The sequence below is a fragment of the Salvelinus alpinus genome, chromosome 23, assembly GCF_045679555.1.
Source record: "Salvelinus alpinus chromosome 23, SLU_Salpinus.1, whole genome shotgun sequence".
NCBI lineage: Eukaryota > Metazoa > Chordata > Actinopteri > Salmoniformes > Salmonidae > Salvelinus > Salvelinus alpinus.
Window position 1 is genome coordinate 25,995,800 of NC_092108.1, and position 72,089 is coordinate 26,067,888.

A 72,089-nucleotide genomic window follows, 5' to 3' on the forward strand; every position below is an offset into this window, starting at 1 on the left:
ATGTGTCAATATTGCCACATATCAAAACAGTGACCTTGGTAAGATTGATAAATGATCTTTATGCCAGACATTATCTCGTAGGATTGCTCCTTTCTTTTTCCACATGTCCAATTCTTTCTGTTATTTTAAATAAGGCCTCCTCACAGCCAGGATCCCGGCCAAAATTTTAGTTGTACCACAAGGTACAATGTCCACCGTCATCCTAGTCTATCCAGGCACTACTTCATCTACAATGTCCACCGTCATCCTAGTCTATCCAGGCACTACTTCGTCTACAATGTCCACCGTCATCCTAGTCTATCCAGGCACTACTTCGTCTACAATGTCCACCGTCATCCTAGTCTATCCAGGCACTTCTTCGTCTACAATGTCCACCGTCATCCTAGTCTATCCAGGCACTACTTCGTCTACAATGTCCACCGTCATCCTAGTCTATCCAGGCACTACTTTGTCTCCCAATTCCACCAATATTTTAAAAACATCTGTGTGGCCCCCTTAAAATAAATCCTGACTATACCAATGACCTGGTTCCCCTTTGCCACACAAAACCATCTTATCCCGAACCACATAAGCTTTCATTCTCCTTTCAGTTGGGGTAACAACTACGTTCAACAAAATTATCATATCTCTTCCTAGCAAATTTACTAAACATGAACTTAAAATAAAAACTAAAATACCTGCCTGTCCTCCTAACTTTTCATATTGTTTTAAAACAAATGGAGCAAACAGTCTTTCCACGAATTAATATCCTAAAACTAAGCAAAGCAAATTCTCTTCCTCATTTATTCTTATTCCTTCAGGCTTATCGGCCAAGCAAATGGCAGTCCGACAAGTCCCAATATCACACAAATTCTTTATTTTCTTCCCTAACACTATCAATGTCAGATGTAATTTCTGCTCCTGCTGCAGTGCTATATCTACAGTACCCAATTCAAACACTTCACAGTCTAGTTCCAATAAGTCCTTGCTCTCTCTCTATCTTGCTCTCCTCCTGGCCCCCCTCCTCTTCCTACTATTCCCAAACCATCAAGGTCACTTCGGGCTCAGCATAGTGCGGGGAGCCCTTCTCCGTCTGCCTTTCCTACTATCTGTCTGACGCTCTTTCTCTCTGTTCTTTCTTACGTGTCTTTTCTTTCCCACAACAGTCAGTGTCAAGTATGGTTTCTGTTTCCAAATATTGACTACCTGTCTCACTGTCTCCCTGTTTGCACTCATGGATTTTAGAAAAATCAACATGTCTATGGTAGTAATCTCTAAGATTATTACATCGTTGATGAAGTTTATCTCGATACTCTCAATGATCCTGGATCACCACAGATGCCATATATCCCTGTCAACTTTCTACTATAACATTGGTTAATCTTAAATCAGTCTCATCAATAATTTAATATATGTTGCATAGTGTGGGATCCATTATCTACAGTAATTTGCCATCCCTAAGAACTGTAACATATTTATTTTCATAATTAATTTTAACGCTTATAAAATTCCTGTTTTTCTATCTTCATCTATTTTTCTGCCCTGTTGGCTTAAAATATGTCCTAAATAATTAACATGAATCTACCATAATTAAAACTTATTCTAGCTAACTTTATACCTTATTCAACTAAAAAATATAATAATACTATAATGTCAATTTCACAGCCTTGTTGTGTTAAATTTCACACAAAAATATCATCTACATACAACAACAGCTAACTACCTAAGGGAGAATAAAACTTGGCTAGGTTACTAAACATTACTTAAGCAAATATAGTGGGAGTTTCAAAATAACCTTATAACAATCTTTTATAAACCCACCTTCTCCCCCCCAAAAAAATCCAAACCTCAAAGGACCCTATCCTCCCCCATTTTTAACACATAACTCTCCATGAGAGTAATGTATTAAAAAAACACTACTACTGGTCAAAAGATAAAACAAAATTTCATAACATAATCAAATTAAAATCACTACTCTGAAAAACTCCACAAAGAAAAATTCTGGTACCCTTATGGTCATAGGAAAATAGACTTAGTCAAAGGCAATGCCCTTTCATTCTTCACATTGGTCCAAATTACAAATATGTCTAAGAACTTCAAACTTCATCATAATTATCAATTTCACGAATTACCTTGAAATCAGTATTGCAAATTACCTTAAATTCTCCATCCAAATAGCTTTCCAATGAGGGTGATCAAACCACAATGGAAAGTCATGATAGAGGTCATAAGTCATACAAACCCTTCAAAGAAGTGTTTCTTACTATACTAGACAAATGAAAGAAAAATAGTCAAACATTTCCTACGTGTTTTATCCCAGGTTCCCAGAACATTCCTTTATCAGAAACCTGTTTCAGTCTTCCAGAGATTTGAAACTTGGATGGAGGTTCACCTTCCAACAGGACAATGACCCTAAGCATACTGCTAAAGCAACACTCGAGTGGTTTAAGGGGAAACATTTAAATGTCTTGGAATGGCCTAGTCAAAGCCCAGACCTCAATCCAATTGAGAATCTGTGGTATTACTTAAAGATTGCTGTACACCAGTGGAACCCATCCAACTTGAAGGAGTTGGAGCAGTTTTGCCTTGAAGAATGGGCAAAAATCCCAATGGCTAGATGTACCAAGCATATAGAGACATACCCCAAGATACTTGCAGCTGTAATTGCTGCAAAAGGTGGCTCTACAAAGTATTGACTTTGGGGGGGGTAAATAGTTATGCATGCTCAAGTTTCTGTTTTTTGGTCTTATTTCTTGTTTGTTTCACAATAAAAAATATTTTGCATCTCCAAAGTGGTAGGCATGTTGTGTAAATCAAATGATACAACCCCCCCAAAAAATCAATTTTAATTCCAGGTTGTAAGGCAACAAAATAGGAAAATGCCAAGGGGGTGAATACTTTCGCAAGCCACAGTAGCTGCGCACATGGAGATGTGTCCCCCATATTGTCCAGGCACTTGGACGGTTGCCTATTGGCCGATGAGGTTCCGCCCACAGCGCCAAGTTTTGGCCAGGTTGAAGACCGCTTCATCAATAAATATATGCTTATGATGGTTCACAGCAGCATCAAACACCATCACCCTCTAAAAAAAACTATTTTGGTGAGTTATTTATTTTGGTGAGTTATTTACGACCGGGTGAAACAACTGCAATATGGAATTGTGAAGTAGCATGTGCATCAAATAGTAACAGTTATACAGTATATAGTGCTGTACCTGAAAATACTCGGCCAGCAGTTGTTTCACCCGGTCGTTGTTTCAAAGGGCACCAAATAAAAGTGTTTCATAGATAGCTGGTGCCTCTTCAAAAAGTAGCGATTGTAGGCTGATGGATGCCACACTGGCAAATGTGTCATCGTTCTCCTCAATGTTCTGCTTTATTTCGTACAGCCATAAGTCATTCATGGCCCTCACCATTTTCACCACTACCCACTCCTGCTGGTCGGTCAGCACACTGCCACGGCCACCACCACCGGGTCTTCTGTCAATTCTGAGGGTAGAACAGAGTATACTGTCAACAGATCATACCTTAAGAATACTAACATGTTTTGTGAATTTGACACTGTAAATATAAGGGTAAAGCATTGTGCATATCCTGCAGACTTGTCCTCATGATCGAATTGACAGTTGATCTTTTCAGATTGGGGTGAACTACTCTGGCAGCCTCTGGCGCAGTAAGGCCTCTGTTTACCACATGGTCAATGATGACGGCCCGGACTTCATTAGTCAACAGTTCGCTGCCATCTGCCTCCCTCTCTCAGATGTCCACCTCTTTGACGGGGTCCATGCCCACCTCTTTGATGGGCCCGTTGTCCACGAACTCTTTGATTTCTTCCTCTCCTTTGCTGTCTATCCTGCTCCATGTTGAAAGAAAATGCAAGTTTTCATACACCCTTTTATATGGTGACCAATTGTGGTTACCACTATGGGAAATCAAATAGCAATAACGAGTTGTCATTATGTATGGTTATCATGTATCATACATGTTATTTAGATGTTTATAGTTTACAAACACACCTTTTATTTCTGTAGTTCTCCAAATCCATATAAACCAGTTTAAAATCTATAGGTTTACCAAACGGTTAATGTATTTAAACAAATGAGAAGAGAACCATATGAAAAGTATTGTGAGCATTGCATTGTGAAAGGAAATGACTTTATATGAAAGGTATTTCTAGATGAAACACTGATTAGGTTTGGTGAAACATTTACTCTGTGATTTTGTGTGTTGTACTTAGTCAATTGAAAATGTGCTTAAAGTTCAGAAAAAACAGCCTTTTTGATGATCTGTTTTGAGTTTCGTACTAAGAGTTGTGAAATATTACCACACACTTGTGAACATAGTACAAAAGCGATTTAAAAAAAATCAAACGGTAAAGATAGAAAGCTTAACTCTAACAATATTACAATAAGGACAATCGTATACCATTTTGTTTTAACTCCACTACCTCCCTCCCCAACTTAGTTTAAGATATTTATACATGCCAACAGCGCCACCCCCTGGGCACCATTGTTTTTTGAGGAAAGTAAGGTATAGTATGATTGGTTTCATGGGGCAGCAGACAGCCTACTGGTTAAGAATGTTGGGCCAGTAACCGAAAGGTTGCTGTTTTGAATCCCTGAGCCGATAAGGTGAAAAATCTGTTGATGAGCCCTTGAGCAAGGCACTTAATTCTAATTGCTCCTGTAAGTCACACCCCACATTTTGTCAACTTATTCTTTAAAGTTGGAATAGTAGAATGCACAAGGTGCAATTTCGAAAATGGGGAGTGCATCATCAGTTTTCCTCTTGTCATGTAAGTCATTGCATACCTTAGAGATATTTCCAACTTGTCATAAATGTCCAGATCAACTACCCTGTCAGCTAACATTTGTTAGCCCATAGATTTTGTTGTAATATTTGAGTCACTCAAATATCACATGAATACACATTAGACGCGGGACGTTCCCTAATGATGGAAGGGGAGCCTGAGTGAAAAAGTTTGAGAACCCCTGTGCTAAATGACTCAAATGTAAATGCATCTGCTATTAGACTGTTAACCAGAGGAGGGCAGTCACAAGCCTCACAATAGACTGTCAGGTCTAAGAAGGTGAGGGGGACTCAAAGGGAGATTATCATTTGAGCAAAGTGGTCGAGGGGTCAAGGAGAGTGTCAATTCGTTAGTAGGCGAACGGAAGAGTTTCCTCCCCTCCTCGATAGCCACCTTTCATCAAGGATAGTCATGTGTATCCTACCATCACGGAAGAGTTTTGAGATCCGCTATACTCCCCTTTGAATCAGCTGTTGTTATCCTTTTATCTATTAAATGTCTTGCACAGTAGTTACATTTGTTTTGATTGCTTAATTTATTTTGGGATCCAACCCTGTAAACTTAATTTTCCTGATGACGCCTGAGTGGAGGAGAGGCTCATTACATACAAGCGCATTTGTTTCCACATTTCCTCTCCTCGCCTCCTCTCCTCGATTACCTTTAACCTTTTATCAAAAAGAGGCAAGGAGAATACAGAGGACGTAGAAATTAGCAAAGCTAAGGCAACTTGATTCCAATGCCTGTTCATGAATTGATTATTGTTGTAATTTGTAATGTTCTAGCAAAAAAAGCTGAAAATAACATTGCATCCCATCTAACACTTGTACAACTACCATAAGTGACTTCATGTCACTACATAATTTAATTTACTCTGTAGCAGATTTGAAAAGGACCTTAAAGCTCTGCTCAAATAGATATTGGCCTGAGTCCCCAAGTAGGCTGGACAGGTCATAGTACTACAACCCCCCTTCCCCCTCCACTCCTCTCTCCCCAGCCTACGGGCGTCCCTCCAGGGCCTTAAGGCCACAGTCCAACACTCTCAGTTCGCCCTATATCATCTTTATGGCCCAAATAAATTAGCATCTGAGGGCGACCATCAACCATTTCCTCATGTAATAGGGTACAGGGAAAGCTCTGTCTGCCACAAGTACTGATTTACAGATCTAGCTCATCATAGGACCAGGCCGAAGGGAAGGGAGTGGACAGATAGAGCTGCCCCAATTCAGATCAGGCCCAAATATAATTAGTAACTACAGGTTTAATATAGATAAGAAAAAAATATATGATGTATCACACTTTATTGCACTAAGGAACAGTATTATATTGTCCATGTTTGTGAGTGTAATGCATGACGACCTATGTTCTGTTCAACCCTGGAATAATTAGATTCCACTGCAGGGTTTTGTATCCAATCACCTTTCCACACACATAGTTAGATTGAAACATATCCCTGTATTCCTCCTGCCTCTGCTGCTGTATTACATACACTGTTTGATGTTCCAGATTGTGACACCAAGCTTGCGCCAGACACCAACAGTATTTCAGGACCAAGTAAATACAAAATGACATTGAATAATGGGTTCATGATTCTTCTGTTCAGCTGCTCAGGTGATGAAATGCCTAATGAGCCACCAGCAAGATTTCAGGATGACGGTTCTTACACAAAAAATGTAGTGTTAGGTTTGGCAAAATAACTGTATTTATTTTTTACATTGATGCCTATTTGATGAGGCAAAGATGGCCTGAACAAGGCTTTTATTAACTTCATGTGACAATAAGGCTATAGGCATTGATAAAATGTAATAAACAACAAAGTAAAAAATAGTGTAACATTTGTGATAATTCGCAAAAACGTCTGTCCTATAGTAGACCCGACTGAAAGAGAAGTTTATTTGTGCTATACCGAACCAATTACCACATCATGCATATTATACAGAAGGAAATGCATTATCTAATTCCCTCATCTAACATTCAACACATTTACTGTATGTAGAATTTTCTAAACTTAAAGCTTCTGATGCAAAATGCCTCTCAGCAGCCGATACAGCTTAGGGGGGCACAAAGATAAAACACACACCTTAAAGATCATTAGCAATTAATATTTGGGGATTCATGAAGAAAAACAGCGTTAAACACTTGTTTAATAATTCATACTATAAACAAGAAAGTCTCTCACTTCCTTAATAATTTAGACGTAAGCTAATGTTGATTTATTCAGGAAGGTCTCTGCCACCAGCGCTGCCTGGAGTGCCCAAATTTGAATTAAAGTAGGACAGTAGCAGGCGAGTCTGTAATAACATTTGTATAATTTTATTATTGCTCTGGGCTCAGTTCATTTCCTCCTCCAGTAGCTGCGTGAAATTGTTTGATTCTGGAAACCGCCTTGAGTCTGCAGCTCTGGGGTTGGAGGTTGGTACAGGAACAGGAAGGAATGCGACACTCTCTCTCTCCTCTCTCTCCATCTCTCTTTCTCTACCTCCCTCTCTCTGTCTGATTCTCTGTCTGACACATATACACACACTCACACACATAAATAACCCTTTGTTATTCGGGGCTTCATAATACTGTTACACTGGCTCACTTAATAACTAAATCTGTCTGGAGAATATGATTGATATCCTCACTCACCTTGTCGCTAATGATAAATATTGTGCTATATTTGCATGAGAGAAATGGGAGACTGAGTACAATTGGCATTTATCAGATTTATCAAATAACGCCGAAATTAGGTTTTGTGTTTGTGCACTATTTGAACACACACTTTGCCATTTTCAGTTAACATTGATCAAGTTCAACCATTGTTGATCAAGTTCAACCATTGTCAGTCATTCTAGGATACAGGTTTCTAGAATACATTCCTAGGTTACAGAGTACACCTCACATGTCTAGGATACAGAGTACACCTCACATCTAGCATACAGAGTACACCTCACATGTCTAGGATAGAGAGTACACCTCACATGTCTAGGATAGAGAGTACACCTCACATGTCTAGGATAGAGAGTACACCTCATAGGTCTAGGATACAGAGTACACCTCACATCTAGCATACAGAGTACACCTCACATGTCTAGGATAGAGAGTACACCTCACATGTCTAGGATAGAGAGTACACCTCACATGTCTAGGATACAGAGCACACCTCACATGTCTAGGATAGAGAGTACACCTCACATGTCTAGGATACAGAGTACACCTCACATGCCTAGGATACAGAGTACACCGCCCATGCCTAGGATACAGAGCACACCTCACATGCCTAGGATACAGAGTACACCTCACATGCCTAGGATACAGAGTATACCTCACATGCCTAGGATACAGAGTACATCTCACATGCCTAGGATACAGAGTACACCTCACATGCCTAGGATACAGAGTACACCTCACATGTCTAGGATACAGAGTACACCTCACATGTCTAGGATACAGAGTACACCTCACATGTCTAGGATACAGAGTACACCTCACATGCCTAGGATACAGAGTACACCTCACATGTCTAGGATACAGAGTACACCTCACATGTCTAGGATAGAGAGTACCCCTCACATGCCTAGGATCCAGAGTATACCTCACATGCCTAGGATAGGACAAAAATTCAGCCCTGGCATTTTAGCCACCCCAGCCCACATCACATTTTAACCAGTTCATGTTTAAGACAAATACAACATGTAAAAACACCACTGGAGATACAACACGCCACTGTAACTGTGCCACTGTTGCCTCCCTGTTGTGCAGTCTGTCTCTGCATCTTCTCTGGTGTCACTCTGTCTGTGCTTTTCCTTGTTCTCCTCTGTTGTCTGTCTGTCTGTCACTCCTAAGTGTTAATTGCTATTACATATAGAGCCAACAAATTAAGCAACTGGCAGTACATCTGTGTCTCTGTTTTCTTCCTACCTCCACTGCACTGACCTCTGAGCTGTCTCTGCTAAGCCTAGCATCCTTTCCCACAGCACTGATACCAGAAGAACAGGGGACCACACTGCCTTTGCTGGGCCCAGTAACAGCCTAGTTGTGATTGAATAAACACATTTATTAGATAAAGATGAAAAACACTAAATAAATGCCTAATTGATTACCATTAGCTCATAATACCTTACTACTTATATTGCAAATATAAGTGCCTGGATTTCATATCACAAGGGTTAATGGCTAACCAGACAGTACCACCATCCAATCTGCAGCAACTGTGTGATGCCATCACGTCAGCATGGACCAACATCCCTGTGGAACATTTCCGACACCTTGTGTCACGACTTCCGCCGAAGTCAGCTCCTCTCCTTGTTCGGGCGGCGTTCGGAGGTCGCCGTCACCGGCTTTCTAGCCATCGCCGCTCCATTTTTCATTTATCCATTTGTTTTGTCTTGTTCCCTTCACGCCTGGTTATCATTCCCCAATCACACTACATGTAGTATTCCTCTGTTCCCCCTCATGTCTTTGTGTGAAATTGTTTGTGTGTTACGTGATTGTACGCACTAGGCTAGCGTTCATTATTTCCGTATTATTTCACAAAGCTTGTTTGTATTGTTATATATTTGATGGTCAGAGGTCAGAGGAGTCGAGGAGCGCGTCCAGGAACACGCGGCAATGCTGCATCATCTCTGTTCCATGATGGATCGCGTTGTCCAGACCATGGACCGCTGGGAGAGACAGGAAGTCTCTCCAGCGGCTCGACCAGCCCAACCGGGGTTACCTCTACCCATCCCGTCCGGATCCAGTTCCAGTGGGATGTGTCTCTCCCTTCCCAGGGAGTCTCTCGCCCTCGTCTCATGCCTTTCAGGGAGAGCTCTGGAGTGGGCTAACGCCGTGTGGGGAGAGGGAGACGCAGCGTTGGACCACTTCGAGGAGTTCACCCGTCTTCAATCATCTGCCCGAAGGGAGAGCGGCGGGGGAACGGCTGTTCCATTTGAGGCAGGGGACGAGGAGCGCACAGGAGTTTGTGCTGGAATTCCGGACCTTGGCCGCCAGAGCGGGATGGAACGACAGGGCCCTCATCGACCACTACCGATTTAGCTTGCGCGAGGACGTCCGACGGGAGTTGGCCTGCAGGGATGCCACCATCACCTTTGACCAACTGGTAGATCTGTCCATCCGGTTGGATAACCTGCTGGTCACCCGTGGACGTCCAGAGGGGGCTCTGTCGGTTCCATCTTCCAGCACTCCGGTGCCCATGGAGCTGGGAAGGGCTGCGCGTAGGGAGGCTGGAGGGGCCTTCACATGCACCATCAGTGGCTGCAGAGAGCACACTGCCGGTCAGTGCCGGGTTGGTCCCTCTGGGAGTCGAGGCAGCAGGCAGGGCACTATGGCGTCACCCCAGGTGAGTCTGCACCACACTCATCCAGAGTCCTCTGTTGTCCACCTGTTTGTACCTGTTTGTTTCCCTGAGTTTTCCCCGCATAAGGCGCTCGTTGATTCAGGCGCAGCTGGGAATTTTATCGACAGAGCGTTCGCCCTTAGTTTAGGGATCCTCATTATTCCTGTGGTTAGACCTTTCCCGGTACATGCTCTGGATAGTTGACCATTAGGGTCCAGGCTAATCAGGGAAGCCACCATCTCCCTGGCCATGGAGACGCAGGGGGGTCACAAGGAGAAAATCAGTCTCTTTCTCATTGACTCTGCTGCGTATCCCGTGGTACTAGGCCTTCCCTGGTTGGCTCGTCATAACCCCACCATTTCCTGGCAACAGAGGGCTCTCACCGGGTGGTTGCGAGAGTGCTCGGGGAGGTGTGTAGGGGTTTCCGTTGGTGCTACCACGGTGGAAAGTCCAGACCAGGTCTCCACCGTGCGCATCCCCCCAGAATATGCCGATTTGGCTCTCGCCCTCTGTAAAAAGGCGACTCAATTACCACCCCATCGACGGGGGGATTGTGCGATACATTTCCTGGTAGACGCTGCACTTCCCAGGAGTCACGTGTATCCCCTGTCGCAAGTGGAGACGGAGGCTATGGAGACACGTGTCTCCGAATCCCTGCGTCAGGGGTACATTCGGTCCTCCACTTCACCAGCCTCCTCGAGTTTCTTTTTTGTGAAAAAGGAGGGAGGTCTGTGCCCATACATTGACTATCGAGGTCTCAATCAAATCACGGTGAGGTACAGTTACCCGCTACCTCTTATCGCCACTGCGATTGAGTCAATGCACGGGGCGCGCTTCTTCACTAAACTGGATCTCAGGAGTGCGTACAACCTGGTGCGTATCCGGGAGGGAGACGAGTGGAAGACGGTGTTTAGTAGCACCTCAGGGAATTATGAGTACCTCGTTATGCCGTATGGGTTGATGAATGTTCCATCAGTCTTCCAATCCTTTGTAGACGAGATTTTCAGGGACCTGCATAGGCAGGGTGTAGTGGTGTATATCGATGACATTCTGATATACACCGCTACACGCGCCGAGCATGTGTCCTTGGTGCGCAAGGTACTTGGACAACTGATGGAGCATGACCTGTACGTCAAGGCAGAGAAATGCCTGTTCTTTCAGCAGACTGTCTCCTTCCTAGCGTATCGCATTTCCGCATCAGGGGTGGAGATGGAGAGTGACCGCATTGCAGCTGTGCGTAATTGGCCGACTCCCACCACGATAAAGGAAGTGCAGCGGTTTCTAGGGTTTGCCAATTACTACCGGAGATTTATCCTGGGTTTTGGCCAGGTGGCTACTCCCATTTCCTCACTGCTGAAGGGGGGTCCTGTATGTCTGCAGTGGTCTGTTGAGGCGGACAGGGCTTTTGGGCACCTAAGAGCTCTGTTTACCTCAGCTCCCGTGCTGGCTCATCCGGATCCCTCTTTGGCGTTCATAATGGAGGTGGACGCGTCCAAGGCTGGGATAGGAGCCGTGCTCTCTCAGCGCTTGGGCACGCCACCAAAGCTCCGCCCCTGTGCTTACTTCTCGAAGAAACTCAGCCTGGCGGAGCGGAACTATGATGTGGGGGACCGGGAGCTGTTGGCTGAGGTTAAGGCTTTGAAGGCGTGGAGACATTGGCTTGAGGGGGTTAAACACCCTTTTCTCATCTGGACTGACCACCGCAACCTGGAGTACATCCTGGCAGCAAGGAGACTGAATCCTCGTCAGGCAAGGTGGGCCATGTTTTTTACCCGTTTTGTGTTTACCCAGTCCTACAGACCAGGTTCCCAGAATGTGAAGGCAGACGCACTGTCCCGGCTGTATGACACAGAGGAGCGGCCCATGGATCAGACTCCCATTCTCCCGGCCTCCTGCCTGGTAGCGCCGGTCATGTGGGAGCTGGACGCGGACATTGAGCAGGTGTTGCATACAGAGCCCGCTCCACTCCAGTGTCTCATTGGGCGTCAGTACATTCCGTCTGCTGTCTGTGACCAGTTGATCTATTGGGCCCACACATCTCCCTCCTCTGGTTATCCAGGGATCGGTCGGACGGTGCGCTGTCTGACTGGGAAGTACTTGGCTAAGGACGTGAGGGTTTATGATTCCTCCTGCTCGGTGTGCGCCCAGTGTAAGGCTCCTAGACACCTGATCAGAGGTAAGCCTACATCCCTTACCCGTTCCACAACGGCCTTGGTCACACCTGTCAGTGGATTTCCTAACGGATCTTCCTCCTTCACAGGGAAACACCACGATCCTGCCCTACAAACTGTGGAGGCCGTGTTTACACACGTCTTCCGGCACTACGGGGTGCCTGAGGATATAGTGTCTGATCGAGGTCCCCAGTTCACTTCGAGAGTCTGGAGGGTGTTCATGGAACGTCTGGGAGTCTCGATCAGCCTCACCTCGGGTTTTTACCCCGAGAGTAATGGGCAGGTGGAAAGAGTGAACCAGGATATGGGCAAGTTTCTGTGGTCCTATTGCCAGGACCGGCCGGGGGAGTGGGCGGCGTTCATGCCCTGGGCAGAGATAACACAGAACTCGCTCCGCCACTCCCCCACGAACCTCTCCCCCTTTCAGTGTGTATTGGGGTACCAGCCGGTTCTGGCACAGTGGCATCAGTCAGACCGAGGCTCCTGCGGTGGACGATTGGTTCAGGTGCACGGAGGAGACATGGGAAGCCGCCCATGGTCACCTTCAGCAGGCCGCGCTGCGCCAAAAGCAGCGCGGACCGTCACCGCAGTGAGGCCCTGGGACCGGGTCTGGCTCTCGACCCGAAACCTGCCCCTCCGCCTGCCCTGCCGGAAGCTGGGCAGGCGGGGGGGCCCCGGCATATTCCGTCCGTTCCATCTTGGATTCGAGGCGTCGGGCGGGGGTACGGGGTACGGCCACTCCCCCGGCCGGTCCTGGCAATAGGACCACAGAAACCTGCCCATATCCTGGTTCACTCTTTCCACCTGCCCATTACTCTCGGGGTAAAAACCCGAGGTGAGGCTGATCGAGACCCCCAGACGTTCCATGAACACCCTCCAGACTCTCGAAGTGAACTGAGGACCTCGATCAGACACTATATCCTCAGGTACCTCGTGGAGTGGGAGGGGTACGGTCCGGAGGAGAGGTGCTGGGTTCCAGTGGCAGATGTGTTGGACCCTGAACTTCTACGGGAGTTCCACCGTCGCCGGCCGGATCACCCTGCGCCTCGATCTCCAGGTCGTCACCGAGGCCGGTGTCGGCGCGCCGCTGGAGCCGCGCGTCAAGGGGGGGTACTGTCACGACTTCCGCCGAAGTCGGCTCCTCTTCTTGTTCGGGCGGCGTTCGACGTCACCGCCTTTCTAGCCATCGCCGCTCCATTTTTCATTTATCCATTTGTTTTGTCTTGTTCCCTTCACACCTGGTTTTCATTCCCCAATCACACTACATGTATTTATTCCTCTGTTCCACCTCATGTCTTTGTGTGAAATTGTTTGTGTGTTACGTGTTTGTACGCACTAGGCTAGTGTTCATTATTTCCGTGTTATTTCACAAAGCTTGTTTGTATTGTTATACATTTGATGTTTTGTGACTGTTTTGAGTGCTTTACACTTTGCCTTGTTGGCTGGAGGTTTTTGACACAGCGTCCGTCTGTATCTCTCTCCTGCCGAAATAAAGTGTGTGCCTGTTCACAATTCTCTGCTCTCCTGCACCTGACTTCACCACAAGTACGCACACGCCTGACACCTTGTAGAATACCAAGAATAATTCAGGATGTTCTGGAGACAAAGGGGGATCCGACCCGGTACTAGACTGGCCGGTGAATGTATTTCAAATTAGTGCATGTTATGTGTTCCCCCCTGCCCACTTAGCTAAGTGTTTAAATATTAGGCTACATATAATGAAAATATAATAAAAACAGAGAGAGAAGAGAGAGATGGCCAGTTCCTTAATGTTTTGGTTGTATAATACAGCCAATGGCTACATTAAGGAACTGGCCGTCTCTCTCTCTCCCTCTTTCTCTGTTCTATTGAATTCAATATAAAACCTTCTGTGTTTGTCATAGAACGATGCTGGCACTAGTTGATGTGGATAGATTTCCAGCGTTGTGCTACGTTTGACAGTATGCATATCTTGCTGCAGAGAAGTGACAGGCCTTTCAGCAAATGAAATAAGTGGGAAATTGGTGGGACTTTCCAGCCTCCAGTGGCAGTGGCTATGTAATGTAATCCGACACCAGAGTCATTCCTTACTACAGCTCATAAACTAAGACCCACTAGCAGGCTGAAGAGACTGAGATTCAGAATCGAATAAACGTTGATAAAACAATTAAAATACACAGACTCCCCGAACAAAAACATGGTCCTGCCCATCTGGCATTTGCCAGAACTGCCAGATGGCCAATCTGCCCATGGAGAGTACACTTCACATGGTCTAGGATAGAAAGTACACCTCACATGCCTAGAATACAGAGTACACCTCACATGTCTAGGATACAGAGTACACCTCACATCTAGGATAGAGAGTACACCTCACATCTAGGATACAGAGTACACCTCACATCTAGGATAGAAAGTACACCTCACATGTCTAGGATACAGAGTACACCTCACATCTAGGATAGAGAGTACAACTCACATGTCTAGGATAGAGAGTACACCTCACATCTAGGATAGAGAGTACACCTCACATCTAGGATAGAGAGTACACCTCACATCTAGGATAGAGAGTACACCTCACATGTCTAGGATAGAGAGTACACCTCACATCTAGGATAGAGAGTACACCTCACACGTCTAGGATACAGAGTACACCTCACATCTAGGATACAGAGTACACCTCACATCTATGATAGAGAGTACTTCTCACATGTCTAGGATACAGAGTACACCTCACATCTAGGATAGAGAGAACACCTCACATGTCTAGAATAGAGTACACCTCACATCTAGGATAGAGAGTACACCTCACATGTCTAGTACAGAGAGTACATCTCATGTTTATCTTGTAGCTCATACAGCAACTTACAGAATGATCATAACGAGATTTGTGATCCTTACAGTTTTGCTACAGTTATCCTTGTTGTTGTTGTTGTTGTGTTGTTATACCTATCTTGCATTGCAATTTTGTTGATTTGTCAGTGATTGGACTTTCATTCTCCAAAATGGTAATTTACAAAACCCAGACTACACTAACACACAAACAATCAAGTTTAAGCACTATTAGCCTGTGTAGTGCACACCTGAGACCCCGGTGGCTTAGCGACAGGAAGAGGGTGGAGAATCTTTGATTGGTTTCCTCAGGGCTTGGTTTCTCTCAGTTCCCACCCCCACATTCCCTCACTCCTTCTCTCCCTCAGCCCTTCCTCCTTTATCCCCCATTCCCTCTATGCAGAACAGCCCAAACGCTAGTTTGATGAAACACATTTGTTTGGCTTAACTCTTCCATTGCCATTACTACGGCCAAATCTCGGATGCCTCATTGGTGAAACGTGGCCCATCAGCCATTTAGCTAATGAGACGATATATGTAGGACTATGGGACTTCACCGGAGGAGCTGTTTTCCATTTGGGTCTGGCTTGCACTGCCGTGTTATTAGGGAAACCTTTATTATTGTTGCCCTCTAGTGGGAAACATAATAGGATTACATTTTATTGAAGCCTCCCAGCATTACCCAACCAGCCTCCCTTCTCCTTGTCTCTCCTCTCTTCCTCTTATTGCAGTGTCATTACGTCGTCTGTCCACTGTGGGTGGGGTGGGTGTATGGCTGGTTTTGGGATGGGAAGGAACGGATGTATGGATGTAGTTGTGATAAGATAAGAGTATTCGTGAAGATAGGAGGGGTTCTATCTTCACGAAGTTGGTCAGTCTGTCTGAGCAGTGAGCACCTGCCTAGCATCTATCTGAGGGCTACCTCATTGAATGGTAGTATGCTGCTATGCGTATTCTTTTACTATGATATATTTTGTTTATTCCACTATCAAAATCATAATGAGGGCTAAACAAAAGAGAACATTTTCATACAGATGCAAGTCATAAAGATATTTCATTTGTTCTTCATTATAGGTATTACCATCGATGGTACCAATCCCAACATAAGCCAACTGCACAGTTCGCTTTACCAAAACAAGCTAGCTGCTACAGAGCCTTCCTTCAAAAGTTATATATCCCAGTGCCAAAAATACTATGTGATGATAAACTGCAGGCAGCCCTAAACTATACATGGCCGTAGGGCAGATTGAGTCAGATTCTGGAACAATCTCAACCCTCTCCCTTTCCAGCCCACTCCCTTACATAACCACGGGCCATTACAGGGGTGTGGTGTGCACAGCAAGAGTCATTAACGTGGTCCGAGGCAACATAACAGCAAGATCTCTCAGTATGTTCTGAATGAGGATAACTATAGCCACTGTGTGATTGAGTTCATTATAACTATGGGGAGAGCTGGCATCTAACAGAGAGACTAGCCCTAATCATAAGTCATAGAATGATAGAGCCATGGACATTGACTGAGGGAAATGGATATCAAGCCACCACTACTCAGTACACACTAGTCTGAACTGAAGATGCAAGAAGAAGCACAAATTAACTTCTCACTGATGACACATCCAGAAGCTATGAGTAATTCACTTATAGTAAAAAAAGGATAAATAAATCTTGAAAGAATCAGAATAATAAAAAGAGAACCATCTGTCTCAAACAGGGAACAACTGATAAATATATATTAATTGTGAGATACAATTAATATATAGACATAAAGAAACCATGGCTTTGTATAACTGTGGCTCAGTTTAATCCTGTTTTCCAGAGAGTTGGAAAGTAACTCAAGCCTCCATACAGTGTATGCATGTATAATAACCACGGTCATGATGTCATCAGGCACTGTCGCCTGGCTGGGTCTGTTTGGGGCGAATCACATCTGCAAGCCATTTCACTAATTTGCCCACCAAAATATAGCTCTGACAGAGCTCTCCTGCTGTTGCTGCTGCAGCAGCTAGGTTCCTTTCCAGGTTAAACACACCCCACAACCACAGTATTAGAACAATGGACTTGTCTTTGGCCCCCAAACACCAAGCAAGCATATTCAAAAATCCCCACTGGCTAGCTGGTTTTCATTTCTAAAACATCTAATGCATATCTTGAATACTGAATCGTGAGGGCCCCATTATGACTTGGCTCCATTTGTGTGGAAAATGGGGAACATATACGATTTTGAGGCCTGGGGTGCTCTCAGTTTGCTACAGTTTGTCAGCCTGATGGCAAAGATTTTTTTTAAATGCAGGAGGACGGGGAAAATAGCAAATGCAAGGCTTGGTGTTTGTGTGCCAGCCGGCAACCTCCGGGGCAAATAACTCCATCGTAACACTTTAATCCTGTGTTTGTTTTTTCCCGTGGGATACATTGGTCAAACAGTGGAAAGTTAAAAAGGCCACTGTGCTCTGTATGGTCTAAGGATAGCAGGCCCTGGCCCTTCCTCAAAAGCAATCTCTGGTGATGATCTCTGTAGAATGCAATGGGAAGAAGTGACTTGTTTGATCTACATTATTATTTTTTTTGCAGTTATGGGGTGTGGGGTCGTTGTCTGAGAATCCGACCCTCAGAGTTGGTCAGTGGCCAACTTGCTACAGTCAGTAATTTACCCTTGGTACAGCCTGAGGGAATGGCTATGAGTGGTCACACTATGAGTGATCCTGGATAATGTGGTTCTCTTGTTTCCTAAATTCTTTGTTTTCCATGTCATTTCAGAAAGCCATGACACACACCATCTCATATTGTTCTGAAATCGTTTCAGTAGTTAGAAACAGGTAAGATTGGAATTCCAGAAACATTTTGTTGAAATATAATTAGATCTTTAAGAAATTAAGTTAATTGATTGCACCCAAATTGGCAATTTTAATTTGTATGATTCAGATAATATTAACTTAATAGTACCCAACATCTGATTTGGACCAACCTTCTTCCTACCAATGAGTCAGACCTGAGGAATCCCCCAAAAATTGTCAAAAGCCACTCACAGACACCCCACGTCAATCCAACCCCAACAACCAGTATACAGTATCAGTTCTCTAAGTTTGACAAGTAGGATGCTGCGGCTTGGAGAATTGCTTCTCCATACTATATAATGTATTCCCTGATTTCTTTTTTACCCTGTTCAGAGAAAGTCATTGAAGTCTCTTTATTTACCATAAAGTGCTGTGAAAGTACCAGGTTTTGACCACTAGATACAGCTGTTCCTGCTATACCACCACAATTTATTTTCATAATGAGCCAAATCTATTGGTTTTCTACCCAAAGTTGTGATATATTTAATAAACACAATAGACCAGCAAAATGGATAAAAAAAGAGTGTGGCTGTATAAATCAAATCAAATTTTATTGTCACATGCGCCGAATACAACAGGTGTAGACCTTAATGTGAAATGCTTACTTACAAGCCCTTAACCAACAATGAATTTCAAGAAATAGAGTTAAGAAAATATTTACTAAATAAACTCAAGTTAAAAAAATTATAAAAAGTAACACAATAAAATACATAACAATACCGAGGCTATATACAGGGGGTACAGGTTAGTCGAGGTAATGTGTACATTTCGGTAGCGGTAAAGTGACTATGCATAGATAATAAACAGCGAGTAGCAGCAGTGTAAAATTTGATTAATAGTCTGGGTGGCCATTTGATTAATAAGTAGAGTAGCAGGAACAGCGGCATCTATTGGTCAAAACCTGCTACTTTCACACTTATTATGGTAATGCATTACATTGTATGCAGAAGCAATACTACAAGCCAGCTTCATACTACTTGTCAAACTTAGAGAACTGATACGGTATACTGGTTGTTTGGGTGGGATTGGCATGGGTGGGGGGGGGGGTCCGTGGGTGCCTTGTGTCTTACTCATTGGTAGGAGGAAATTTGGTCCAAATCGGATGCTGGATACTATATTTATTGAATATTATCTGAATCCTATAAATTGAAATGGCCAATTTGGGTGCAATCAATTAGTTTAATTTCTCAGAGATCAAATTCTATTTAAAAAAAGCAATGTTTCAGTAATGCTAGTCGTATTTGTTAATAACTACAGAAACGATATCAGAACAATCTGAGATGGTGGGTGTCAAATCCTATTTTTTGTGCTTTTGAGGTGGAACAACCCAATGATATGATGTTCACATCTAGCTATGTTTGAGTACATGGAAAATGTTTACTTAAAAGGCACATGCTTTAACAGAAATATATCTATCTTCAAGCAATACTATTCCTATGACTTTCAGTCATGATGTGTCAAGCACTAGCTACACAACTGTATTCATCCTTTCTTCTCATTAGAGTTTTGAATAGCTTAGTCCAGGAAGGACAGACACAGCAGATGAACATCAACATCATTAGAAACTTCTGCTGCAGTTATGGAGAAATTAACTGCATATTATTCTGAAACCTACGATGGTGAATATATTTGCATAAACGTGAGATCCTTGTATTCCCCATTCAGAGCAACTAGTGCTTTTAACAGCAGGGGGCGAGAGAGAGGATGGAATCATTTTTATTTTATTATTGTGCTTATTTGTAAAAGGGGGGGGGTCAACACTGGTGTTAATGTCTATGCAGTAGATGGGGTTCACTGTTGAACATAGTTCTCTCATACTAAAATGTAGGGTGAATAAGTTATATCTGGCATGTGCCTCTGTTATAGGGAAAAGCCATGTCAAAGATAAGGATATAATTAAAATGATTGTACATCCAGGTAATGTAAAAATGTCATGTTCTGCATTATATATATATAAATCAATGAAAGCAAGAACTTCACTCAGATGGCACAATGCCCTTTGCTGTCAATATCCCGCAGTTTGATACTAAAAGCTTAAGAGCCTCAATCTTCCTGAAATTATGCATGGTTGAACGTTTGAAATGAGCTCGTGCATCAGCCCCAGGCGCTGATTCATACTTGATTGGGGCAAAGCAGGCTGCAAGTGCTTATTTATATAACTACGTCATTTGGGAGGTTGGCCAAAGAAATAATAATAATAAAAGGAAGTGTCGATTTTCCATTAGAATCCATCGATTTAAAAAAGTTGATTGTAATCAACTAGTTGTGTGATGCACATGCTGTGTCCATTTATAGTTGAGCTCCATATCTTAGACGACACGTTTGGAAGAAAAAAAAGAAAAAAGACTCAACCAACAATCTATATAATTATCATCTGCTGCTGCTTTTCCTCCCTGGCAAAGAAACACTTCATCCATTTACAGAAATCGCCCGCGGGAATGTTACATCAAAACTAATCATAACGATTAAAATCTGCTTTTCTGTGCGAGAGGAAGGCAATGGGCGAGGATGTTGTATGCCGAAAAAATAGCAAGATATCTTTATACGATTTTATGAAGAAATATAAAATACAATTTCCAGAAAGGCCGACGCAGTGTTGTAAGTGATCTGCTCTTTAGCTCGGAGTTTTATTGTGGAGATTGGTTTAGACTGGGATAGAGACATGAGCTAATTGTATCCTGATCTTTGCCTTGAGGGGTTTCGGAGCCCTGGAGCAAGTACTCTCTGTATTTTGTTCTGTCTACCTTAGCCAAGCTATTGCATTTCTCACCGGTGTAGGAAGGGAAGCAGCTCGCAGGCGAAATCGGAGGGAAAGGGTTCTCAAAAAGATACTTTATGCCCATCCATGTTTCAGGTAAGCAGAGAATTATTTGGTTTGCTAATATTTCCGAGGCTGGTTTGACTGGGACATTCAAGGCGCAGCCGCTTTTACGCATGTGCCAGGCGATGAGCACCATAGTTCTAACAAAAAATATTTAACCACTTCCTGGATATTGTTCGGTGTTTAACAACTGTATGTTTGTTAAAGTGCCGACGACTGGCTTCAAATGCTTATTTGTATTTTCACCGAATTGTACGACCTTCGTTGAGCAAACACCGTAGCTATCCGCCCGTGTGAATTCGCTCCTGGCGCATTCGCCTACTTCAGCCCCAAACACATTATCGTCTCCGTTTTCCCCGTCGGACTTCTTGTCACACTCTTATTACGAACCGAGTTTAGGCATTTCATACAGGCTTTTCCTATATTCGTTTGTCCTAAACCAGTTTCATTTCCTGAGTGCCCCAGATCTGGCTAATGAAAGACGCCATTGTGGAGTAATTTTGCCGGAGGGGATTTCTTATTTTGTAAGACAGGACGTACCTATTCAACACACGTCAATGCAGATTCTGTGAATAATCTCATTGTATTCGCCATCATTTTGTAACGAGAACCCTATCTATGTAAGCCAAGACAAAATGTAGGCTACAGTATTTTCCTTTTGCTTCCCATATAGATCTCTTGCGGGGCTGACCTATACCCGTGCGCAGGGAATTCCACGGTACAGACGCGCCACTGCAAATAATTAAACTCCCGGGCGGAAGTCTGGATCTATGTTTGCATCTTTGTAGCTGTGATGTTATGGAGACAAAACATGATATATATGGTTAGTATTATCAGTGTACAAATTCACATTTTAAATTGTTTTTGTAATAAATTAGCCTGCTAGTATGATATATGGACACAATGAACACACTAATGCAACTTTGAACCTCTACTTGCCATTTGCCAATCTAAATCCAACTGTATACAGGCTGCTGGTAACAGATTTGTACGGTTATCCTACAAGTTTACACAGATGTTTATGTGCTCCTTTATGACACCCGCTATGTAATTATCTCATTCTAACCAAGACACACTGGTGCAATGCATGTGATTACGTAACAAAATAATATTCTCAACCTTTTAATGCCAGAAAGTAAAACGCGCGCAGATGTTGGAACAGTGAAGTATTCCTATTCCTTACTTTTGAGTAAAATGCGTGGCTGTAGGAGCGTTCACTGGAGGGCGCTGTAATGACGAGCACATTGGCATCTGCTTAAAAGGGCACAATGTCTCACATTGCATTTTATAGTGTCCACTTATTTACAGAATTTAGAAGTAAACAGACATGGTTATGATTTGGATCCCCAATTAGAACTATATCAATAAGTCATGTTAGCATTCAGCATTTTTCCTCTTCTAGTAAATGAAATGCATTTCCATGTAGTTACTACTTGAGTAATGTGCTTCACTTCTTGTCACACCTGAGAGGAGCTCCAAATGTACAATGGGCACCTTTTTTAAAAATGGCCATAGGCAAAAAAGTGGACAACTGTCATCCTGTAAACACTTGACTAGTGACTACCTGTGACTTGGCATTTCCAATCAGGCCATTTACACCAAGTGCATAAAGTGTTCTAAATTACAAGGTACAGTTGCACTATGGGAAATAAGGGCTTCTTAAAGGGCTGATGCTACACCCATTATTGGATTATTACATGTTTAACATTTTTAGGACTTGATGGGAGGTAAAAGATCCTACGATATTCCTTATTGTGCATTCAGCCTTATTGCTTTGTTAACAATGTTTGTTCCACACACACCATGTAAAGTATTTGTTGAAAACTGAACACCGGAACAGAGTGCAGTCCGACAACAAAAGCGTTGATCCATTGTGCCAACTACAGATTTGTTTGAACAGGTTGGGGTGTGGATGCGGTCAACACAATTACACCAGACTATGATAAACTAGCAAGTCACTTGCGACAGCAATTCTACATTTGTTTAGCGTGTTCTTGCAGTATAAATGCTGGTTACTTGTGTAGCAAGGGAACATTGAACCACTAACAAAGGTTAGAGCATGTGTTTTGTATACACATAGTTATGTGGTTGGCCTAGATTATTCAAAATGGCAACAGGTGGGAAGACTGACTGCAGCAGTTCTGAAAGGAAAAGGGATGAAATGGGTGTAGGGAATGGGTGTAGTGTGTCAGGCCACACATAGCATTGCGCCATCGTGGAATCCGTGTTATTGCGGTGCTTTGCATTGTGTTGCTTGTCAGGTTCTACTGATGATCTTACCACCTCAGTATTCTGGGTTATAGCTACGCATAATCCTACTGGTGGTCCATGCCACGGTAGACATGTTTTAGATTTGTACTATATGGGTTGAAGGGTGCTCCGACTGTTTGAAGGTAGGAATAGTCAACCTGAGAAAGAATGCACAGGACATGGTTTTAATTTGAGTTGGGATGAAGTGGTTGTGCTACAAGTACTCAGAAAGGGAGCATAGGTCTATCTCCCTTGCTCCATGGCGCGTGCACACACACACATTCATGATTCTTAGCAGATTCTCCACTCCACTTTCATGATGATGAGGCTTTGAGGAAAGCCAATTCCAGTGAGCTGGTTTACAGGACTTACTTTCTCCACACACACCATCTCCCACAAATTAGTCGGGAAACAAATTACCTGCATTCTGAGTGTGATCCCACGCACTTTGCTGGCTGTCTTACACAGGTCCCCCTTTTGAAGAGCGGCCGTGTGATTTCCTCTTTGTTCACCCCGCGGGCCCCTCTGCCTTCTGCGAGAGGGATTCTGGAGTTGAATTTTAAAACTATGCATGGCGGCTGGCTGCCTGCGCTTATCAGCTCGTGCACAAACGAACTGCATGCAAATCAGGGCAGGATCACACACCACAGTGGAGGCCTGCACTCAAAGGCAGGCTTAATTGCTAATTGGGTATCTAGGTGTGACACCCACACTGCCAAAACTGAGAAGTAAAAACATGGATGTTTTAATGCCAGTTGCGGTTGTTTTTAATTAATTTATTCAATTTTAACTTATTTTAAATGAGTGGATTGGATTTCCTGAATGTTTTGGGGAAACTAACCCAGGAGAGTGTAGTCGTAAACACCAATACTTCCAACATGAATCTAACATGCAATGTTTTTTGAGATTCTGTTTGGTATACACTACAATAAGAGGTCTGATGTTGTGGATTCAAAGGTATCATATGATCTGTTCATCTTTGGACATGTTTTATACCTCTTTTTGAAAGTGAAATTGTCATTGCCTGTGTCTCTCTGATTGGCCATTTAGATTAGGTCTAGAAGTGACTTTGAAGTCTGCATTTTTCTGGTATATACCAAAACCATAATGCTTTATACAGGGAGCTGTTTTTTGGGCTGTGTGAGAATGGTAGGTACCTGACTACATGCAAGAAGGGCACCTGCACATAAGTATTAATAAGATGAGACTAAAGAAAACCCCATCACAGACACGCCAGTGTGAAAGAAAGTAGAAATGTATCCACAACAGTGACACATCAGGATCCTGCTAGTTTATGTAAAATGGGTGGGAGGGTCACTGTTTTCATTTGCTCTTAATCTCCACCACAATCTTAACAGCCCTCCTGAATATGGCCCATTGTTCTGGGAGAATACTATGTGAGTAAACAGGTCTTTTAGATGGTGTGCTACAGACTAAAAGGGTCTGTGGAAAGGTCAAGCGTTCATCCAGGGTTGCCAAAGCACCCTGGAGGCTAGTGTGTGTGCCTGTTTATATATAGATATATATATCTGTCTCGAACAAAAAACAAACTGGTATCTGCTGTGTTTTGATGTCATTTGGTTAGTCACTGAATACTTTGCACTGTTAGTGTTACTGTGAGCTTTGTATTTTCACCAAGGACTTGTTGCCAGACTTCCGGAGAAGGTTTAGTTTCTGATTTCAGGCTAGATGGAAAAGTAATGTACAGCCTTTGTTAGTGCTTGAGAGGCAGCTGGAACAAATGATGACTGGAGGAAATGGAGGGTGAGGAATAGAAAGGGCAAAGGCAACGGCGCAAATCAAGGTATGCGTCGTGGTTTTGGGGAGGTCCAATGTTGAATCTGGTGTCCGATTTATAGGATATGCTACACCTTTTAGCAGACATGCAGTAAATGCGACAATACCTGCTTTTAAAACAGCGACAACCTTAAGAAACCCCGAGGCACTAGAATGCTAATGTTGTCCGGGGCTTTGACTTATCCATACACCATTGCAAAAGCTGCAGTGACTGCCACAGCATCGCTCTTGTGTGTACTGCTGTCACCCATTAACGCATCTCCGGAGTCTGCAGGTGGAAACACACAGCATCTCCAACTTGAAGCCTGTTTTTCGTGCGCCAGGTTTGATAATGGACGCAACGGATATCATGGATTTAACGCATCAGAAAACGAGAAAGCGCCCGCGTCCAATCAGTTCTTTGGATGAGTCCGTAGTACACGCGTCCCTGAAACGAATCTCAATGCGAACGGCGGAATGCGGGGACCCTCCGTTCATGTACTCAAGAGGCGACCCCTTACCTGCAGCATCACTGAAGCAGAATGATCATTCTGTGTCTTCCTCGCCATCCACAGTTTTGTCAGCGCAGGTAGGCTAACGGAGATTTAGGCCAATTCGTTTCAGCAAACTATGGTCAAGTTACCTGCGACGTGACATGGTTGCACTTCATTGTAGGGGCTTTGTTTGATGTCTACTTCCTAGTGCCTACCCACCAATAGTGGAAGTTGTTGGATATTTATTTGATGTGAATATCATCAATGCCAAATTGTCTTATGTATTTTCCCACATTGATAAAATCGATTCAGCAGAGCAAATATAATTTTAGATTTAATCTCGATTTTTTTTTTTTCTATTTTGCACATCCCTGTGTAATTACTACTTAATAATTTTTTTTTATAACATTACATTTCTCCATCCAATGACATTGTTTTCATATTGTGTAGAGATGGACCTCTTTTCTTATTGGTTCAGAGGAGGGTCTTGGAACTTGTGGTTGAGAAACTCAATTTGTTATGTGTGCCATTAGAGATATTGCCAGCTAATTGTGTTTTTAGGTTAGCAGGGAACGTTTCTTCTAAATCTTATTACATTATTCAAATCTAGACCGACTATTGCTCTTTTACAGTGTGTGTGTGTGAAATTGCTGTTCGAAATGAATTTGGCTTTGGGAGATGATTATACCCAACAGATATGGGGGGGTGTGGTTGGTAACATTCAAGTCAAGGTCAGGAAATGCCATGCTAGTGTAACTCAGAGACCTCTATTCTCTCAGTCCTGACAGAACTGAAGAGTTGGACCTTAGCCAACTATTTAACCATTTTTTCAGAAAGATGAGGAGAATATTGTCTGGCCAATCAGTCCTGCAATGTTTTTAACTGGTGCACATTTACCAATGGAAAAATACATATTTACATCCATATTATAAACATCATTTTCATGGCTTGACTTTTCAGTCTGTGCTGTCCACCATATTGATAGTTATTTGTTGATAATCATTCATTTGTGCTAGGATAACCGTTCCAGCATGTCCAGGCCCATGATCACCAGATCACCAGCATCCCCCTTGAGTAACCAGGGCATCCCGACGGCTGCCCAGCTCACCAAGTCCAATGCCCCTGTGCACATTGACGTGGGCGGACACATGTACACCAGCAGTCTGGCCACGTTAACCAAGTACCCAGAGTCCAGGTAAGCGCATGTGACCACTCCTATTAATGCAGTTCCTCAATTGCAAATTACTAAACGTATGTCTTTGTTTTGGTACCTGTAGGTACAAAACGCCAGTGTTTTCATCTATGACCTTCGTATGTGGCTTTAGAGGGGGTTTGGGATGATTCAGAGGTTGAAAGTGAGATGATGAGCCTAGCCCATCATGTCAGCCGTGTTTATCTGGATTAGCTCTCTGACTGCATAATGTCATAATTTGACAACTCAGAAGTCAAAGTTTACCCAATCACAATGATTCAGCACTCAAATGGATGAATGAGGTGGGAAAGATTGGATTTGAACACAGGGCTTGATATTACACTTTTTCACATTCAAACTCATATGATTATTAAGGCTATTCTACAATACCCTGATTACTATGCATCATCACAATATTTCCACGCAATACCAAATACAAAATGGCCATCTTTTTTCAAGACTGCCCCAGAGTTATTTTGAGCAGTAAACATTTGCAGGGCTCAAAAGTCCAAACTGCAGACAAAAGCATCTCAGTTATTCTGACAGATGTCCCAGCAGCAGTAAAGGGCCAAAGGGCACGGGGCCATCTGGAGGCAGGAGGGCCACTGCAGCCTGAGGCCGGGCCCCCGGGGCGCCATCCTGCCTCGGGCACCTCTCTACCAGCTGGCCCTGACCCCTCCATCAGACCACAGCATAGCTCTCATCTCATCCATGCCGCTTCATTTCTATATTTATTTCTCCCATTCTATTTCCCTCATTCTCTGTCTGTTTGTCCCTCTTCCTCTCTTTCTGTCTGTTTCTTCCGCGTGCGCTCTGTTTTTCTCCCTCCCTCCCTCCCTATATCTCTCCCACTCTCTTTCTCTGCATGGAGCAGAGTAATGTGTGCATCACTCAACAAAGGTGTGAAAGAAATCAAACACTCCTGAGCTCACCCACATCCAGTGAGTCATAGAATCTGCACATGAGTCACTGTCCTGTAGCCATATTAGGTGATATTTCCCTGTGCTCAAAACCACACCTGGTGTACTGTCAATTCAAAATGTATAGCTCAACTCAACAGTAGCCGTAGTTTGTTTGGCCCTATAACAAATGCTATATTGATGGAAAACAAATAACTGTCTCTGGCTTTTCTTTCTCTTCCTCTAGAATCGGACGTCTCTTCGATGGCACAGAGCCCATAGTGTTGGACAGTCTGAAGCAGCACTACTTCATAGACAGGGATGGACACATGTTCCGCTACATACTCAACTTCCTCAGGATCTCTAAGCTCCTCATCCCAGACGACTTCAAAGTGAGTGTCCCTTCCACTGCAATCAATCAGCTAGCCATCACTAGTCCCCAAACGTTCAGGGGAAAAAAGTGGACACCTTAGTCATGGGCAACCCTCAGTACTTGGTCTCCCTAGGATTGGTGCTGACAGATTACATACTGTGTGGAGTTACAAGTTCTGAAAGTCTTTTATTTTTATACCTGTGTTTCTAGATAAAGTAATCTTAAAACATCAGGTGTTAGAGACCTTAGTTTTGCAGTAGTATGTTCTGTACTGAGTGTCCAGAAGAATCACTCATCCTCACTGTGACACATTTGTATTCTGTTTGCTAGCTTTTTGCGTCATTTAGCCCTTAATTACAAACTTGCCCCCAGAGAAAACAAATAATCACATTATCTGATGGACTGTCCACACAGTGACTCAATCAGGGGGAAAGGATATCAGCTAAAATAAGCAAAGACTAGCCCAAGTTCAGACCGAGGCCAAATTCACCCTGACAAATGTGCAGATGTGACACTGAGGAGTCAAATTGAAAAGCCCCTCGGTCCTATGGGTAAGATATCCCACAAGGCCTCAGTGTTTTTTTTGGTAGCCTAGATACCTGCCTGGTCTTCACACAGTTTGTTCGTATGAATGTCTATTATTCATGTTTGTTCTCATTCCTGTTATGGTTGATGGAACTCTTCCAGCATCCTCTGTGTTGGCTATTTATTTTACTAGGGTATAGAAGGGGAGGCATTGTGTTGGGAACCAATAGTTATTTCACCCATATGAAAGAAATGAGACCCGAGGAAAGGAGATAAGAAAGCCATAATACAGTATTGAGACATCCTTTGCTTCAGCTTGACTTGTCCTATCCTCACTGACCCGTCTCCTCTGTGCTGCCCCCTGCAGGACTACAGCCTGCTGTACGAGGAGGCCCGGTACTTCCAGCTGCAGCCCATGCTGGCCGAGCTGGAGCGATGGCGCCAGGACCGCGACCTGGCCCGGGTGTCACGCCCCTGCGAATGCCTGGTGGTACGCGTGGCACCCGACCTGGGAGAGAGGATCACGCTGAGCGGAGACAAAGCCCTCATTGAGGACGTGTTCCCAGAGATTGGCGACGTCATGTGCAACTCCGTCAACGCAGGCTGGAACCACGACTCCACACATGTAATCCGCTTCCCGCTCAATGGATACTGCCACCTTAACTCCGTCCAGGTGAGGGCTGAAGACACCAGACACGCGTGGCATGGCCACTATAAGGTCTACTACACCTGTTGTATTCGGCACACGTGACAAATAAACTTTGATTTGATAAGGAGACTCATGTTCACCCAATATGGATGTTGTATAGTAGGCTGGATACAAATGTTCATCAGTTATGATGAAACCATCGTCTCAGTCAGAGATGCATCAATAAATGAAAGCACAGAGACATTATTAAATATGTAGGACAACGTTTCCTCATCCTTACTGTATATTGCAGGAGCTTTTCTCTCATACACAAACCACTCAAGTGGATGCAGTGGAGAGAGGGACCAAGACAGAGAGGGACAGAGAGAGAGGTGGCGAGAGAGCTCCATTCAGCTCCCTGGCAGGTTGTCCTGAGGCAGGGCCCATAATTCTGTTTGGTTATTAAAGCACGCTGGCGGTGGGTGCTGTATCTGGGCCTAATGGAGGCAGGGTGTGTGTGGGGAGGGGGACTGCCAGCAGTGGGGGGACCTTTGTAGTTCTGGCGGGGCTCTGGCCTGGGGCAGAGGGAGAGAAGGGCGTGCTGAGCAGCCCACACTGAACCAAGTGGCACCGAGAGAAAGAAAAGCCCTACTGCTCCCTGGGGCCTCTTTGATGGAATGTGATCCTGGTGCCCTCCGGACACGTCTGTAGATGTCTGCAAGCCTGCAGGATCAGGGACAAATCCACGCACGCGCAGAGACGCAAGCACGCGCAGAGACGCACAGATCTTCAGCTTCTTGGCAATTTCTCACATGGAATAGCCTTCATTTCTCAGAACAAGAATAGACTGATGAGTTTCAGAAGAAAGGTCTTTGTTTCTGGCCATTTTGAGCCTGTAATCAAACCCACAAATGCTGATGCTCCAGATACTCAACTAGTCTAAAGAAGGCAGGTTTTACTGCTGCTTTAATCAGAACAACAGTTTTCAGCTGCGCTAACATAATTGCAGATTGGTTTTCTAATGATCAATTAGCCTTTTAAAATGATAAACTTGGATTAGCTAACACAACGTGCCATTGGAACACAGGAGTGATGGTTGCTGATAATGAGCCTCTGTACGCCTATGTAAACTCAGCAAAAAAAGAAACGTCCTCTCACTGTCAACTGCGTTTATTTTCAGCAAACTTAACATGTGTAAATATTTGTATGACCATAATATTCAACAACTGAGACATAAACTGAACAAGTTCCACAGACATGTGACTAACATAAATGTAATAATGTGTCCCTGAACAAAGGGGGGTCAAAATCAAAAGTAACATTCAATATCTGTTTTGGCCACCAGCTGCATTAAGTACTGCAGTGCAGCTCCTCATGGACAGAACCAGATTTGCCAGTTCTTGCTGTGAGATGTTACCCCACTCTTCCACCAAGGCACCTGCAAGTTCTCGGACATTTCTGGGGGGAATGGCCCTAGCCCTCACCCTCCTATTCAACAGGTCCCAGACGTGCTCAATGGGATTGAGATCCGGGCTCTTCGCTGGCCATGGCAGAACACTGACATTCCTGTCTTGCAGGAAATCACGCACAGAACGAGCTGTATGGCTGGTGGCATTGTCATGCTGGAGGGTCATGTCAGGATGAGTACCACATGAGGGGGGAGGACGACGTCTTCCCTGTAACGCACAGCGTTGAGATTGCCTGCATTGACGACAAGCTCAGTCCGATGATGCTGTGACACACCACCCCAGACCATGGCGGACCCTCCACCTCCAAACCGATCCTGCTCCAGAGTACAGACCTCGGTGTAACGGTCATTCCTTCAATGATAAACGCAAATCTGACCATCACCCCTGGTGAGACCAAACCGTGACTCATCAGTGTAGAGCACTTTTTGACAGTCCTGTCTGGTCCAGCTGTCTGGTCCACCTATGGTTTGTGCCATAGGTGACAACATTGCTGGTGATGTCTGTCTGGTGAGGACCTGCCTTACAACAGGCCTACAGGCCCTCAGTCCAGCCTCTCTCAGCCTATTGCGAACAGTCTGGATGTACCGATCCTGTGCATGTGTTGTTACACGTGGCCTGCCACTGCGAGGACGATCAGCTGTCCGTCCTGTCTCCCTTTAGCGCGGTCTTAGGTGTCTCACAGTATGGACATTACAATTTATAGCCCTGGCCACGTCTGCAATCCTCATGCCTCCTTGCAGCATGCCTAAGGCACGTTCACACAGATGAGCAGGGACCCTGGGCATCTTTCTTTTGGTGTTTTTCAGAGTCCGTAGAAAGGCCTCTTCAGTGTCCTAAGTTTTCATAACTGTGACCTTAACTGCCTACTGTCTGTAAGCTGTAAGTGTCTTAACGACTGTTCCACAGGTGCATGTTTATGCTTTATTGAACAAGCATGGTAAACAGTGTTTAAACCATTTTACAATGAAGATCTGTGAAGTTATTTGGATTTTTAAGAATTATTTTTTAAAGACAGGGTCCTGAAAAAGGGATGTTTATTTTTTTGCTGAGTTTAGAAATGGAAATCTGCCATTTCCAGCTACGATAGTCATTTACAACATTAACAATGTCTCCACTGTATTTCTGATCAATTTTATGTTATTTTAATGGACAAAAAAAATATGCTTTCCTTTCAAAAACAAGGACATTTCTAAGTGATCACAAACTTTTGAGCGGTAATGTATATCCATTAATTTATCTTGTCATTATTCTTTTTCTATATTCTCGGTTCTATCATCTCTAATGCCACTCCCTTTCTCTTGTGCTAGACTTGGGCACACGTTGTCACTGAGTTTGTTTATAACTACTTAATACTACCTGCTCTAACATGATGTTCAGAGCATTGGTTCTCTGTGTGACGGGAAAAAACGTGTGTTTCTCATCATCTCTCTCCCTTCTCTTCAGGACAGCTAAATGTATCTGTGTGTAATATCTAAACAGTGTTAGCTATCATGTTACCTCAACACCCCTTCTCTCCTTGTGTCCACCAGGTATTGGAGCGTCTGCAGCAGCGTGGCTTTGAGATCGCCGGATCCTGCGGAGGGGGCGTGGACTCATCCCAGTTCAGCGAGTACGTCCTGAGGAGGGAACTGAGGAGGGCAGGCCAGCGAGGAGGGCCTAACTCAAACCGTATAAAACAGGAGCAGCTGGACTAGACCTCCCAGACACCTGGGGCGCTAGACTTTTTTCCGGTGGCAGCCAAGCACTAGATGGGACGCAGCAGAGCTCTGTGGATTCTGGGTATAATACTGCACTCGTATGCTAATTAGTACTAGGAAACTCTGAAATCTACTACTTGCTAACTGGTTGAACGTGGCACGTGTATAATTACAACCACTTTGCATGTCGGAAATGTCTGAGTTTCCTAGCTCCGACTAGCACGCGAATGCAGCTTTATCGTTTTGTTTGTCATTAAACATTTTTTTTACTTGAAGAACCACAGAGAAAGAGTGACCAAGGTGCGACGGGAGTTTTTTTTTTTTTGCCATAAGAAGATACAGAACATTTTGATAAGTTGATATCTCAAGGATATTTGTGATTGTTCATGCCCCGCCCCATCAAAATATATAAAAAAGGATTAATACTTTCCCAGGGTCCCCAAATAAAGTTTGTTTTAAAACTTTGAACCTACATTAGGTTAGATATGATTTCCATGATTAAGACCGTACAAAATGTAAATGGTTTGATCGCACATGTAGTGCAAGGCCATTCACTAGTGATTTGCAGTTTTTATTTACCCATTGGCATATTTACCAAGTCGAATTGTTCTCCCATACTATAAAAACGTTCACTGTGTTGCTAGAGGCAGACAAACAGTGCTATACATCATGGTGTTGTGAGAAGATCTTGGTTAGCATAAACACCATTATTTTTAACAGAACTGAATGAAACATTATCCACACTCTTATTCACACAGGATGATAAGTATCGTGATACATAGAAATGAAGTGTTTTTACTTTAATCAAAGTTACCTTATTGGATTTTATAATATGAAATATAGTTCACATTAGTATTATCAATATTTTATGTCATAGACCATTCTATACTCACTAAATGAAAATGATTAAGTAAATTATTATAAGAAATGTCCCTGCATTGCCTCTGTTTTGGGTACTAAACCTAGAGAACAGAGGTGATTAATTCAGAGGAGCCTCAAAATCCTATTGAGTGACCTACTGTAAATGATATTTGCCATTGTATATGTTTTGTTTTTTTACATTGAAATGGACACCTTTTTAACTGGCATAATGTTGCCTCATAAATGACTGAACAGATCAGGCTTATAGTATAAGACCCAAATTTAAGATTTATTCTTAGGCCATTGATGTGAAGTTTGATTATCATACTATTTCTAACGTGATCTACCTACGCTCCCTAGATTTGAGTAAAGAGGAATGTAGCACTAAAATGTGAAATAAATCTTCAACTGAAGTTGTACTGATGGCTGATCCATTGTGTGTTATGGTGCTAACAGAGAGAGTAGAGTGTTTATCATAGTACATGATATAATGGAATAGGTGTTGGTTCTTGTTGTATGTTCAACACAACCAGGCCAACAAAAATCGATTGTTGCTTTGCATTTCATCAATTTCACACACCCTTAAAGGATATTCCTTTAATATAGTGTTGAATAACACTGAGAACATGTATTTTTTTGTGGTCATATGTTTAATTTTGGTGTTATAAGTTTGGTAGCTACATGGAAAATAATTTTAGAAAACTGTTGCAGCTCAAGTCAACTAAATAATCCACAATGCAATGCTCTGTCAAAGGGCGTGCTGGCTAGCGAGGTAGCTAGCAAACGTAGCTAAACACAATAATACCAAAGACCATATCAGCATGTAAAGTAGCTAGTTAGCTGTAAAATTGCCTAAACAAACTATCAATTTAGGTGTCTACAATCTCACCATGTTCAACCTGCAGATCGACGTGATTAACAGACTGGAGTCTGACATTTGCAATGGCAGATATACTTTTGAGGAGATTGGGAAACGCTGCCCATGCTACGTCAATGGTGCATTCTGGACGATTCTAGGACAAGGAGGGCTCTCCTTCAAGGAGTGAACGGGAGTCTATTGGGCGCTAGCTAAAATACCCAACATGAGCACATATTTCGTCAATAAGAAGTTCAACATCACAAAGCTTTTCCGACATGTGAGACTAACTTGCTATCTGTAATATTGTATAGCTTTAAAATCGTGACATTGTGTACTTTCGATGAAAATAGTCACTTTTCTCGACACACTGATTTAGAGAAGGGATTGCGTGACGATTAGTTTAGCAACCGCATGACGCGGCATGACCACGTGAACACGATTGGTTGACAGTGCTGGTTGGGGCGTTTATATGTTCCTTCATTCATTGGATTCCTATATCCTTTCTATAATATCTCTGGCAACGACGCCATGCAATGCACCCTGGACTAAAGAGGTGGAAAAATGTGCTAGACCCTCCGTTAAATTATACATTTCTCGAGGTAGGAACATTGCAAAAATATGATCAATGGCTCATTTTTTATTTTTTTATTTCACCTTTATTTAACCAGGTAGGCAAGTTGAGAACAAGTTCTCATTTACAATTGCGACCTGGCCAAGATAAAGCAAAGCAGTTCGACACATACAACAACACAGAGTTACACATGGAGTAAAACAAACATACAGTCAATAATACAGTAGAAAATGAGTCTATATACAATGTGAGCAAATGAGGTGAGATAAGGGAGGTAAAGGCAAAAAAAGGCCATGGTGGCGAGGTAAATACAATATAGCAAGTAAAACACTGGAATGGTAGATTTGCAGTGGAAGAATGTGCAATGTAGAAATAGAAATAATGGGGTGCAAAGGAGCAAAATAAATACAGTAGGGGAGGAGGTAGTTGTTTGGGCTACATTATAGATGGGCTATGTACAGGTGCAGTAATCTGAACTGCACTGACAGCTGGTGCTTAAAGCTAGTGAGGGAGATAAGTGTTTCCAGTTTCAGATATTTTTGTAGTTTGTTCCAGTCATTGGCAGCAGAGAACTGGAAAAAGAGGGGGCCAAATGAGGAATTGGCTTTGGGGGTGACCAGAGAGATATACCTGCTGGAGCGCGTGCTACAGGTGGGTGCTGCTATGGTGACCAGCGAGCTGAGATAAGGGAGGACTTTACCTGGCAAGGTCTTGTAGATGACCTGGAGCCAGTGGGTTTGGCGACGAGTATGAAGCGAGGGCCAGCCAACGAGAGTGTACAGGTCGCAGTGGTGGGTAGTATATGGGGCTTTGGTGACAAAACGGATGGCACTGTGATAGACTGCATCCAATTTATTGAGTAGGGTATTGGAGGCTATTTTGTAAATGACATCGCCGAAGTCGAGGATCGGTAGGATGGTCAGTTTTACGAGGGTATGTTTGGCAGCATGAGTGAAGAATGCTTTGTTGCGAAATAGGAAGCCGATTCTAGATTTAACTTTGGATTGGAGATGTTTGATGTGAGTCTGGAAGGAGAGTTTACAGTCTAACCAGACACCTAGGTATTTGTAGTTGTCCACATATTCTAAGTCAGAACCGTCCAGAGTAGTGATGCTGGACGAGCGGGCAGGTGCAGGCAGCAATCGGTTGAAGAGCATGCATTTAGTTTTACTTGTATTTAAGAGCAGTTGGAGGCCACGGAAGGAGAGTATGGCATTGAAGCTCGTCTGGAGGGTTGTTAACACAGTGTCCAAAGAAGGGCCAGAAGTATACAGAATGGTGTCGTCTGCGTAGAGGTGGATCAGAGACTGACAGGTGATTGACAGAGTCGAAAGCCTTGGCCAGGTCAATGAATACGGCTGCAGAGTATTGTTTCTTATCGATGGAGATTAAGATATCGTTTAGGACCTTGAGCGTGGCTGAGGTGCACCCATGACCAGCTCTGAAACCAGATTGCATAGCGGAGAAGGTGCGGTGGCATTCGAAATGGTCGGTAATCTGTTTGTTGACTTGGCTTTTGAAGACCTTAGAAAGGCAGGGTAGGATAGATATAGGTCTGTAGCAGTTTGTGTCAAGAGTGTCCCCCCCTTTGAAGAGGGCTTCAAGATTGCTTTCCAATCTTTGGGAATCTCAGACGACACGAAAGAGAGGTTGAACAGGCTAGTAATAGGGGTTGCAACAATTTCGGCATATAATTTTAGAAAGAAAGGGTCCAGATTGTCTAGCCCGGCTAGTTTGTAGGGGTCCAGATTTTGCAGCTCTTTCAGAACATCAGCTGACTGGATTTGGGAGAAGGAGAAATGGGGAAGGCTTGGGCAAGTTGCTGTGGGGGGTGCAGTGCTGTTGACCGGGGTAGGGGTAGCCAGGTGGAAAGCATGGCTAGCCGTAGAAAAATGCTTATTGAAATTCTCAATTATAGTGGATTTATCGGTGGTGACAGAGTTTCCTATCCTCAGTGCAGTGGGCAGCTGGGAGGAGGTGCTCTTATTCTCCGTGGACTTTACAGTGTACCAGAACATTTTTGAGTTTGTGTTGCAGGAAGCAAATTTCTGCTTGAAAAAGCTAGCCTTGGCCTTTCTAACTGCCTGTGTATAATGGTTTCTAACTTCCCTGAAAAGTTGCATATCACGGGGTCTGTCCGATGCTAATGCAGAACGCCACAGGCTGTTTTTGTGTTGGTTAAGGGCAGTCAGGTCTGGAGAGAACCAAGGGCTATATCTGTTCCTGGTTCTAAATTTCTTGAATGGGGCATGCTTATTTAAGATGGTGAGGAAGGTATTTTTTTAAATAACCAGGCATCCTCTACTGATGGGATGAGGTCAATATCCTTCCAGGATACCCGGGCCAGGTCGATTAGAAAGGCCTGCTCGCTGAAGAGTTTCAGGGAGCTTTTGACAGTGATGAGTGGAGGTCGTTTGACCGCTGACCCATTACGGATGCAGGCAATGAGGCAGTGATTGCTGAGATCTTGGTTGAAAACAGCAGAGGTGTATTTGGAGGGCAAGTTGGTTAGGATGATATCTATGAGGGTGCACGTGTTTACGGGTTTGGGGTGGTACCTGGTAGGTTCATTGATAATTTGTGTGAGATTGAGGGCATCAAGCTTAGATTGTAGGATGGCTGGGGTGTTAAGCATGTCCCAGTTTAGGTCACCTAGCAGCACGAGCTCTGAAGATAGATGGGGGACAATCAGTTCACGTATGGTGTCCAGAGCACAGCTGGGGGCAGAGGGTCGTCTATAGCAGGCGGAAACGGTGAGAGACTTGTTTTTAGAGAGGTGGATTTTTAAAAGTAGAAGTTCAAATTGTTTGGGTACAGACCTGGAGGGTAAGACAGAACTCTGCAGGCTATCTCTGCAGTAGATTGCAACACCGCCCCCTTTGGCCGTTCTATCTCGTCTGAAAATGTTGTAGTTAGGGATGGAGATTTCAGAGTTTTTGGTGGTCTTCCTAAGCCAGGATTCAGACATGGTTAGGACACCCGGGTTGGCAGAGTGTACTAAAGCAGTGAATAAAACAAACTTAGGGAGGAGGCTTCTAATGTTAACATGCATGAAATCAAGGCTATTACGGTTACAGAAGTCATCAAAAGAGACCGCCTGGGGAATAGGAGTGGAGCTAGGCACTGCAGGGCCTGGATTCACCTCTACATCACCAGAGGAATAGAGGAGGAGTAGGATAAGGGTACGACTAAAAGCTATGAGAATTGGTCGTCTAGGACGTCCGGAACAGAGAGTAAAAGGAGCAGGTTTCTGGGGGCGATAAAATAGCTTCAAGGTATAATGTACAGACAAAGGTATGGTAGGATGTGAATACAGTGGAGGTAAACCTAGGCATTGAGTGATGATGAGAGAGATATTGTCTCTAGAAACATAATTGAAACCAGGTGATGTCATCGCATGTGTGGGTGTTGGAACTGAAAGGTTGGATAAGGTATAATGAGCAGGGCTAGAGGCTCTACAGTGAAATATCCCAATAAACACTAACCAAAACAGCAATTTGAGAGAACATCCTGCCGAGTTATGACATCGGCCAGTATTGAAATCTGACATGTATGTTAGATGTTTTCACGATCTAAAAGTCGTATTCCTATTAACTTCCAGTGTAGTGAAGGCGACTTTATCACAATGCTACGTCATACCGGACGGATTGCTGCCGCTTGAACGCCAATAACTCAGATACAAGTGAAACATGAAATGATCCAGGGAATCGATAGAACATCACTCAGATGCACAAAAACAATATAACATTCAAAATGGGTGAACCTTTCCTTTAAGTGAGTGGTTATGAGAATGTTAGTAGATAACAAGTAAATTTCACCCCCATTCTCCAATGCTTTCAAATCAAATTAAAGTTTATTCATTGCATACACAGATTAGCAGATGTTAAAGCAGGTGCCACAAAATGTTAGTTTCTAGCTCCAGCAGAGCAGTAAGCATCTAACAGTACAGTACTAACACAGATAATTCTCCACCCCCAAGAAATGAAGAAATATCAGAACAAGTAATGTCAGAGTCCGGAATATAAATACGTGGTGTGTATAGACAGTATGGACAATATTTAAGCAGGAAAAGGTATGTACAGCAGTAGTTATATAGAATGAGATATGTTAAGAATACAGCATACACATATAAAGTGAGTAATCAATTAGCTTAATTTCTAAGATCAAATAAAATTTCAACAAAATAATGTTGCAGGAGTGCTAATCTTATCTGTTTCTAACTATGGAAATAATTCATTATGGAAACATTATTAAAGTGACCAGTGTTCAATGACTATGTACAAAACATAGGGCAGCAGTCTAAGGACTCAGACACCAATAGCATTTGCTGGCCGAGAGTACTTGCCACATCTGAATGTAATTTGCACAATGTGTGCGCACCAATTTTACATGTAGAATATTTTGAAAAATGTAAATATAAGCTGTTTTTCAGACACTCTGTCCCACCAGTACAGTCTCCACCTGCTAGATGGTAGCAGGATGAACTGGCCGTGACTCAGGTGGCTGAGGTTTTTGATGATCTTCTTGGCCTTCCTGTGATACCGGGTGCTGTAGATTTCATGTAGGGCAGGCAGTGTGCCCCCGGTGATGCATTCGGCTGACCGCACCACCCTCTGGAAAGCCCTGCTGTTGCGGGTGGTACAGTTGCCATACCAGACGACGATACAGACAGACAGAATGCTCTCAATGGTGCATCTGTAGACGTTTGTGAGGGTCTTATGGGCCAAGCTGATTTTCTTTGGCCTCCACTGTTGTGCCTTCTTCACCACGATGTCTGTGTGGAGGGACCATTTCCGGTCCTCAGTGATGTGCATGCCGAGGAACTTTAAGCTTTTGACCCTGTCTACTGCGACCACGTCGATGTGGATGGGGGCATACTCTCTCTGCTGTCTCCTGTTGTCCATGATCAGCTCCTTCATTTTGTTGACATTGAGCGAGAAGTTATTTTCCTGGCACCACTCCGCCAGGGCTCTCACCTCCTCCCTGTAGGCTGTCTCATCATTGTTGGTAATGAGGCCTGCCACTGTTGTGTCATCAGCAAACTTGATGATTGAGTTGGAGACGTGTGTGGCCATGCAGTCATGGGTGAACATGGAGTACAGGAGGACCCAGTTGCACAGGGAGGAGTTCAGACCCAGGGCCCTAAGCTCAGTGATGAGCTTGGAGGGCACTATGGTGTTGAAGACTGAGCTGTAGTCAAGAAACAGCGTTCTTACATGGCTATTTCTCTTGTCCAGGTGGGATAGGGCAGTGTGCAGTGCAATGGCGATTGTATTGTCCGTGGCTCTGTTGGGGCGGTATGCAAATTATAGTGGCACATTAACTGACTTTGATTTACATCATGGTGTTGTGAGAAGTGTGAGCTACAAAGGTAATGCTTTGCTTCAGACTCAGAGGCAATACCTGCTCAAGGATTTGTTTTGGGTAGATTGGTGGCTAAATTGGTCTTTACTTTAGATATATTGAATAAAAACGACAGCTCCAGACACGTCCTGACAGTTGTGTTTCCACATATCTCTCCAGGATCACAATATAAAGTGAAATCCCACACAGAGTGCTGTCGTACTGTCTTCATTCCTCTTGGCACAATCTCCACTTTCTTTTGCATTTTTCTACGCTTTTCTTTGTAAAACTGCGTTCCAAATGGCATCTTATTCCCTACTTTTTATCCAGGCCCGTAGGGTTCTGGTCAAACGTAGTGCACTATAATTGGGTGCCATTTGGGACAGTAGCTAGAGTACAGTGCATTCGGAAAGTATTCAGACCCCTTGATTTTTTCCACATTTTGTTTACATTACAGCCTTATTCTAAAATGGATTGTATAAAAAAAAATGTCCTCAGCAATCTACACACAATACCCCATAATGACAAAGCAAAAACAGGTTTTTAGAAAAAACTGAAATACCTTACTTACATAAGTATTCAGACCTTTTGCTATGAGACTGGCAATTGAGCTTGGGTGCATCCTGTTTCCATTGATCGTCCTTGATGAGTCCAAATGTGGTAAATTCCATTGATTGGACACAGTGGCCGCCATCATTCTTAAATGGAAGAAGTTTGGAACCACCAAGACTCTTCCTAGAGCTGGTTGCCAGGCCAAACAGAGCAATTGGGGGAGAAGGGCCTTGGTCAGGGAGGTGACCAAGAACCCGATGGTCACTGACAGAGCTCTTGAGTTCTTCTGTGGAGATGGGAGAACCTGCCAGAAGGACAACCATCTCTGCAGCACTCCTTATTGGTATAGTGGCCAGACTGAAGCTACTCCTCATGAAAAGGCACTTCACAGCCCGCTTGGAGTTTGCCAAAAGGCACCTAAAGACTCTCAGACCAAACAAGATTCTCTGGTCTGATTAAACCAAGATTGAACTATTTTCCCTGAATGCCAATGTCACATCTGGAGGAAACCTGGCACCATCCCTACGGTGCAGCATGGTGGTGGCAGCATCATGCTGTGGGGATTTTTTCAGCGGCAGGGACTGGGAGACTAGTCAGGATCGAGGTAAAGATGAACGGAGCAAAGTACAGAGAGATCCTTGATGAAAACCTGCTCCAGAGTGCTCAGGACCTCAGACTGGGGCAAAGGTTCACCTTCCAACAGGACAATGATCCTAAGCACACAGCCAAGATAACGCAGGAGTGGCTTTGGGACAAGTCTCTGAATGGTGGTCTTTGAGTGGCCCAGCCGGCGCCCGGACTTGAACCCGATCGAACATCTCTGGAGAGACCTGAAAATAGCTGTGCAGCAACGCTCCCCATCCAACCTGACAGAGCTTGAGAGGATCTACAGAGAAGAATGGGATAAACTCCCCAAATACAGGTGTGCTAAGCTTGTAGTGTCATACCCAAGACTCGAGGCTGTAATCGCTGACAAAGGTGCTTCAACAAAGTACTGACTAAAGGTTCTGAATACTTTTGTAAATGTAATATTTAAATTTTTTAAATGTTTGCAAACATTTCTAAAAAACAGTTTTTGCTTTGTCATTATGGGGTATTGCGTGTAGATTGACGAAGGGGGGAAAAAATGTAATACATTTTATAAGGCTGTAAGTCTGTATCGCAACAAAATGTGGGAAAAGTATTCTAAATACTTCCCGAATGAACTGATTTTCTTCTGAGTGATTGTTGTAATACTGTGAATTGCTCCTATTGTGCACAACAGGCACCCCTCATGCTTTCAACTCTAGTAATTTTCAGGTTCGTTAATAAATTGTAATTACGTTCTATGTGTTTAAGGAAATTGCCAGTGTCACGGAAATACCACCACACATCCCCAAGTTTATATGACAAATTCAGTTTTTCTCCATAGGTAACAATTTAGTCATTTAGCAGACGCTCTTATCCAGAGCAATTTACAGTAGTGAGTGCATACATTTAAATACTGGTCCCCCATGGGAATCGAACTCAAACCCCTGGCATTGCAAGCGCCATGCTCTACAAACTGATCCACACGGGACCATGTTTAGTCTACCTGAAGTGTGGCCATGGGGGTAGTTACTGAATTAATGGTGGCTTTCTGAGACAAACTTTAAGGTTGTGAATTTCCACTTCAGAAGTCTACTCCAAACTAGCATTGGGCAGACAGAGGTACTTTATGTGCACCCCTATGTGATTTTTAGTTTGTACCTGTGGGGCATTAGACTTGGTAATCAGACTCTGTCCAGCTCTATCTCATAATTTCCTGAATTAACACTACGTTGAAAAGGAATTGCAGATAGCCTCCTCTCAGAACACTGCCTGTTGGAGGACAAAGATGAATGGTATTAAGAAACTAGACTCCTAATCTTCTAAAGGACAGGTTTTGAAAAGGAAGATGGAGCTATTTTGAGAGATGCTTGTCCTCTCTCGGTGGTGTCTCCTCTATCTGTGATCATGTCTCTAACTCTAGTGATTACTCCCAGTCATCAAAGGAAGGGCAATGTGGCCGGTAGACACTCCGCTAAGGGCACAGGCCCTCCCCAGGCCTTGCTTACTCACAACTAGTGAAGGTCAGTGTATGGACTCTCTCACCTCGCCTCCAAATCATCGCTGGCTCGGCTGCTTACAGTGGCCAGTAATACAAGCTACTGTGACGGGCAGCTAATGAGTGCCCTGGCATACTGTATCTCACTAATGAGAGGATGTACTTTGTCCTAATAATTGTCTCTATTGTCTCTCCTCTCATTTCTCCCCCCCTCTCTCTCTGGAAACGGTATGACCCTTACTTTACATAGTACAGGTGCCTTAAACCTGTTTAGAAAAAACCTTGAAGGCTTTTTAATTAAGCCAGTGCGATGATAATTACAAACAGAGCCTTTGGCAAAAACAAGCATGTCTCTCGGCCTCTCTCTCTCACACATTCTCTCTCTCAGCCTGAGGAAATAAATTCATACGGAGAGGGGAGATTGAAGCCTCATAAATAGCTTTATTAGAATATAATGGCCACATTTCGATCCATTTTTTCTAGCAGGAAAAGTGGTGGTTCGTTTACTTGATGAATGCTTGTATAGTCTTTTCGGGCCTTAAATGTCCTCGACTGAACATTCAGAAGAAGTATAATAATGTGACCCAGACTTAGCCCTCACTTGAACTACAGAAAGACAAATCTTACGTCTCCTATTGAAAGGAGACGTGTCACTACATCTGAAATATTGAATAAGAGGCCCATAATTCTTAAAAATTGGTACATATAACACACATCTTGTCCCTTGATTTTCAAGATAAAGTTAAGTGTTTTTCATGATATTTGAAAACCCCTTTGATGTGACTAGCCTGAGCTCGGTATTGTTTATATATCAGTCTAGCCTTGAGTTATGGTGCATTTGCGGTGAGGAATTTTAGGCTGGACTATGGTCGCTGCGGGCCGCTTGGCATCCACTAAACACCGAGAGGGAATCATTTTTATTCTACTCCAGAGGTAATAGAGGAACATGAGATTGGGAAATAGCTCCAAACTCCACTCTGCCTGTGTGTGGCTCAGGGCATAAAAAAGCCATGCAGATTTAAGGTTGCAGGAGCATATTCAAGCAGTTTTCTGTTCTCATTTTGTATGGTTTCTCAAATCTACCCATATGTATGGTACAATCACTCACCTCTCATTCTGACACACATACTAAATGAAAGGTATATGGTTGGATTATTATGTATTGGAATGTTCACTTTGGATGTCTTTTCTCAGTGGTGAAGTCCGATCAACAGAGAACCTGACTAGAGATACCTCTCTCCTCTCTCAACCCTGTATTGAAATAGCCTCAAGGCCTTTTTAAGCCACTGAGATCCAAACCTGTATTGAAAAAGCCTCCAGGCCTTTTTAAGCCACTAAGTAATTACAAATGTATCCATTGGCAACAAAATAAAACGACCAACTATCAAGGCACAAGGCGAGATCCAAATGCAGACACAGGAGGCAGATGGTCGGAGTCTTACAATGTTTATTAATCCAAAGGGGTAGGCAAGAGAATGGTCATGGACATGCAAAACGGTCAAAACCAGATTAGAATCCAGGAGGTACAGAGTGGCAGACAGGCTCATGGTCAGGCAGGCAGGTACAAAGTCCAGAAAAAAGGCAAGGGTCAAAACCGGGAGGACTAGAAAAAGGAGAATGCAAAAAGAAGGCGAACGGAAAAACTGCTGATTAACATACAAGACAAACTGACACAAAGAGACAGGAAACACAGGGATAAATACACTGGGGGAAATAAGTGACACCTGGAGGGGGTGGAGACAATCACAAGGACAGGTGAAACAGATCAGGGCGTGACACCAACAAGTCTCTCTCTCGAAACATATGTTTACATTACCAAAGCAAGTGAAGTAGATCATAAAAAAAGTAAACTATGAAAAATGAACAGTAAACATTATACTTGCAAGTTTCAAAAGAATAGAGACATTTCAAATGTTATATTATGGCTATGTGCAGTGTTGTAACAATGTATAAATAGTTGAAGTACAAAAGTGAAAATAAATAAAGAGAAAAATATGGGTTGTATTTACAATCGTCTCTCTCTCGCTGACTGCAGGGTGTGCAAAGCTGGGCCACCTGATGCAGAGCACATGCAGATCAGTGAAGGAGGAGTGAGAGAGCGGGGATCTGGTCATCCCGAGTGGCGCAGCGGTCTAAGGCACTACATCTCAGTGCTAAAGGAGTCACTACAGACCTTGGTTTGATTCCAGGCTGGGAGTCCCATAGGGCAGCACACAATTGGCCCAGCGTTGTCCGGGTTAGGGTTTGGCCGGGGTAGGCCTTCATTGTTAAATAAAAAATCACACCTGTTGAAGTAGATGAAACGGTCTGTGAGTCCCTGCCAGCAACCTATCCAGCTTTTTTTGTCCCACAACACACTCTAACCAGTGGACTAACCAGCAGACTAGTGCATTTCCATACAGGATTTATCTCAGTGTTTTACCCAAAAGGCTCAGACTTTTCTGTTTCCATCTACTCAGGCCGGCACCCTTGTCTCACTGGTCCATGCTCTTACTTGGGGCCAAAGCGTCACTGGTACTTTTCAGGTGTCATTTACATAACACTGGCTAACTGTGATCTTTAACATCTTCTCACAAAGCATTGTTTATTCTGCTCTTCACAAGTCCTCACTGTCAGTCCTAGCTATGGAAACACAATTTCCCTAGTATAACATAAGGTTGTATACACTAGTGGAAAACTGGTGTTAAAGTTGAAAAGCAGCAGTACATGTTAAGGGTCAATAATATGTCCTCCCCACTCTCAATGTCACCGATGCTGCTGTGTCATTCAAGACCCCAGAACTGGCAGGCAGTTGGAAAGAAGGCAATGTACACAACATTTGTGAAGGTGTCGCATGTACGTTCTCTGGAAGAGGTGAAGTCAACGAGGTGGGCTGAGTTGTTTGGTCCAGGCACTTCTCCAAAAGCCTGCTGGCGGTCGCCGTACAAGCCGCCAATTGACAAACTGACAGCTAACCTCCAATGGAGGATCATACATGTGGTGCACATAGATCCAAGCATTGGGGTGGGTTGTCCATTTTTCTCTGAATCCAAGGCTAGTTAGGATGTTTACTCTGCTTGCCAGCTGGTTTTCGGCTGTGGTTTTATTCTTCCATGCTGTTAATTCTAGGACCAAAGTACAGTTTCAGGCACAGCCAACTGGGCAAAAACGGGTTGAATCAACATTGTTTCCACGTCAGTTTTTTATCCCTCAATGTGATAATGTTGAATCAATGAGGAAAACTGATTTGATTTGAAAAAAGTCATCAACTTAAGGGAATTCTGTCATTTTTTCTCCCAAATCCAATGACATGGTGATGTGTCTATTTCACATTGTTGATTTCACATTGAATTTAGGATTAGTTGACAACCAAATCAAAACTAGATGTTGAACTGACGTCTGTGCCCAGTGGGAGGGGTGTGGTAGTCCTGCTAAACTTTCTGTCAGGAGTAGCCAAGCTAGCCATCTGGAGGACCAGGAAGAACTGGCGGCAGGTAGCCTAGCAGTTAATTGCATTGTGAAGTATGAACAACAGAGAATAGTTACTACAGGTGTATCTCTCAAACCTGTATTGAAATAGTCTGAAGGCCTTTTTCCCCCAAGCCGACTAGGTGAAAAATCTGTCTGTGTCTTTGAGCAAGGCACTTAACCCTAATTGTTTCTGTAAGTTGCTCTGGATAAGAGTATGTGATAAATGACCAAACTGTATACAGGGACAGGCATCTGTGGATGTGGTGGGCATGCGCAAGGGTTTAGTGGCAGCAAGACTGAAGGTGGAGTTTGCCTACTACAGATTGGTGGCAGACCTTAGGCTTTTCATCCATACATGGGGCGTTCAGGAGTCGTTGTGCTCTGTTGGTGACAAGGGGGATCTGGAGGTGTCCTCTTAAACCCTTAAACGGTGATGCATGATTCCTGAGGGTTGAATGTTCATGTACTGTAGGGTCTTGACCAAATAAAATGGATTTTAAAATTGTAAAAATGATCTCTCACACACTTACTCTCTCACACTCTCATTCACTTACTCCATTTCCTCTCTCTCAGTTGAGAGTTAATAAGAGCTATACCCTGCCTTTGATTAAATGGTTTAAACCGGACTGCATTGCTCACCAGCCCTCTAATCCTACCCTTACCTTCCTGCCTTCCACATGGGCAGACCTGCATGTTAGCAGTTGTGCTCTAATGATTCGGGAGAGCTTGCCATTCGAGGGCCACCCATCCATCATTGTGGTAAGGCCAGGGGCTTTATTATAATACAGAGGACAGACGTGCTCTGGGGCTATGTGGGACACAATAAGAGGTCTTTCAACAGACCTATAAATACATGATCTGTCAGAGCCGCTGTCCTGGGGGCGCTCTCAGCCAGGCTCCAGCCCTCCGGTCAGCCATCACTTATGCTAAGATATGCGCTAGCCCCGGGGATGAGGCTTAGTTCATTTCAGCCCCCTCATCAACCATCAAGTGCATTCTACCTCCAGCAATGAGAATAAATAAGAACAAGATTAAAGAAATAATTAATTATCTTGGAGGAGAGTAGCGGAACCTTAACAAAACAAACAAATGGAGTAGAAACATAAAAAATAAATACAATTGACACTTTTGAGGTAGCATCCAAAGAGTATTATAGTATGTTGAGTTACCAAACCAATAAATGTCATAGGAGTGACAGGTTGTTTACTGAAGACTGAGAATGTGAAGACTAAGGAAACATCTTCTGAAGTGGAAGACATGGTTTGCAGACCCCCTAGCTTATCATTGATGTGGAAGATGTTAAGATGTGTCCAAGACTCTGAATACATATTTCTGCACCTGTGAGTGTGCATCAACTGTAATAACATAATTTCAGTTGTTGTAAAGGGGTATTTAAACACAGGAAACAGTTGAATAACACTTACTCCTGTCTATTTCCCCTGTTGAAGAGATGTTTTTGGTGATACTGTGATACATATTCATCTCATCATGCTTTACTGCTATTGCCTGCTGCTCTTCTCCTCATCTTTGATGAGAATCATCTCAGGTGAGAATCTCTACCCACTGACACCAACACTGTTACCACCCAGTGAAGATCAGCGATCGGGGAGGGGGCTGTGCTGTTAGCTAGCAGAGAGATTAGTGGTGGGCTGTCGCATGTTAGAATAATAAACAGTTGTACATTTTAACCCTGCATAATTTGCTATCTATCTGTTAGCCATCCTAATGTATTAAAATGTTATTCCCCCTCAGGGATGGAAACCAGTGGCAGATTATGATTATCTCCAGCATGTGGTGAGTGGAAACTCAATGACAGAAACTCCCACTACTCAACACAACAACAGTAATAGCCTGACTGACCAGGTATTGGATGTTTTCACAGACTCAGCCCTAACATTGTTGATTTGACCAGGAGCTGTGTTGGGTTTGAACTGTCAACATTGCTGAAGTGATCCAGGCATGTGGCACTAACCTCCCCCCATAATTGCAGCTCATGCTTTACCCACTCTACTCTGTAGTCTGTACCCCCACATTTACACCCCAAATCCTACCCATTCCCCTCCAAACCCAACTCCCACTCCTCTCCATACACTTGACAGCAGAGCCAGGTAGGGGATAGAGGGATGACATTGGCTGGCATTGGACAGATGTAAGTTTACACCCATCTCTCCTCCACCCCTTACCCCCACCACCCTCCTCCTTCTCCCCCACTCCTCCCCCATCTCCCTCTTCGCCTTACTCCAGATCTCTCCCCGCCACAGCTGTCTCCCCCTGGCCTAGCCCCCAGGCTTCAGGAGGCTTCCCTGCCTCCCTCTCTCTCCCCCTGCAGCCAAGAAGGAAAAGCAGGGAGAGGAGAAAAATAGAACTTCAGGCACAACATGCAAGGCCATCTGGGTAATCTTGTTCAGAAGGCTTGAGGTGATCGCTGCAATTTACACAGTCAGAAAAAATAAAACTCAGACCTAATTTCCATACCTACCAGCCTCAAGGAGCCAAAATTGAATAAACCAAGAATTAGAAAAGAATTACACTAAAACCAATACAGAATATTCAACACTAGTTGCATTTTGTTCCTTGTAATCCTCCCCACATGCTCCCCAAACCCTGTGTATACTTTCTGATTTATTAAAGAGAAGAACAGTCAGAGAAACATGGAAGGTATGTGGAGAAACTAACTGCATCCACACAAACGCACACACACACACACAAATTCAGCCATGAGAGTAAAACAATATTGCGATGAAAGCAAATCAAACAGAAATCCAACACGTGAACGTCAAATTGATTAGTAGGAAAATGCTAAAATGTCTTCAACCGGCATATCTCACAGTCATAACGATATGTTAATTTGCTACTTTATAGCTGAAAGTCGAATTCTGCTTATATAAACCTTGAAACACTGCATTTCTAAAATGTGCCTTAATTTAATGAAGTAAACACCGCCACAAAACAATAAATGCCCCAATTAAAGAACAGACATGAAGAGAAGTGTCTATTTCCTGTTAGAGCCCTGCGGATATATGTACCCAAGCGTGTCTGTGCAGGAGCATATGCATCGTGTGCAGCTCGTAAACATCATGCCTTCACGTTTCACATTAGCATATGTGCCTTGCTTGTGATGTAGGTTATCTGGTGCTAGATCCAGGCTATATGTTTGTGTGTGTGTGTGTGTGTGTGTTATTGTGGTGTGATGGATGGGTTTGTTCAAGGCATTGTGGGTTTGCTGTTTGTGTATGTATCTATGTGTATAATTAAAATAGAGAAATATATGTGTATGCTAATATATGTGTTTGCATCTGCATATTATGTAAACTGTACATGTAGTATGTTTGAGTGTATATGGGCACAATCTGCCTCCCTCTCTGCTCTCCCTCCTTTCTCTCCCTCTTTTCTCCCTGCTCCTTCGACTGTATGTCATCTTGTGGCCTGCCTGCTTCCGTTTCTCGCACCCCTGGGGGGCATCTCCCATCAGGCTTGCTGTGCTTCAATGTGTCCCGACAGACCTGATGTGATCTGAGTGGCTGACGGGTCTGTCCCTGCTGCCCGCTGTCTTTTCTCCTCCCCGCTTCACTCACATGTGCAACTTGCTAAGGAACACACACACATACCAATAAACACACAGATGCACACACACACACACGAATGCACTGACAGACAAGCACGCGCGCAAACGCATGTAGAAACACACATACTGTACGCATACACAAAGACACACACACACACACACACACACACTGCTATAATGCAGCCTGACTTCAGTCTACACCTCCTGTGGAGAGTGCCCAATCAAAATATTAGCATTTTATCTACTTTGATATGAATGGCTTTGCATTAAGGAGCCATACAGCTTACTGCTGGTCCCATGTGCCTCAGTTGGTAGAGCATGGCACTTGCAATGCCAGGGTTGTGGGTTTGATTCCCACAGGGAACTAGTATGAAAAATGTATACACTCACTACTGTAATTCGCTCTATATAAGAGCATCTGATAAATGTCTAAAATGTATGAGAAAACCTCCCCACAAATGCTGTGAGTGAAGCATGATACTGTAACTCTGGTACATGACAACAGGATTCATTGCCAAACCAACCACCAGTGTGTGTGGCCAAAGAACTCAATTTCCATGTCATCTGACCATAGCACCGGTTCCAATCCAAGTGCCAATGCCTTTTAGCAAACTCCAGGCACTGACATTTGTTGGATGACATGAAAATAGAGCTCTTTGGCCACGCACACGAGTGGTGTGTTTGGTGTTGAAAGAAATATGCATAAATAGAAAAGAATCCCATGCCTACTGTAAAATGTGGTGGTGGATCTTTGATCTTATGGGGCTATTTTGCTTCTGCTGGTCCTAGGGCCCATGTTAAGGTCAACGGCATCATGAACTTTACCTAATACCAGGACATTTTAGCCAAAAACCTGATTGCCTCTGCCAGGAGGCTGAATCTTTTCCACAAGTGGATCTTCCACCAAGACAATAACCCCAAGCACACATCAAAATCCACAAAGAAATTGTTAATTGACCACAAAATCAACATATGCAATGGACACCTCAGTTTCCGTACTTGAACCCTATTTTAAACCTATGGATTGAATTGAAGACAGCAGTCCATATGTGCAGATGAAGAATATCAAGGATTTGGAATTGTAAGGAGGAATGGTCTAAGATCCCTCCTAATGTGTTCTTCAATCTCATAAAACATTTTAGAAAAAGGCTCAGTGCTGTTATCCTCGCAAGGTGAGGTATTGAAAGGTATTCACGGAATCATGGCTCTCTCCGGATATACTGTCCCTGTCCATACAGCCAGCTGGGTTCTCTGTACATCACGCAGACAGGAATAAAGAACTCTCCGGGAAGAAGAAAGGTGTGTTTTATGATTAACTACTCATGGTGTGATTGTGATAACGTACAGGAACTCAAGTCCATTTGTTCACCCGACCTAGAATATTTCACAAACAAATGCTGACCGTATTACCTCCCAAGATAATTATCTACGGTTATAGTCAAGGCCGTGTATATTCCCCTTCAAGACGACACCATGACGGCCCTCAAGGAACTACACTGGACTTATATCCTCTGTATAAAACTGCATATCCTGAGGCCGCATTTATTGTTGCTGGGGACTTTAACAAAGCAAATTTCAGGAAAACGCTACCAAAGTTCTATCAACACGTTGCCTCATGCTTCAAAAACTATTGGGATGGCTAAAAGGCCCTCCGCCACACCTCCCTTCGGCAAATCAGATAATGGCTCCATTCTGAACTCCGTAAAGCATTTTTGAAATCTGACACGTTGGCTGGATTCACAACAAGTGTAGCTTTAATTTGGTATATTGAATGTGTGATTTCATGAAAGTTACATTTTTATAGTAATTTATTTGAATTTGGTATAACACTCGCAAGGCTGCCGGCCCAGATGGCATCCCTAGCTTGGTCCTCAGTGCATGCGCAGACCAGCTGGCTGGAGTGTTTACGTACATAATCAATCTTTCCCTATCCCAGTCTGCTGTCCCCACTTGCTTCAAGATGTCCACCATTGTTCCTGCACCCAAAAAGGCAAAGGTAACTGAACTACATGACTATCGCCCCGTACGACTCACTTCTGTCATCATAAAGTGCTTTGAGAGGCAATTTAAGGATCATATCACCTCCACCTTACCTGACACCCTAGACCCACTTCAATTTGCATACTGCCCCAATAGATCCACAGACGATGCAATCGCCATTGCACTACACAATCCCATCTGAACAAGAGGAATACCAATGTAAGAATGCTGTTCATCTACAGCTCAGCCATCAACACCATAGTACCTTCCAAGCCCTCCAAGCTCATCATTAACCTCTCTGTGCTACGGATCCCTTTAGCGGGATCATTTTCCTAAACAACCGCTGAATTGCAGGGCGCAAAATATTACTACAAATATTTATAATCATGCAATCACAAGTGAAATATACCAAAACACAGCTTAGCTTGTTGTTAATCCACCTATCTTGTCAGATTTTGAAAATATGCTTTACAGCGAAAGCAATCCAAGCTTTTCTGAGTGTATCAATCAATAGAACAGCTAACCCCAAATTAGCATGGTCACGAAAGTCAGAAAAGCAATAAAATGAATCGCTTACCTTTGATAATCTTCGGATGTTTGCACTCACGAGACTCCCAGTTACACAATAAATGTTATTTTTGTTCGATAAATATTACTTTTATAACAAAAAAACGCCATTTGGGTTGCGCGTTATGTTCAGAAAACTACAGCCTCGTTCCGTTCGACGAAAATTCCAAAAAGTATCCGTAATGTTCGTAGAAACATGTCAAATGCTTTTTATAATCAATCGTCAGGTTGTTTTTAACATACATAATCGATAATATTTCAACCGGACCGTAACCTATTCAATAAAAGAGAGAAAGAAAATGGAGAGCTACCCCTCTCGCGCACAGGAACTAATCAAAGGACACCTGACTAGTTTTGAAAAATCTCGCTCATTTTTCAAAATAAAAGCCTGAAACTATGTCTAAAGCCTGGTCACAGCCTGAGGAAGCCATTGGAAAAGGAATCTGGTTGATACCCCTTTAAATGGAAGAAAGACGGGAAATGAAACACAGATAAAAAATAAAAATAAATCACTTCCGGGTTAGATTTCCACAGGTTTTCGCCTGCAAAATCAGTTTTGTTATACTCACAGACAATATTTTGACAGTTTTGGAAACTTTGGAGTGTTTTCTATCCTAATCTGTAAATTATAAGCATATTCTACGATCTGGACCTGAGAAATAGTCCGTTTACCTTGGGAACGTTATTTAAAATAAAATAAATCTGATTCATAGCGTCAAGAGATTAAGCTCTGGGCTGTGGGTCTGAACCCCAACCTTTGCAACTTAGTCCCAGACTTCCTGATGGTCCACCGCCAGGTGGTGAAGGAAGAAAACCACACTACGCATGCTCAGCCCCCTCCTGTCCTCCCTGTTCACAAATGACTGCGTGGCCAAGCACGCCTCCAACTCAATCATCAAGAGAGAGACGACACAACAGTAGTAGGCCTGATTGCCAACAATGACGAGACAGCCTACAAGGAGGTCAGGGCACTGGCGGAGTGGTACCAGGGAAAATAACCTCTCCCTCAATGTCAACAAAACGAAGGGGCTGATTGGGGAGTTCAGGAGACAGCAGAGGGAGCACGCCCCCATCTACATTTACGGGACCTCATTGGAAAAGGTGAAAAGCTTCAAGTTCCTTGGCGTATACATCACTGACATTCTGAAATGGTCCACCCACACAGACAGTGTGGTGAAGAAGGTGCAACAGTGCTTCTTCAACCTCCGGAGGCTAAAGAAATTTGGCTTGGCCCCTAAGACCCTCTCAAACTTTTACAGATGCACCATTAAGCATCATGTTGGGTTGTATCACCGCCTGGTACTGCAACTGCACCGCCCGCAACCACAGGGCTCTCTAGAGTGTGGTGCGGTCTGCCCAATGCATCACCGGGGGCACACTGCCTGCCCTCCAGGACACCTACAGCACTCAATGTCACAGGAAGGACAAAAATATAATCAAGGACATCAAGCACCCAAGCCACGGCCTGATCACCCCGCTATCATCCAGAAGGCAAGGTCAGTACAGGTGCATCAAATATGGGACAGCTGCCCTACAGTATGTACATAGATATCGAATCAATGGTCACTTTAATAATGGATCACTGGTCACTTTAATAATGTTTACATACTGTATTCTACCTGATCTAGTCAATCCCACTTTGACATTCCTCTTCCTAATATTTATATATTTCTTAATTCCATTCTGTTACTTTTTATATGTGTGTATTGTTGTGAATAGTTAGCACACAAGCGTTTTGCTACACCCGCAATAACATCTGCTAAATATGTCACGTTCTGACCTTAGTTCCTTTTTTATGTCTTTATCTTAGTGTGGTCAGGGCGTGAGTTGGGGTGGGCATTCTATGTTGTTTTTCTATGTTTTGTTCTGTATGTCATTTTCTATGTGTTTGGTCTAGTATGGTTCTCAATCAGAGGCAGGTGTCAGTCGTTGTCTCTGATTGGGAGCCATATTTAGGTATCCTGTTTTCTATTGTGTTTTGTGGGTGATTGTTTCCTGTTGTAGTGTTTGTTTCACATTTCAGGACTATTTCGGTTTTAGGTATTATTCACGTTGTTATTTTGTATTTTTCAGTGTTCAGTTTTAATAAATTAAAATGGACACTTACCACGCTGCGTATTGGTCCGATCCTTTCTACTCCTCAGGCGAAGAGGACGAGAACCGTTACAAAATATGTGTATGGAACCAATAAAATTGTATTTGATCTTTGAAAACACAGGTACCAATAATTTTATCCCTATCTTTTTGAGAGAAAAAAATATGTTACCTTTTAAACAAAAACTCTTTCTCTGAGCAATTGTATTAGTACATAGTATAACAAACATTTATTGGAGCATACAATATAGCTCAGTATTTGTATTATTTATGTTAGTCTTTTGCTCATCTTTATCAAGGATGCCAACAATTTGGGATCTGACTTTACAGATGTAGGATCTAAATTTGAGCAAGTTTGCTACAGCAGCAAATGTGAAGTATTATGTGGATTGTAATTTATGGACATTTTTGTAGGAGTTAATACATTATTCATGAGGAAAAATCAAGTCTGACATTTTTAAGTGGAAACTTCAGAAGCATTTTTAAACCTCAAATACACTACACGTTTTAAATTTCCTAGATTGCGGAAAGTTCCTCTGCAACAGGGTGATCAAATTACGAACCTACACTTGTACAGTGGGGAGAACAAGTATTTGATACACTGCCGATTTTGCAGGTTTTCCTACTTACAAAGCATGTAGAGGACTGTAATTTTTATCATAGGTACACTTCAAATGTGAGAGGCGGAATCTAAAACAAAAATCCAGAAAATCACATTGTATGATTTTTAAGTAATTAATTTGCATTTTATTGCATGACATAAGTATTTGATCACCTACCAACCAGTAAGAATTCCGGCTCTCACAGACCTGTTAGTTTTACTTTAAGAAGCCCTCCTGTTCTCCACTCATTACCTGTATTAACTGCACCTGTTTGAACTCATTACCTGTATAAAAGACACCTGTCCACACACTCAATCAAACAGACTCCAACCTCTCCACAATGGCCAAGACCAGAAAGCTGTGTAAGGACATCAGGGATAAAATTGTAGACCTGCACAAGGCTGGGATGGGCTACAGGACAATAGGCAAGCAGCTTGGTGAGAAGGCAACAACTGTTGGCGCAATTATTAGAAAATGGAAGAAGTTCAAGATGACGGTCAATCACCCTCGGTCTGGGGCTCCATGCAAGATCTCACCTCGTGGGGCATCAATGATCATGAGGAAGGTGAGGGATCAGCCCAGAACTACACGGCAGGACCTGGTCAATGACCTGAAGAGAGCTGGGACCACAGTCTCAAAGAAAACCATTAGTAACACATTACGCCGTCATGGATTAAAATACTGCAGCGCACGCAAGGTCCCCCTGCTCAAGCCAGCGCATGTCCAGGCCCGTCTGAAGTTTGCCAATGACCATCTGGATGATCCAGAGGAGGAATGGGAGAAGGTCATGTGGTCTGATGAGACAAAAATAGAGCTTTTTGGTCTAAACTCCACTCGCCGTGTTTGGAGGAAGAAGAAGGATGAGTACAGCCCCAAGAACACCATCCCAATCGTGAAGCATGGAGGTGGAAACATCATTCTTTGGGGATGCTTTTCTGCAAAGGGGACAGGACGACTGCACCGTATTGAGGGGAGGATGGATGGGGCCATGTATCGCGAGATCTTGGCCAACAACCTCCTTCCCTCAGTAAGAGCATTGAAGATGGGTCGTGGCTGGGTCTTCCAGCATGACAACGACCCGCAACACACAGCCAGGGCAACTAAGGAGTGGCTCCGTAAGAAGCATCTCAAGGTCCCGGAGTGGCCTAGCCAGTCTCCAGACCTGAACCCAATAGAAAATCTTTGGAGGGAGCTGAAATTCCGTATTGCCCAGCGACAGCCCCGAAACCTGAAGGATCTGGAGAAGGTCTGTATGGAGGAGTGGGCCAAAATCCCTGCTGCAGTGTGTGCAAACCTGGTCAAGAACTACAGGAAACGTATGATCTCTGTAAATGCAAACAAAGGTTTCTGTACTAAATATTAAGTTCTGCTTTTCTGATGTATCAAATACTTATGTCATGCAATAAAATGCAAATTAATTACTTAAAAATCATACAATGTGATTTTCTGGATTTTTGTTTTAGATTCCGTCTCTCACAGTTGAAGTGTACCTATGATAAAAATGACAGACCTCTACATGCTTTGTAAGTAGGAAAACCTCCAAAATCGGCAGTGTATCAAATACTTGTTCTCCCCACTGTATGTGTGTATGGAAAAACTGAGTGGAGAAAAACAATGACCTCTTGGTTCAGTAGCCCTGTCACACACATAGGAGCCTGAGGGGATACACAGAGACAGAGGGGGTGGGGGTTGGATTCCATGCGACGAGGGCATCATAATGGGGCTTAGAAACACAAAGATATACCAACTGGAACCTTAAATCTGCAGGGGGTTGTATGTATGTTCGGTGTGGAATCTAATTGCTGGGCTCTTACATCTTCTCAGAATTTGATGAAGTGCACTTTCCAATAATGCCATCACCAATAGCTGATGGACTGGACACAGGAAAGACAAAGACAACACGATTTCCCACAGTGAAGCTTTCAAATACAAGATCAACAACAGTGAGCAGGCTTGGCACTTTAATTAAAAGACAAAGGGGATTTTTATTGATATTTGGCCACATACTTCAGGCGCCAGTTTATAACGCCTAAAGTACACCGTAATGTTTTCTTGATCAATCATTAACACTCCCAGTGGAGATCTTAGATCACTCTGGCGACATATCTGCCGGTGGTCTTCGGTTTGCTGCATTTCTTTAGGTCATAATGAACCTCAGCAAGGAGGAAATGGGTGCTGGAAAGGTTTGGGGAGGAGGAGAGGAGAGGGAGGTGGAAAGGGATTGAGGATAGGAGCGGGATTAGAAGGATCTAGGCGACAGTATAGAGCCCCACAGTGGAGGTGTCATAATATCTATAAAACCAAGCGGTCAAACAGGGAAATGGTTCCAATCATTTTTACACCATATATTTTTCCCATAGGGGATTTTAGAAACACTTAAAATAAGTGCTGTGTTTCGTCTTGTCTTACCCTGGCATGACGTTTTGATAACCATGTATATCTCTCTCGGACAAAGTGACTTTTATTAATATATTAGTCTCTATTTAATTTCAGATTTGAAAATGCTAATTAGCATCAAAGTAGATATCATGAAGACTACAAATCCCTGCAAGCTCCTGCACGTCATCTCTAGCTGACATCTTTGATAACAGGTATTGTTTCAATTTAAAACTTGCAAAAGACAGTTCACAGAATTGTCCATTTGAAGACATTTAGCCAATTTATTCATCACTACACTGAACAAAAATATAAAAGCAACATGTAATGTGTTGGTCCCATGTTTCATGGGCTGAAATAAAAGATCCCAGAAATATTCCGTACGCACCAAAAGCTTATTTCTCTTAAATTATTAAACAACATGATCATTACACAGGTGCACCTTGTGATGGGGACAATAAAAGGCACTCTAAAATGTGCAGTTTTGTCACACAACACCATGCCACAGATGTCTCAAGTTTTAAGGGAGCATGCATTTGGCATGCTGACTGCAGGAATGTCCACCAGAGCTGTTGCCAAAGAATTTAATGATTATTTCTCTACCATAAGCCGCCCCCAACGTTGTTTTAGAGAATTTGGCAGTACGTCCAACTGGCCTCACAACCGCAGACCACGTGTATGGCGTCGTGTGGGTGAGCTGTTTGCTGATGTCAATGTTGTGAACAGAGTGCACCATGGTGGCGTTGAGGTTATGGTATGGGCAGGCATAAGCTATGGACACAATTGCATTTTATTGATGGTAATTTGAATGAACAGAGATACCGTAACGAGATCCTGAGGCCCATTGTTGTGCCATTTATCCTCCGCCATCCCCTCATGTTTCAGCATGATAATGCATGGCTGAAGATATAGAGTTTTACCCCCGCACAGGACAAAGATTTAAAATCAAGGGCCTGATGACCTGCATGTCCACCAATGTTATTTACATGTTGAAATGTGCTTGTGTCTTTCTTCCATAGGGAAAACCTGTAGAAGGCTTAAGACACGGATCAGTGAGCACCGCAGCAATATGCGGACAGGTGAGACAAAAAATCTGGTTGCTGCTCATTAGTTCTTCTGAGATACATTGGAATAGAAACGGTCAAGATGTCACGCAGGGGAGGGGACATTGAGAGGAAACTTCTGCAAAGAGAATCTTTCTGGATCCACAGGCCTTAAAGAGGATTTTGACTTGAAACCGTTTGTCTAAATTGTTATTTTTATCCTAATTGAATAGTGTATGTGTATGTACACTACCGCTCAAAAGTTTGGGGTCACTTAGAAATGTCCTTGTTTTTTAAAGAAAAGCACATTTTTTGTCCATTAAAATAACATCAAATTGATCAGAAATACAGTGCAGACATTGTTAATGTTGTAAATGACTATTGTAGCTGGAAACGACTTTTTAATGGTATATCTACATAGGCATACAGAGGACCATTATCAGCAACCATCAAACCTGTGTTCCAATGGCACGTTGTGTTAGCTAATCCAAGTTTATCATTTTAAAAGGCTAATCGATAATTAGAAAACCCTTTAGCAATTATGTTAGCACAGCTGAAAACTGTTGTTCTGATTAAAAAAGCAATACAACTGGCCTTCTTTAGACTAGTTGAGTATCTGGAGAATCAGCATTTGTGGATTCAATTACAGGCTCAAAATGGCCAGAAACAAAGTACTTTCTAGTGAAACCCGCAAAACACCAGTATCAACGTCAACAGTGAAGAGGCGACTTCGGGATGCTGGCCTTTTAGGCAGAGTTCCTCTGTCCAGTGTTTGTGTTCTTTTGCCCATCTTAATCTTTTCTTTTTATTGGCCAGTGTCGTGGAAATTTCCTGTATTACTCAATAAAGAGAGAGAGAGAGCCAACCACACACAAGTCAGAGTTAAATTATATATTCCATCTTTAATATATATACAAGCTTCACCAAAGCCCTTTAATGACTCTCAGATCAATTCAGTGTCTATAAATGAATTCTCTGAGAGTCCTTACAAAACAATTCTTAGTTTCATTTATAGCCAAGATACACCCCTCTCAACTTAGAAAGAATCCTTTACCCGAAAGAGGAGTATCCTATCGCTAGACAGCATCAGCTATAAATCATCGTTCAGTTTGATCTCCCAAGACAAGGTTTAAATCTCATGCTTGATACTTCACTGTCTACCAAAACATTACCTCATCCAATGGCATATATCAATTGTCATTTCTAGATACTCCCAAACCTGGACAAACTCAAAATCAGACAGTGAGCCCCTTAGGTCAAATACTAGGTCAAGATAAGGGCAACCTCAGAGGGGACATACAATGGTTCCAAACACGGCCAAACTCCTTCCCCCTATGAGAAAAGTAGGGAGTGACTGGCGTACAGACATTGTATGAGATAACTAACTGGTTCCCCAATTAATAACTCCATCCCGTCACATGGTTTAACATATACATTGACATTTGAAGACAAGCCTGACCTCTCCCCTCTCTGGCCCCATTCTAATGACAAGTATCTCACAAGCATATGATGAAAATAACATCTTATCTATCTATGTTACATAGCTAAATCTGATTCAGCCACGACACCAGTCTGAGATATGGCTTTTTATTTGCAACTGCCGTAGTCGCCTCTACACTGTGGACGTTGAGACTGGTGTTTTGCGGGTTTCAGAAGAAAGTACTTTGTTTCTGGCCAGTTGAGGACTTGTGTGGTGTCTTTCTCAAACTAGACACTTTAATGTACTTGTTCTCTAGCTCAGTTGTGCACCGGGGCCTCCCACTCCTCTTTCTATTCTGGTTAGAGCCAGTTTGCACTGTTCTGTGAAGGGAGTAGTACATAGCGTTGTACGAAAATCAGTTTCTTGTCAATTTCTCGTATTGAATAGCCTTCGTTTCTCAGAACAAGAATAGACTGACGAGTTTCAGAAGAAAGGTCTTTGTTTCTGGTCATTTTGAGCCTGTAATTGAAACCACAAATGCTGATGCTCCAGATACTCAACTAGTCTAAAGAAGGACAGTTTTATTGCTTCTTTAATCAGAACAACAGTTGTCAGCTGTGCTAACCTAATTGCAAAAGGGTTTTCTAATGATCAATTACCCTTTTAAAATGATAAAGTTGAATTTGATAACACAACGTGCCATTGGAACACAGGAGGGATGGTTGCTGATAATTGGCCTTTGTACGCTGTGGTATCCCATGAGGTCTACCCTGGGGGATGGTAATAGAGGGGAGGTACGTGATGCGACGTTGGCTCCCTCTGCTGGGAGTACATGAGCTGGGCACCCCGACACAGATAGCTCCAAGTGGAGGTAATTAGGAGAAAGTACCAACCAGCCGTGGGGGCCAAATAAAAGGAGCACTGTGGCACACTGCGAAGGAGGACTGGGAGAGACCGACACAGAGCAAAAGCTGAGAAGAAGGACTGAGCCAAACCTACGTGATTTTCTTTGTTATGTTTATTTTATGTCCTGGTAAAGTTGTGTTTGCAGACTAAAACCTCCCTGTCTCTGTGTTAATCTCTGCACGCTCAAACCAACACCACACGGTTTACCAAATATGGTGGAGAATGCGGTCAACTCAGTAGCTTTGGATGACGAGCTTACGGAGATTACCATGGAGGAGCTGGTGGCTCAGTTTATCCTCAGCCAGCAAAAGCAACAGGCTCTCCAGAAGCAAGCACTGGAGTAGCAGCACAAACAAAACCTCAGACTGGTAGCGGAGGTAGCCCAGTTGAAGGTTGGGAGGGCTCAGGCATCTGGCCCAAATCAGTTCCTGGTTAAGTTAAGGGAGGAAGATCACGTGGAGATGTATTTGTGCACATTCAAGAGGACGGCACAGAGGGAAGGATGGCCCAAGCCCAAGCTGTTGGCACCCTACCTCTCTGGGACGGCCCAGAAGACCTACTTTGACTTGAACGCTGACCAGGCCGCAAATTATGAGGGACTCAAACGTGAGATCCTGAGCCGTTATTGATTCAGCCTCGCAAGCCGTGCACAACTGGTCCACGACTGGGCCTTTGACCCCACCCTTTCCCCCGTGCTCAGATGAGCGACCTGGTGCGCCTGACCAAGGGCTGGCTACTGACTGACGTACCGTCCCTCCCGATGATCGACAAGCTCGTCCTGGATCAATACCTTTGGGCCCTGCCATACAAGATGAAGAAGACGGTGAGCATGCAGAACACCCAGAGCCTGGAGGAATTGCTGACCACTGTGGAAATTCACCAGAACACCCAGGACCTGCTGAGAGGGGCCGAGCGGAGAGAGGGGATGCGGTGAGGGGGACGAACAACACAAAGAGAGGCGAGGGGCTGAAGGGGGCCCGGATGGAACCAGCCAAGGCTGTGAAACAGGAGGGTGACCCAAACCAATGACGTCGGCGGCTGCTGGACCTAGATCAAAGACGCTGCTATGAGTGCGGTGAGCCGGAGCACCTCACGTGGAACTGTCCCGGCCGGGAGGAGACCATGACCTCCGCATCCCCCAGCTCTGGGGTAACCCGGATGGCGAGTTATGTCATCTCCAATGGTTCCTGTACGAATCGATGGTATCGACACCAACGCTCAGCTGGACTCCGGCAGCATGGTGACCCTGGCCCACCTGCAGTGGCTCACACGGGAGGGGAATGATGAACCGGGGGATGAGGAGGTGACAGTGTCTTGTGTACACGGGGACACGAAGAGGTACCCAACGGTGCCGGTGAGGATAACCACCCCAAGGGGGGAGTGCCAGATGCACATGGGGGCTGTTCCTAACCTGCCCGTGTCCATTCTCCTCGGTCGAGACTGCCCTCTCTTCCAGGCACTGTGGAGGAGGGACCTGGGGAGGCGCGCACGTGAGGTAGGAAGAAAAGGAAAAAAGACGGTGGTCTGCGCAATCCACTCCCCGCCACAAGAGGTGTCCACTGGGCCCGAGTCGGACCCGGAGGAGGGAGACGACCCCGCTCCGGCAAGCGAGCCACCATGTGAGGAAGACCTCAGGCTCCCCTTTATGGAGGTGGAGGCCCTAGACGGACCTCCCGACACGGGAATCCTCACGGGTCAGTTCGGGACGGTCCAGTTAAAAGACCCCAATCTCCAGAACACTATGGGCCAGGTGATTGCGGTGGATGGCGTACTGTTACCTGGGGTAAGTGAGTGGCACTACCCCCACTTCGCCATCAAGCATCATTTATTGTATTAGGTAGTAAAGCACAATGGGGAGACAAAATACTTATTACTCATGCCCAGCCAGTATGTTAGGACTGTGTTGCAGCTTGCCCACACCCACCTGCTTGGGACACACCTGGGGATGGAGAAAACCAGGGAGTGGATCAGGAACCGGTTCCACTGGCCCGGAGTCAAGTGCGCCGTGGAGGACTACTGCCGTAGTTGCCCGGCGTGCCAGATCACAGCTCCGAGGGTACATTATAGAAACCCTTTGGTTCCCTTGCCCATTATAGGAGTGCCATTTGAGCGGGTGGCAATGGATCTGGTGGGTCCATTGGTGATGACTGCGAGGGGACACCAATACATCCTGGTAATCGCCGATTACGCCACCCGGTATCCTGAGGCAATCCCGCTACGCACGGTGGCAGCAAAAGGTATCGCTCGGGAGCTCTTCCATTTATTTAGCCGGGTGGGTATTCCGCGGGAAATCCTGACGGACCAGAGCACCGCGTTCATGTCTCGTGTGATGAAAGATGTCTGCAATCTTTTACGAATAAAACAGGCGAGGACCAGTGTGTACCATCCACAAATGTACGGGCTAGTTGAACGCTTCAATAAGACCCTAAATCTGATGCTGAAGAAGGTCATCGAGAGAGATGAGAGGAACTGGGACCAGCTGCTGCCCCACCTGATGTTTTCAGTGCATGGGGTACCTCAAGCATCCACTGGGTTCTCCCCCTTTTGAGTTCCTGTATGGCCGTTGGCCCCGCGGACTGCTGGACCTTGCCAAGGAGGTCTGGGAAGAGCAGCCGACCCCCCTTCGCAGTGTAGTAGAACATGTGGAGGAGATGAGGGAGAGGATGATGGAGATTTGGCCAATGGTGAGAACGCACTTGGCCCAGGTGCAATGTGCCCAGGAGCGTGTCTACAACCGGGGGGCCAAACCACGAGAGTTCCAACCAGATGAGAAGGTCTTGGTGCTGGAGTAAACCCCTCCAGCTTTACATGTGAACTTGCTGAATAAATGACATTCACGAGAGGCGCTGTGCGTAACGTGGACCCGGCCACAGCAGAGCCCGCCCTCTGTCGAAGTTGCAATGGGGGAAGACCTCAGCCCGACCCAACGACAAGAGCTCAGAGAGTTGGTCCAGCAGAATACGGCTGTGTTCTCCGAGGTGCCGGGGCGCACGGATCTCGTGGAACACCATATCCACACACGTCCGGGAGAAACGGCCATACCGGATACCAGAAGCCCGGAGGGTGGCGGTCCAGCAGGAAATGACGACAATGCTAGAGATGGGGGTACTGGAGGAGTCCCACAGTGAGTGGACTAGCCCTATAGAGCTAGTCCTATAGAGCTGCAATGACTTCTGGGGCCTGAACGAAGTCAGTAAGTTCGATGCCTACCCCATGCCCCGGGTGGACGAACTGATCAACCGCTTGGGGATGGTGAGATACATCAGGACCTTGAACCTGACGAAGGGGTAATGGCAGGTGCCGCTGGCAGCGGCCTCCTGGGAGAAGACTGCCTTCTCCACCCAGGGGGGGCTATACAACTACCGGGATCTTCCTTTCGGGCTCCACGGGGCACCAGCGACCTTTCAACGACTCATGGACCGTGTCTTGCGGCAGCACAGTGAGTACGCGGCTGCTTATTTGGATGACATATTTGTGCACAGTGACAGTTGGGAGTCACATCTTTGTAGGCTACAGGCAGTGGTGGATGCGCTAAGGGATGCAGGACTGTCCGCGAACCCCCACAAGTGCAAGCTGGGCTACGCCGAGGTGGAATACCTGAGCTATCAGATCGGGAGGGGAAATGTGACGCCACAAGAAAAAAAATCGCTGCCATTAGGGGATGGCCGCTCCCCCGAACCAAGAGGCAGGTGAAGTCATTCCTGGGAGGTCTACCCCGGGGGATGGTAATACAGGGGAGGTCTGTGATGTGACGTTGGATCCCTCTGCTGGGAGTAAATGAGCTGGGCACTCCGACACGTATAGCTCCAAGTGGAGGTAATTAGGGGAAAGTGCCAACCAGCCGTGGAGGCCAAATAAAGGGGGCCGGGTGGCACACCGTGAAGGAGGACTGGGAGAGACCGACACAGAGCAAAAGCTGAGAAGAAGGACCGAGCCAAACCTACGTGATTTTCTTTATTATGTTTATTTTATGTCATAGTAAAGTTGTGTTTGCGGACTAAAACCTCCCTGTCTCTGTGCCTTTTCTCAATACAGGGGGTGCTGTTTCCACTTTGGAAAATATCGTCTCCAAATTAAACTGCCTCATACTCAATTCTTGCTCGTACAATATGCATATTATTATTACTATTGGATAGAAAACAATCTCTAGTTTCTAAAACCGTTTGAATTATGTCTGTGGGTGAACCAGAACTCTTTCTACAGCGAAAATCATGACAGGACATGCGAAGGTCTGAAAACTAGGCTCTGTTCTGAGATCAGTTTAAAACTCTGTATGTGCCCTATGGGTCGAAATGAACTGCACCCGCCTTCCCCTGGATGTTAGTAACCAATGAGAAGTGGAATGGAGTCTCTACGTATTTCTCAGAGTTTATAAAACGCCATGGAGTGACATGTACGTTCTTTTGGACGCTCGTCAAGGCGCAAGAGAGGACATCAGAATGGCATGCTCAAACGCTCTCGTTATCGGGCTAAGATATATCCGTCTGTGATTTAATTCGATATAGGTGTTAGAAACATCATAACGAAGTTATTTTAAACCGATTTATATCAGTTTATGCGAGTATATTGCTATTTTCGGAATTTTCGTAGTATTGCGCTTTGAGGATTTGGACATGTGTGTGCCACGTAGCTATTGTTAGCTGCTAGTTCCGAAGTTGAAGAGGACGTTTTACAACAAAGCAACGATTCTTTTGGACAAAGGACACCTTGCCCAAGATACTGATGGAAGCTCGTCCAAAAGTAAGAGCTATTTATGATTTTATTCCGTATTTATGTGGAAAAATGTAAACGCATTTGTCGGCCATTGTTGCGGCACTAGTCTGGCTGTAACGCACACTGTATGTCTAGTAACGTTAATTTTAAAAATCTAACTCAGCGGTTGCATTAATAACTAATGCATCTTTCATTAGCTGTCCAACCTGTATTTTTTTAGTCAATCTAATCGATAAATAATCGTAAACTTAGGTGCCTTTCCAAGATGGCGCCGGCCAGAATGCATGCCATGTTTTGACAGATTACATTGCATAACCACGATTTGTGATGCTAAATATGCACATTTTCGAACAAACTCTATATGCATTGTGTAATATGATGTTACAGGACTGTCATCTGAAGAATTCTGAGAAGGTTAGTGAAAAAATTAATATATTTTGGTGGTGATAACGTTATCGCTCTTTTTGCCTTGAATCAATGCTGGGGTGATGTTAGCTCATGTGGTATGCTAATATAATGCTATATTGTGTTTTCGCTGTAAAACACTTAGAAAATCTGAAATATTGTCTGGATTCACAAGATCTGTCTTTCAATTGCTGTACGCTGTGTATTTTTAAGAAATGTTTTATGATGAGTAATTAGGTAATACACGTTGCTCTCTGTAGTTATTCTAGTCGCTTTGGTGAGTTTTGTGATAGTGGCTGCAATGGTAAACTATGATTTATACCTGAAAAATGCAAATTTTTCTAAAAAAACATATGCTATTTCATAAATATGTTATCAGACTGTCATCTTATGAAGTTGTTTCTTGGTTAGTGGCTATATATATCTTTATTTAGTCGAATTAGTGATAGCTACTGATGGAGTAAAAAAGTGGTGGAGTAAAAAAAGTGGTGTCTTTTGCTAACGTGGTTAGCTAATAGATTTACATATTGTGTCTTCCCTGTAAAACATTTTAAAAATCAGAAATGATGGCTGGATTCACAAGAAGTGTATCTTTCATCTGGTGTCTTGGACTTAATATTTAATGATATTTAGATGCTAGTATTTACTTGTGACGCTATGCTAGGCTATGCTAATCAGCTTTTTTACTGTGGGGGGTGCTCCCGGATCCGGGTTTGGGAGGAACTAGAAGTTAATCTGCACGCTCAAACTAACATCCCACGGTTTACCACAACGACTATGTAGATATTCCATTAAAAAATCAGCCGTTTCCAGCTCCAATATTTATTTACAACATTAACAATGTCTATACTGTATTTCTGATCAATTTGATGTTATTCCAATGTACCAAAATGTGCTTTTCTTTCAAAAACAAACTTTTGAACGGTAGTGTATATTATTGTAAAAATTGATCACAAATCCCTGTGTATGATCATATATTTTGATACATTGAATGGTAATATTGTGAAACTATGTTATAATTTTTTTTACCTCCTGTTTCAGGACGTGATGTCACTGAGTACTGCCCCTATATATAGGACCTTCCACCCCCACCTGGGATATGGATGCCTGATGAAGACCTAGGGGTCGAAACGTTGTTGTAAATAAATATCACCTGGGAGCATGAGCAGCAGTGTGCAGCGTTTTCCTTTCTGTTTTTCATGAGTTTGCCTACAACCCCAGCACCTGTGAAAAATACCTGGATGTGCGTATGTTCATCTTTTGTAGATAAAGATAAAGATAAAAGATAAAGATAAAAGATAAAGACTTACTGTCTAACAGGAAACAGAGGGTGTTCTTTAACTTCTTGTCAATAGGGGGGCGCTGTTTTCACTTTGGAAAAAATCGTGCCCAAATTAAACGGCCTCGTACTCTGTTCTAGATCATACAATATGCATATTATTATTACTATTGAATAGACAACACTCTGAAGTTTCTAAAACTGTTTGAATTATATCTGTGAGTAAAACAGAACTCATTTGGAGCTCCACAATGTCTTCTGAAAAGCGTTCGGTATACACGGCGAATATCTCCGGCTCTGATTTTATTTGATACATATGAGAAAAACATCATAAAGTAGGATTTTTCAACCGAGTTTGATCAGTTTATTCAACTTTATTGGGACTTTTGGAATTTTCCGTTCTTTGCGCCAAGAGATGATGGGAATGTTCGCGCCACAATGCTAGCCAAGGTTGCTAATTCGACAGAAGAAATGGACATTCTAAAACCAAACAACGATTTGTTCTGGAAATAGGACTCCTTGCACAACATTCTGATGGAAGCTCAGCAAAAGTAAGACAACATTTATGATGTTATTTCGTATTTCTGTGTAATATGTTGACTCCTATTCTCCGCCGTGTTGGTGAGCGCTGTCTCACCAACACTGTATGTTATGGTAAAGTTATTTTTAAAAATCTAACACAGCGGTTGCATTAAGAACCAGTGTATCTTTCATTTGCCATACAACAAGTATTTTTATGTAGAGTTTATGATGAGTTCTTTGGTCAGATTAGGTGAGTGTCCAAAATATCTCTGGACATTCTGGTGAATCGTTGCTACGTATTCACAATGTATAAGCACGATTTGCAGCTCTAAATATGCACATTTTCGAACAAAACATAAATGTATTGTATAACATGATGTTATAAGACTGTCATCTGATGAAGTTGTTCAAGGTTAGTGATAAATTTTATCTCTATTTTGTCGGTTTTGTGCAAGCTATTTTGGCGGGGAGTAAATTGCGTTGTGTGTTTGGCTACTGTAGTGAGCTAATAGAAATATATATTGTGTTTTCGCTGTAAAACACTTAAAAAATTGGAAATATTGGCTGGATTCACAAGATGTTTATCTTTCATTTGCTGTACACCATGTACTTTTCATAAATGTTTTATGATGAGTAATTATGTATTTCACGTTGCTCTCTGTAATTATTCTGGCTGCTTTGGTGCTATTTGTGATGGTGGCTGCAATGTAAAACCAGGATTTGTAGCTATAAATATGCACATTTTCGAACAAAACATAAATGTATTGTATAACATGATGTTATAAGACTGTCATCTGATGAAGTTGTTCAAGGTTAGTGATTCATTTTATCTCTATTTGTGGGTTTTGTGAAGGCTACCTATGCGGTGGAAACATGGTGAAAATATGCCGTTGTGTGTTTGGCTATTGTGGTTAGCTAATATAAATACATATTGTGTTTTCGCTGTAAATCATTTAAAAAATTGGAAATGATGACTGGATTCACAAGATGTTTATCTTTCATTTGCTGTATTGGACTTGTGATTTCATGAAATTATATTATATGATATCCCTGTCCCGTTAGGCTAGGCTATGCTAGTCAGCTTTTTTGATGAGGATGCTCCCAGATCCGGGATGGGTATGAAGTAAAGTTTAATGGAATTCCCCAGTGCAGCTGTCTGGCCCCTTTTTCAATCTTTACTAACGACATGCCACTGGCCTTCAGTAAAGCCAGTGTGTCTATGTACCGTATGCAGATGACTCAACACTATACACGTCATAGTGACTCAGGTGGGAGAATCTATTTATATTTCTTTGTTGTTTTTGGCTAGTGTGGTTCCCAATCAGAGGCAGCTTTCTATCGTTGTCTCTGATTGGGAATCATATAATAGTTGTCATTTTCCGTTTGGGTTTTGTGGGGTGTTGTTTTCCGTTTAGTATCTGTACCTGACGGAACTGTTCGCTTTTGTTTTTGTATTCGTTATTTTTGTTTGAGTGATTCTTGACAATAAAGATCATGAACACTTTCCACGTTACGCTTTGGTCCACTCTTCCTTATGACGACGAGTGTTACAGAACACCCAACCAAAAAAGGACCAAGCAGCGTGGCCAGGAGGAGCAGGGATACTGGGCCTGGGATAAAAGGGAGTGGAGGACATCCTGGACCTGGGAGGAGGTAATGGCAGGGGACAAGACCCTGCCATGGAAGCAGGCGGAGGCAGCGAAAGAGGAACGGCGACGATACGAGGAGTCAAGGCAATGACGGAAGCACGAGAGGCAGCCCCAAAAACTGTTTTGGGGGGACACACGGGGAGATTGGCGGAGGTAGGGTTTAGACCCGAGCCAACTCCCCGTGTTTACCGTGGGGAGCGTGTGACTGGTCAGGCACTGTGTTATGCAATGATGCGCACGGTATCTCCAGTACGCATTCATAGCCCGGTGCGCTCTGTTCCAGCTCCCCGCAGTTGCCGTGCTAGAGTGGGCATTCAGCCAGGACGGATTGTGTCGGCTCAGCGCTCCTGGCCTCCGGTGGGTCTCTTCAGTCCAGGATATCCTGCGCCAGCTCTACGCACGGTATCCCCAGTTCGCCAGCACAGCCCAGTGCGGCCTGTTCCAGCTCCCCGCACTTGTCGTGCTACAGGGGGGATTCAGCCAGGACGCATTGTGCCAGCTCTGCGCTCCAGACCTCCAGTGCACCTCCACAGCCCAGCATATCCTGCGCCGGCTCTACGCACTATGCCTCCAGTGCACCTTCATAGCCAGTGTGTCCCGTGCCAGCTCTCCACACTCACCGAGCTGCAGTGGGTATCCAGCCAGGACATGTTGTGGCAGCTCCTCGCACCAGGCTTCCAGTACGTCTCCTCAGTCCGGTGAGACCTGTTCCGGCTCCACGTACGAAGCCTCCAGTGATGATCCATGGCCCGAAGCCTCCAGTGATGATCCATGGCACGAAGCCTCCAGTGATGATCCATGGCCCGGAGCCTGTAGTGATGATCCATGGCACGAAGCCTCCAGTGATGATCCATGGTCCGGAGCCTCCAGTGATGATCCATGGCACGAAGCCTCCAGTGATGATCCATGGCTCGGAGCCTGTAGTGGTAATCCATGGCACGAAGCCTCCAGTGATGATCCATGGCCCGGAGCCTGTAGTGATGATCCATGGCAAGGAGTCTGCAGCGAGGGTCCCCAGTCCGGAGCCTCCAGCGACAGTTCCCAGTCCGGAGCATCCAGCGACGGTTCCCAGTCCGGAGCATCCAGCGACGGTCCCCAGTCCGGAGCATCCAGCGACGGTTCCCAGTCCGGAGCCTTCAGCGACGGTTCCCAGTCCGGAGCCTCCGGCGACGATCTGTAGTCCCGAGCCTCCAGCAGCGATCTGCAGTCCAGAGCCCCCAGCGGCGGTCTGCAGTCCAGAGCCTCCGGCGATGATCTACGGTCCGGAGGTCCCGGCGACGATCCCTGCACCGGAGGCGCCACCGAAGTGGGGGGAGCCTAAAGCGGGGCGGGGTCTGCGTCCCGCACCGGAGCCCCCACCGAGAGTAGGTGCCCACCCGGACCCTCCCCTATAGGTTCAGATTTGCGGCCGGACCTATAGGGGAGGGTCCGGGTGGGCATCTACTCTCAGTGGGTGCCTCACTGGAGGCTTCGGACCCACCCGCACCTTTGGGAGGGGGGGGGGGGGGGGGTACTGTCACGCCCTGACCTTAGAGATCCTTATTTATTCTCTATGTTTGGTTAGGTCAGGGTGTGACTCGGGTGGGAGAATCTATGTTTTCTATTTCTTTGTTGTTTTTGCCTAGTGTGGTTCCCAATCAGAGTCTATCGTTGTCTCTGATTGGGGATCATATAATAGTTGTCATTTTCCGTTTGGGTTTTGTGGGGTGTTGTTTTCCGTTTAGTATCTGTGCCTGACGTAAGTGTTCGCCTTTGTTTTTGTATTTGTTATTTTTGTTTGAGTGATTCTTGACAATAAAGATCATGAACACTTTCCACGCTGCGCTTTGGTCCACTCTTCCTTACGACGACGAGCGTTACACGTCAGCTACTACAGCGAGTGAAATCAATGCAACACTTAAAGAACTGCAGTTAGTTTCAGAATTGGTGGCAAGGAATAATTTATTCCTAAATATTTCAAAAACTTAAAGCATTGTATTTCATTCACTAAACACTAAACCCCAAGTTGAGGTGACTAAACTGCTTGGAGTAACCCAGGATTGTAATTTGTCATGGTCAAAACATGTTGATACAACAGTAGCTAAGATGGGGAGAAGTCTGTCCATAATAAAGCACGGCTCTATCTTTTTAACAACACTATCAACAAGGCAGGTCCTAGAGGCTCTGGTTTTGTCGCACCTGGACTACTATTCAGTTGTGTGGTCAGGTGCCACAAAGAAGGACCTCAGAAAATTGCAATTGGCCCAAAACAGGGCAGCGCATTAATAATATGCATGTAAATCTCTCAAAGTGGAGGAGAGATTAACTTCATAACTATTTGTTTTTGTAAGAAGTGCTGATTTTCTGAATGCACCAAGGTGTCTGTTCAAACTACTAGCACACAGCACGGACACCCGTGCATACCCCACAAAACATGCCACCAAAGGTCTATTCACAATCCCCAAGTCAAGAATAGACTATGGGAGGCACACAGTACTACATAGAGCCATGGCTACACGGCTCTATGCAAGCAGTAGAATCAGATTTAAAAAATATATCAAATACACCTCATGGAACAGCGGGGACTGTGAAGAGACACACACACACAGGCACCGACACACATACATATGTTAAGACACGCACTCTATACACACGTACACATGGATTTTGTATTGTAAATATGTGATAATGTGTTGTGGAAAGTGTTATGAAATGTAATGTCATGTAATATTTTAAATTGTATATAACTGCCTTAATGTTGCTGGACACCAGGAAGAGTAGCCAAGGCAGCAGCTAATGGGGATCCTTAATAAATACAAATAAACAAATACATGTTACCCATTGAGCATGTTTGGGATGCTCTGGATTGACGTGTACGACAGCGTGTTCCAGTTCGCATCCATATATCCAGCAACTTCGCACAGTCATTGAAAAGGAGTGGGACAACATTCTACAGGCCACAATCAACAGCCTGATTACCTCTATGTGAAGGAGATGTGCCGCTCTGCATGAGGCAAATGGTGGTCACACCAGAAACTGAATGGTTTTCTGATCCACGCCACTACCTTTTATTTACGTATAGTTGAAGTCGGAAGATTACATACACTTATGTTGGAGTCATTAAAACTCGTTTTACAACCACTCCACAAATTTCTTGATAACAAACTATAGTTTTGGCAAGTCGGTTAGGACATCTACTTTGTGCATGACACAAGTCATTTTTCCAACAATTGTTTATAGACAGATTAT

At 44.0% G+C, this 72,089-nt stretch overlaps 1 protein-coding gene across 6 annotated transcripts; it reads left to right on the plus strand.

Annotated features, from left to right (window-relative positions):
* The first annotated feature begins 20,096 nt into the window (after positions 1-20,096).
* Positions 20,097-33,319, plus strand: LOC139550667 (BTB/POZ domain-containing protein KCTD1-like). Of its 6 annotated transcripts, XM_071361697.1 has the most exons (7): positions 20,097-20,513; positions 20,694-20,769; positions 21,410-21,559; positions 26,273-26,451; positions 27,595-27,739; positions 28,613-28,918; positions 31,872-33,319. In XM_071361697.1, the coding sequence occupies exons 3-7, from the start codon at positions 21,530-21,532 to the stop codon at positions 32,034-32,036; spliced, it is 825 nt and encodes a 274-aa protein (XP_071217798.1). In that variant the 5' UTR covers positions 20,097-20,513; positions 20,694-20,769; positions 21,410-21,529; the 3' UTR covers positions 32,037-33,319. The 6 variants fall into 6 exon arrangements, with proteins under 6 accessions (XP_071217798.1, XP_071217802.1, XP_071217800.1 ...); XM_071361699.1 differs by lacking the exon at positions 21,410-21,559 and having other exon boundaries at positions 20,383-20,513; XM_071361696.1 differs by lacking the exon at positions 20,097-20,513 and having other exon boundaries at positions 20,630-20,769.
* The last annotated feature ends 38,770 nt before the right edge of the window (positions 33,320-72,089 follow it).

Bases quoted from the DNA above. Each gene is read 5' to 3' on its own strand.
- LOC139550667 (XM_071361695.1), top strand. From the start codon at position 25,115: ATGGACGCAACGGATATCATGGATTTAACGCATCAGAAAACGAGAAAG. The intron at 27,740-28,612 runs GTGAGTGTCCCT...TGCCCCCTGCAG, and splicing joins TCATCCCAGACGACTTCAAA to GACTACAGCCTGCTGTACGA. The intron at 28,919-31,871 runs GTGAGGGCTGAA...TGTGTCCACCAG, and splicing joins GCCACCTTAACTCCGTCCAG to GTATTGGAGCGTCTGCAGCA.